The 66,837-nt window shown below is 32.6% G+C and overlaps 1 protein-coding gene across 8 annotated transcripts; it reads left to right on the top strand.

The window, feature by feature from the left end:
* The first annotated feature begins 51,832 nt into the window (after positions 1 to 51,832).
* Positions 51,833 to 64,519, top strand: LOC114278263 (MADS-box protein SVP). Of its 8 annotated transcripts, none has more exons than XM_028220278.2 (9): positions 51,833 to 52,103; positions 52,910 to 53,114; positions 59,965 to 60,043; positions 62,261 to 62,322; positions 62,600 to 62,699; positions 62,804 to 62,845; positions 63,206 to 63,253; positions 63,345 to 63,469; positions 64,222 to 64,519. In XM_028220278.2, the coding sequence occupies exons 2-9, from the start codon at positions 52,933 to 52,935 to the stop codon at positions 64,238 to 64,240; spliced, it is 657 nt and encodes a 218-aa protein (XP_028076079.1). In that variant the 5' UTR covers positions 51,833 to 52,103; positions 52,910 to 52,932; the 3' UTR covers positions 64,241 to 64,519. The 8 variants fall into 8 exon arrangements, with proteins under 8 accessions (XP_028076079.1, XP_028076077.1, XP_028076078.1 ...); XM_028220276.2 differs by having other exon boundaries at positions 51,865 to 52,103; positions 52,905 to 53,114; XM_028220277.2 differs by having other exon boundaries at positions 51,885 to 52,123; positions 52,905 to 53,114.
* The last annotated feature ends 2,318 nt before the right edge of the window (positions 64,520 to 66,837 follow it).

Below are 66,837 nucleotides of genomic sequence, written 5' to 3'. Positions count from 1 at the left end.
AGGATACTGGTGGCCATACATGCAGGCAGACTCTGAGAAGTATGTGAAAAAAGTGCGAGAAATGTCAGAAGTTCGCATACCAAATACATCAGTCGGCCAGAGAACTCTTACCATTGACCAGCCCATGACCCTTTGCAATGTGGGGCTTGGACATATAGGACCACTTCTAACAGCACCCGGAAACAGGAAGTTCTTTTTCGCAGCAACAGACTACTTCACAAAGTGGGTAGAAGCAGAAGCATTGGCATCAATCAAGGAAAAAGATGTGAAGAAGTTCGTCTGGCAGAATATCATTACTCGATTCGACATACCTAAAGCCCTAATATCCGACAACGGCACCCAGTTTGATGGTAGAATCTTTAGAGGCTTTTGTGAAGAATACAAGATAGAGTTCTACAATTCTACACCGGCATATTCCCAAGCCAGCGGCCAAGCAAAAGCGTCAAACAAGGTCATCTTGGATAGACTAAAAAAAAGGTTAGAAAGAGCAAAAGGCAAATGGGCTGAAGAGTTTTCTCGTGTTTTATGGGCTTACCGCACCACACCTCGACGATCAACAGGAGAAACACCATTCTCCTTAGCCTATGGCATGGAAGCAGTAATCCCGTTGGAAGTTGGCCTCCTCACAATTAGAAGCGAAAATTTTGATCCAGACTTGAATAGAGAAGCCATAGCATTGGAGCTCGACCTCGCCGAAGAAAAAAGAGAAAAAGCACTGGTTCACATCGCCTTATACCAACAAGAGTTATCCAGGAAATACAACAAGACAGTACATCCAAGACAATTCAAAATCGGAGATTGGGTACTGCGCAAAGTAATGGAAAACACCTTGGTCCCAAGAGATGACAAATTGGGGCCTAATTGGGAAGGACATTACAAAGTGGTCGAATTAGCTGGCAAGGGGGCATACTACTTAGAAGATGAGGACGACAAACCAATTCTCAGGCCATAGAACACTGCCAATCTCAAACTATTTTATTTTTAGTTTTTCTTCAAAATATTTGTGATTTTTCTTTTCCCCAATAAAACAAGTAGTTTTCTTTTCAGCATAAATGTTTTATTCTGTAAAAATCGTTTTAGTGAGTTAGGGGCATTGAAAACATGGTTGGCTGGAAAAAGCAATACCCTTCCTAAGCCCAGGATAAGGATCCAGGCTGCAGGACGTTTGGTCGGAATACCCAAACACTTTACTCTAGGTTGGCTAGAAAAAACCAACTTAGAGGTTGGCTGGATTAAACCAACACCCCTCCTAAGCCCAGGATAAGGATCCAGGCTGCAGGACGTTTGGTCGGAATAACCAAACACTTTACTCTAGGTTGGCTGGAAAAACCAATCTAGAGGTTGGCCGGAAAAACCAACACCCCTCCTAAGCCTAGGATAAGGATCCAGGCTGCAGGACGTTTGGTCGGAATAACCAACACCCCTCCTAAGCCTAGGATAAGGATCCAGGCTGCAGGAAGTTTGGTCGGAATAACCAAACACTTTACTCTAGGTTGGCTGGATTAAATTAACTCTTAGTACTCTTCAGCCGACGTAAGGATCTCGGCTAAAGAGTGGTTGGCTGGATTAAACCAACTCTTTGTACTCTTCAGTCGAAGTAAGGATATTGACTAAAGAGTGGTTGGCTGGATTAAACCAACTATTAGTACTCTTCAACCGATGTAAGGATATCGGCTAAAGAGTGGTTGGCAGGATTAAACCTACTCTTAATACTCTTCAGCCGAAGTGAGGATATCGGCTAAAGAATGGTTGGCTGGACTGAGCCAACTGTTAGTACTCTTCAGCCGAGGTAGGTATCTCGACTGAAGAGTGGTTGGTAGCTATAATTAGATTGCAAGATCAAGACCAAAATAAGTATCTCGGCAAGTGAATATTTTACCTCATCCAAGACTTCGGTTAGAAAGTAAAGTACAAGCATGAAGATCAACCGAAATAAAAGTTGAACAAAAAAACAGACTTCATTGAAAATTCAAAACAAGTACAAAGGGTGGGGCCTCAGCCCGGTTACAATTTGTTTCCAACAGCAAAAAGAAGAAAAATACAAAGTTAGTTAAACAGATCATCAAGGTCGGCATCAATATCAACTCGGAGCCCGGTTTCACTTAGTAGCACGGTCTCGGTTGGAAGAACGGCTTCAGTAGGCAGCTCGTTGGTCAGATCTTCCACTATTAGCTCCGACCGAACTAATTGATCGACAGGATCATTAACAGCCGGGGTATCTTTGGGCACGGTGTCTTCTTCATCATCTGAATCCTCAAGAAATTGTTGCTAAAGGGCAGCAGCATATTCCATCATAGAGCTCGGAATGAAGTATGCTGGAGCGTTGAAGACCTCGGTCTCTGGACCGTGACCGAGCTGCTCTACAGTCGCCCTCCAACCGCATTTGAAGAAGAGATCCTTGGCAGCTTCACATTGTTTAATGTAAGTCGCTTCCCCCTCCTTGTAACCCCGGAGCTCGGCGTCATCAGCACTCTTCTTCAGCTGCTCTATCTCGGCATTTTTCTTTCCCTAAAGTTTAGCCAGTTCGCGCAGATATTTGTCTTTTATCACGGCTACAGCTTTTTGTTTTTCTGCTTCAGCCGAGCTAACAAGTCCGGTCAGACGACCGTTCTCGACTTTTAGCTCGGCTATTTGCTGCCTGGCTTGTTCTAGCTCGGCAGTTTTTTCAGTCACTTCGGCTAGGGATTGCCTTGTAGTCTTGCGAAGTTGAAGCACGCGCTTATGAGCGATGTGGCTCTTCTGCATGGCCTGCAAAAGGAGGGGAAGACTTGTAATTAAACCGAGATAAAAGTTGCGCAAATTAGAAAGGTTAACAGAAGAAGCTAATTACAAGCACCATGGATTTCGTGGCCGAACAGATGGCCCTTAGTTCGGTCTGATGCTTGTGGTGCTCCATGTCTGCTAGAAGACAGACACTCTTGGCAAGGTTAAATGCCATTAAGTGATCTTTTTCAGCGGCCACTGAGTCAGTGTCCTGAATTTCTCAGTTTTGAAAAATGATTTTGGGTGCCCACTTGGAGGAGCTGGCTCGGTCGGAGCCCTCTGGTTGCGGGCTCGGTGGAGGGCTTGGTGGAAGAATGGTTTCGTCTTCATCTTCAAGGCATTGCTCGGTTGGGGTAGTCCGGGCACGCTTGCTTGGGCGAGATGAAGAGGGTTGTTAAGATGGAAAGGCCACCACGGTTTCCTGAGTCTGGTTCGGTGGTGGTGCCTCGGCTCAGTTTGTTTCGGTTAGCAGGGCCCTTACTCTATTCCTCTTGGCCATCTCTTGTTCTGCAGTAGTTCGGACCAGGTTAATTTGTGGCAAGGTTGGATCCAATTCAGGAGATGCCTCCAGCAAGAAGTCTGTTACTCTGGCTTTTCGTCGACTGCTGTATCTGTACGTCAGTTCAAAATTCAGCAGCTTTGGCCAACTTCTTTCAGGATATCGTAGTGCGGCGCGAAGTGTGTTTAGATTGAGGTAGCTTACAGTGACTTAAGGTGGGCTGAATCTGCATAAAGAAGACAATTGTCAGTTCGGTTTAGGAACAGGAAACCGAAATAAAGGGAGGCATACAAAAAAGCCGAGGTAATTATATCGGGGGTTCCTTTCTTCCAGTTTATACTGCGGCCTGGAATCTGGGCTTGGTGGTCTTCAAAATTTCCAGATACCTAGAGAAAATCATCATCGTTCAAGTCTTTATCCGGTATGTCTGTTATTATTTTCTCTCGACGACGGCGTATTCTTAGATAATAGACCCAGCCATCTTCTTTTGATCCTATGGAATATTGATGGAAGAGTTCGGCTAAGCCGAGGTTAATGCCAGCTCGGCGGTTTAGTTCGGCTATACCATTAATTATGCGGTATGAATTTGTGGAAAGTTGGGTGGGGCATATCCTAGTTTGCCTAAGGAATTCACAAAGTAAAGGTTATATAGGGAATCTCAGTCCGGTTTCTATAATGGACAGGAGGGTAAAAGGTACAAAACCTTGGTTTCCCCATGGTGTGATATCTTGTTCGGCTAGGGTGAGATAGACATCGTCAGGAATGTTATACTCCCTTCGGAATTCGGCCAAGCCACCAGGTATGTCTACTAAAAACCTATATTTTCCCATTTATGGTTTAAGTTATGAATAAATTAAATCAGAGTTTTAGCTCGGTCGAAGAAAGGTGCTGAGTAGCTCGGTTGAGCGCTCAAAGGAGTGCCTGGGCAACCTAAGTCTGCAAAGTGAAAAATGAAGGTGTTAAGCACAGATCGATTGGACCGTGCTAAAAGAAATACAGGCAAGATAAATAAAGTCCTAGCTCGGCTATATGATTTGCTTTGTGACTTAGCTCGGTTGGAGCAAGGGGTCTGTTAGCTCGGTGTCAGCAAGGGGTTTGTCAGCTCGGCGTGGACGAAGGATTTGTTAACCCGATTGAGCCTCTAGGGGCAGCATTCTTAGCTCGATCTGAGCTAAGAAGGCTGGTTTAGCCCCAAGTTATAGCTCGATCGAATTTGAGGCTTTCATAAATACTGTTACAGATTTGGTACGGATCCATAGCTCGGCTAAGTTAAACAAAGCAAAAGATGGTTTGACTTAGTGAAACTACGAGTTTAACATAAGTGCTAGTCCGGTTGGTAGTCTGGTTGGATTGACATCAACTACAAACAACTTTTTACTCCGGTTACATCGTGATTTTGGATTAAATACAGCGTTCTACGAGTGGTTTCATGAATACAAAGTGGTTTTTACAAGGTGTTTTCCAGAAAATGCAAGGCATAGCACAAAATGGAAAAAATATGTTTTGCAAAAACACAAACACTATGCTATGGATTGTATAAAGTGAGTGCAAAAACAACAAAAACAAGAGAGATTTGAGTAATTTACCAAGTCAAGCGGCACTGGAAGATGGAAATGGCACTAGGAGGCAAGAGCTTCGCAGTTACCAGATTGAAGAACAAAAGAGGCTTAGAGACAAAAGAGAGAGAGGGAGATGAATAGTATGAGAATGATTAAAAAATGCTAGGGTTTGTTTTGTGAAGGAGAAAGGGCAAAAAAGAGCGGGACTATTCAAAAAACACGGAGTACGAAGACGGCGTGACAGCTGCCTTGGGCCAATCAGAGTATGCCACGTGTCATAGGAATAAGAAACGATTCAGTTGGTGTGGTTGAAGAGACGTTTTGACCAGACAGGTACAGCCCGGTGTGAATTTAGCTCGGTTGAAAAGGCTAAAAGGGTTTTTAACCCGGCTGGAAAGGCTAAAGGGTTTTTAGCTCGGTTGGAAGGCTGAAACTTTTTAGCTTGGCTGGTGATAAGTAATCCCTATCATGCAGTGCAGATGGAATTAAGGGGCAATTGAGAGGGTAATTTATATGTAAATTAGGCCGAGCTGGGCAATGGGCTGTTCTTTGGGCCGTAATGAAGAGGCTTGGGAGATGGGCCACGGTCAAGTGTTAGCTCGGTCCAAAGTAAGGCTCTTGCTGCCAGACTAAGTAAAAAGGCTTGGTAATTAGTTTGGTCCTAAAAAGAGCAACGATTAGTTCGGTCACCGCGATTAGAAGAAGTTAGTTCGGTCACGCCATTCAGAGATGAGGTACGGCGACTTCATACGGTAAACCTAGCTTTGGTTAGCCCGGTCCAAGCTTGCTACGGTTAGCTCGGTCTCAATAAGTGAAACCGGGGTACAAGCTGTGAAGACAGAGCCGGGCTAACTAGAGTTCAGTCGTTTTGGCCCGTTTAGCATGGCTATGTTATCCCGGTCGTTTTGCCATACTACCGGTTTGAAACCATCTCACTTGGTTTAAACAGTGAGGGGGGTGTTGAAGGATAAACATTATTTTTCAGGAGTATGAATCCTAAGAGGACTCTATATGGAAGAGTAAAAATCCTACCAGGATTATGCCACACGGGAACCTACAAAAGCTCACAAGCATCATCTATGGAGAGGTAACACACAACTTTGATTCTCGAATACACATAGCTTTTTGTCTATTTGTCTATTTTGCTGACTTAGGCATCGAAGAGGTATCCGGCATACAAACGCCGGTTAGCTCACGTTTGTGTTTTCAGGGAGTAAAGCGACGACGTACGGAGGAGCGCAGACTTGATCAACAGGATTATACGGGAAGAATATTTCGTGCCTGTATAATATATATATTTTTGTAGATAGTGACAAAATTTTATTTGTCTTTTGACTCATTCAATAATAAAATCTTAATTCCGTGGTGATTTAAATAATCTCCACTCTAGATTGTCAAAATTTAAAAATGATAACAATTGAAGTGTTTGACATTATTAATTAAATTTCTAAAAAATGATATGGTATTTAATCATTATGGCTAAGTCCAATGACTTGAATTCGAATATCTGAGCAAGAGATTATGAATGAATAATTTGATGACTCTTTTCACTTCAATGCATTAAAAAAAAGGTTAAACATGGTGTTTGACTTCAAATTGAGTATTTGAAATTAGGAGTTGTGTGGGATGTTCTAAATAAGTGTATTTTTTGACTTTTTATAAAAAGAAGTGTAGAAAAATAAAGAGGAAATATTGATTGATGTGATCCAAAAAAGATAAAAAAATAAAAAGTATAGACTTATTTAGTCTTTCCAAAGTTGGCCTAAACATGTCCTTTTTTTTCATTACTTTAATTGGTGGATTCAGAAAAAAAAAAGAAAAGAAGATTTTACAAACTAAAAAATTGTTTATATTTTTTCATTTTTCATTTTATTTTACAAACCATTTACTTTTTAGGTCTAAGAAATTAAAAAAAAAAAATGGCTAGAATACGAAACAAATCAATAAAGATAAAAGCATATGAAATTTTTATAAAAAAGAAAAAAAAAATTAAAAATTAAACCAAAAGATAAAATTATAGAGTTGACATATGTTGTGTATATATATATATTATTTATTTTTGTCTCATAGAGTTGTTATTTTTAGAGATGTGAAATTTTCAGATATAAAAATTTCTTATAAGCCGGCAAATGAATTTAACATAACAAATTTAAGGTTGTTTTGAAAAGTTTAAATTTTAGTTAAAAAGTTATTATAAAAAATTTAATTATTTTATATATATATTTGTATAAAAAATAAAAAAGTCACTAAAAATCAATTACTAAAATAAGGCTTAATTATGTATGAAGCCGATGAGTGACAGGTGATTCGAGAGGAGTCCGGATCGTCTGCTGTAGTTATCTGCGGCGCTTCCTGCGGCGGTCCAAAACGACGTCGTTTTGGACCTTTTTTTTTTTTTTTTTTCATTCTTCTTTCGTTCTTTCGTTCTTTCTTCTTTCTTCTTTTGCTGTTGACCCACTTTTTCACTTCATCTCACAAGGAGCCAAAACATCACAGAGCTCAGCTCAAACTCTACCCCTCCATCTTTGTCGTACTGCGATTCTTTGGCTGCCGGCTTCTCCATTGACGAAATCTTTAGTACACGACCTCCGCACCGCGTGCATCGATCACCTTATATTTGAGATCGTATATATGTATGTATATATATATATATATGTGATATACATGGTGCATACAAATCAAAACCTGTCTCTCTCTTCCTCCACAGTTGTTTCGAAGTTGTTCAGGATGTTCGAACTTCCTCCGATCTGCTCCAATGGTCTCAGATCTGTTCCGATCAGCATCGCCGTGAAGAGATCGGCCTCCGACAAGTCTTCTCTTTCTTAGGCTCGTTTCTGTACTCCATTAATCAAGTTCCCAAAGTCTTCTCAATTAATCAAACCCATTTTCTCAGAACTGTTAAAAGCCTTCTCTTTTTTTGTTTTTTTTTTTTTTTTTGGTTAAGGTTACTGGTTTTGATTAAAGTTCTGTGGTGTGTTTTGGCTCATTGTGAAGTGAAAGTGATGAAGTGAGAAAGAGGGTGAACAGCAAAAGAAGAAGAAGAAGAAGAAGAAAAAAAAAAAAAAAAAAAAAAAAATTCCAAAACGACGTCGTTTGGACCGCCGCAGGAAGCACCGCAGATAACCACGGCAGACGATCCGAACTCATTAGGGAGAGGAACAGAAAGATATCAATAACTAATGGGCCCAATGTATTAATAGGATCCATATGGCGAAAGATGTATATAATTACGAGCTTTTGTGCCAGCCCAGTAGCTGGGTCTTATTAGTTACGAGTGAATATTTTTAAAATTTTAAATATATATATATATTTTTTTAGATGCATCTTACTTAGATGTATCTAAAAAATAAAAAATTTATGAAAAAATATTTTAAAAAATTAATAAATACATAAAATATAAAAAAAAATATACTGAATTCTAGTATTTTTTTGTATTTTTAATATTTAGTGAATTTCTAAAAGTTTTTTTACAATTTTTTTACTTTTTAGATATATTTATATTAGGTATGTCTAAAAATTTTAAAAATTGCTTAAAATATTTAAAAAAAATCAATAAAAACAAAAAAGTATAATTTTCTGAAAAGTATTTTTGAAAAACTCTAACTAAGCAAAGTTTTGCGTCCAAAAAATCATAAAATAAATCCAATTTCTCAGTACACTCTCTTAAATTATTTAGAATTATAATTTACTCTCAATATACTCTATGTTTTTTTTCTCAAATTATCCTTCAAATCAAAACTCCCAAATTACACCACTTTGAAAAACTTTCAAATAAATTTCTCATTGTAACTATTTTTTTTGTTTACATACAAGGAACGACGGCACCAATGGAGGAGAACGATGAAAAATTAAGACTTTTTATTTGGGCCTTTGATTTGTAAATGTTTTTTAGCTGCATTTTCTCTCTTTGGGTTGCATAGTGGTTCTCCATTAAAGATACATAAATGAATTTCATAGTTGATTTGTTGAGACTTTGATTTGTTGAAATCATGAATTGTTCTATCTTGGCTATGTTTTGGCATGGGCTATTTTGGTTATTTTAGTCAAAAATAAATAAATAAAAAAATAAAAAATAAAAAAGTTAATAAGATAAAATATCGTATTTAAATCATAATTATTTTTTTTCTTACAAGAGTCAAAAAAACTCATCCAAAATAAGATTTTTTAATCTCAAACTAAAATAACCAGAAAATCAAAAAGCAAATCCACATCCCAAACGAAGACTTTAACTGTTTCAACTATATGTGCTTTTATCATGCGAATGTTATTTAGGTTTGTCAACTAATTGAGATATACTAGTGGGAGGAGTTTGCGAATGAATCAGGCTTTTGTGACATCCTAAATATTCAATTAATATCACAACCAATCATGATAATAATATTAATACAAGTGGGAGTGATAGTAAAATAAAATAATTAATTTTTTGTCGGTATGCGATAAAGTGTCATTTAATTAGAGATTAGTTAGTGTTTTTATCAAACGAAGGGAGAATATAATTATTTTAAAGAATTGGGGCCAAAATATAATTATCTCAAGTTAATAAGATAACTATAAATCTAACAAGATTTCAATCCAAATCTAAGGAAGATTGCTGTGGACACGTGAAGGGTAATGAAAAGGCTTGCCTCTCTATAAACGGGGAGGAGATCAAGATCAAAGAAGAATAAAAAGAAAAAAAAAATAGAAGAAAAACGCAAAACTAGTGGAGATAGGAAACTAAGAAGTAAGAAGGTTTGTGATAGTGAAAAGTAAAGGCTAAGGGTCAATATTAAGGTGAATTATATTATACCTTGGGTTAGCATAATATATTTTACATATGTTTTGACTTACTATAATTTATTTTATACAAGTTGTATTTTATTAGTTAAATTAATACAAGTTATGTTTTATAAATATTTCAATTACGTTGATTAATTTCTGAACTCTATTTGTTTAAAATGAAACCTATGGATATGTTTGTTTAAATTTTAGAGAATATTTGACTATAACCTTATAAACAATTATGTTTTATAAATACCACTACGACAGTCCCATACCTTAGAGGACTTAAATAACCATTGGCCTCTATTTGGCCACTTTGTGGTTCTCTGTTTGTCATGGATCCATTATGATTATTTATTTATTTAATTTCTATATTTTAGTTTCAGCCACTTAAATGATCTATTTACCAAATTAAGTTATGTAAATGTTTTGGCTTAATTAACTATTCATGATTTTTTTGTATTCCTTATATTCTTTGCATAATATTTCTCACTCTAGTGTGTGTTTATAGCCGTTACCCTTTCAAGTGATGAGATGTAAAGAAGACCCATAACCTCGTGTAGTGGAACCCGTGCAAAAAATTAATGTAAATCCGTTAAATTATTTTTCTTTTCTTTTCTTTCTATTGTTTTTTTGATAGTTGGTCACTGCATAATAAAATAATAAACGTATATAGGTGTAGATTTTTTTTTTTAAATAGTAAAATAAAATAATTTTTATTTAATTTACAACGATTAAAATAACCGTAACCGCCTGCCGTTGGGTCAGTGACAGGCTTGGCTAGTGGTATTCAGGGTAATTGCTTGGATGGCTCTTTCCTAGCTTCTAGGATATAGCCTTAGCTTGCTTTTATTTATTTTCTTTTATGCCTTTTCCTTGCTCCTTTTTTTAGTTCTTTTGTCTGTATTGCAGCTTGATGTTTTTATGAATAAAGTTTTTGATTTCTCAAAAAATAAAAAATAAAAACTAATTGAGATACACCTATCATAGAATTAATAACCTCATAATAATAATAATAATAATAATAATAATAATAATAATAATAATAATACGGGGTTTTATCACAAATAAACCATTTTTCATGAATCAAAATTTTGATTTTACTTTTTTAATAAGAAATTGTGTGTGTCGATTTCTGACCACATTGCTAAATTAGTACTTAGCTGAAGAGCACCGGCAGAATAGACTGAACCTGAACGATTTGTCACAGAAAGAAGAGCTTCCGGCGGTGATTCATCCACCCGGGAGCACTCCGATGATCAAGTCAGTTATCTCTCAAAGATAGCAAAAGTGCTTAACTCACTATTCAGAACATGAAAGTATCTTTTAGACCCATGAGAGTGTCTCTCTTTTATAACTAACACAAACCTAATCCTAATAGAAGCCTATCTTCAATGGACTCATAATTACTGCTAATTCTGAACTCCCAGTAGGATTATGATAAATGCTCTAAGGCCCCGTTTGTTTTCAGAGATAGAATGGAGAGGATTCGTAGTGAGGGGATTAATAGTGAGGAGATTGTTAGTGAGGGGACTGATAGTGAGGAGATTAATAGTGAGGAGATTAATAGTGAGGGGATTGATAGTGAGGAATTGTTAAATTATTTTTATATAAAATAATAAAACAAATAAAAAAATATAAAAAATTAAACATTATATTTAAAAAAAATTCCCAATATATAAAAAATAAAAAATAATTCTAATTCCCTCACTATTTTTCTAATACCATCTCTACCTTCTCTTTACCAATCCCCCTTCCAAGGGGACTACTAATATCAAGGAACTAATAGTCCCTTCCCCATCTCTCAAAACAAACGCCCCCATTAGTAATACCAAGGGATTAGTAATCCCAATCCCCTCCCTATAACCCCAAACAAACGAGGCCTAAAAGTCTTATCTTTATCCAAATTAAAATTCTCTCTCATTCTAGGACTCTTGTCCCTTATTCGCTTATCCCAGATTTCGGTATCTTCGTAGATAAGCTCGGCCTAACTAAGTTGATCTCAGCGTCATGACCAGGACACGTGGCACGTCGGCTGGCACTTCGGTGACACCTTGGCTACGTGTTGTCATTCAAAAATTATGTCCCCACAAAAACTATTGATGATAATGGTAAGTTTTGGTGGGGTTGATTGAAATTTTTGAGTGAGGAAGAAAATGAAGATAATTAAAACTTGGGAAAGAAGATCAAGAGAGCTGAATATGAATAATACGTAAACGTGGTTTGCATGTACCATGAAAAGGAAAAAAAAATATATCTTACAATTTAATGGCTATTGTACTTATTAGTAAATTTACATTAAGGTATAATAGGAACTAATTTCAATATTTTAATTGGGCGTATTAAGTTATTATTTTTGTGCAAATAGAATCACCCCTCTGGTTTTATTAGTGATTTTTTTTTTCCATTTTTATTAATAAAGAAAAATATTCACTTTGTTCGGTTTTGATTGATTTTTTTGGATATTGAGTTTTGTTTTCTAGTATATTATTTTTTTTAGTGAATTTTTTAAATATTTGAACCAATTTTTTTAAATTTTTTTTATATGCACCTAACCTGAATGTATCTAAAAAGTAAAATATTTGTGAAAAGATAGTTTAAAAAATAAATAAATGCGTGATAATACGAGAATATACCTTTTTTTGTATTTTTTATATATTTTTTATATTTAGTGAATTTTGTAAAGATTTTTTTCCATAAATATTATACTTTTAAAGTATATCTAAAAACAAAAAAAATAATAATGAAAAAAATATGAAAAATAAAAAATCAATTTTTAAAAGAGAAGAATAAACCAAACAAGGTGGTTGTGTTTTGAAATGTATTTATTAAGTTGTATTGAAAATCGTAAATTATCAAGATGTTTGACTCTCTTTTTTTTAAGTGATTTTTCAGTTTTTTTTAATGACTTATTAAATTTTTAACATCTTGATATTTGCATAAAAAAATGATCTATGTGACAGTTATTTACCAATTATGTTCAACCTTTTTTTTTAAATAGATTATGAAAAATTACAACAAACAAATTTATAGCTTCAATAATGCTATATTTCTCTAATTTATCACTCTTAAATGATTCTTAATAATGTAACATTGAGATTAAACCTCACACAATGAAATGCTTGACAAATCAAAATTTAACACTTGTTAAATACATTATTAAGAATAATTTTTTAGAGTGATAAATTAGTCTTAAGCATTTTTTTTTTTATAACTTGTGTTAAATCTTTTAAACTAAGAATATAAAAAGTTATAATTATAAAACTAATTTGGGAACATGCTATTTTAGTAATTTTTTGACTTTTTACGAAAGGATGTGCGGAAAAGTAGAGAGGTGATATGACAATTTTTAGTAATTTTTTGATTTTTTGACTAAAATAGCTACTCTCCAAACGAAGCCTAACTTATAAATGATATCAGATGAGATTGATGTGGTTGCTTTTAGTTATTGCCTACTTATTAACAATAAATAAGTTTAGGACAATGATTGGTGGCCACAAATTCTGTAATTTAAATGGCCTGAAAATGTCAAATAGACGTCGTTTTGAGTACAAAATAACTCTAAAAATGTCAAAATGGTCATTTTGATATTTTCGGACCAGAGTCGCAAAATTTATGCCCACCAAATATTTTCCATAAGTTTATACCAAAGCTGGAAATAAACTTATAAAAAAACTAATGCAAAACAACTGGCAGTTTACCGAGCATATTCTTATTTTTTTAAACATTTCTATTGACTTTTAAAAGTGATTAAAGTGAAATTTTCTTCCCTCCCAAAAAATATAGGTTTGTCAAATAAATATATATATTTTATAAAAAAAATATTTGTTAGCCTAAGAATTGTTTACAAACTAGCTATTTTAGTTGGTATTTTAAAATTTTATAAAAAAAATTTAAAATAATTAATATTTTTATACTAACTTTTTAATTTTTTAATTTTTTTTAATTAGTTCCCAAGTTTGTCCAACCAAACGAAACATAGGCTATGTTTGGCATGTTTTTTTTGGTTGTTTTAATTAAAAAAAAAAGATAAAATAAGTTAAAATGTCATATTTAAATAATAAACATTTCATTTTTTTTCTCACAAAAGTCAAAAAATCTATTTTAAACAAGATTTTTTAATTCTAAAAGATTGTTTGGGATGTTCTAAATAAGTGCACTTTTTGAATTTTTATGAAATATGAGTTAGGTATAGGTTGGGTTTGAAGTGATGTGATAGCGATGTGATATGACTTAAATAAAATGATATAACTTAAATAGAATAATCACTGTGTTTGGTTTGAGTTTTCTGGATTAAATTTTTTGAAAATTGGCTTTTTTGATTTTTGTGTTTTTTTATTTTTAGTGAATATTTTTTAAATTTTAAACATTTTTTTACTTTTTTAGATGCACCTTATTTAGATGTATCTAAAAAGTAAAAAATCTGTGAAAAAATATTTTAAAAAATTAATAAATACATAAAAATACAAAAAATGTATTGAATTCTTGTATTTTTTTTAATATTTTTGGTATTTAGTGAATTTTTAAAAGTTTTTTTTACAATTTCTTTACTTTTTAGGTGTATTTATGTTAGGTGTGTCTAAAAAGTAAAAAAATTGCTTAAAATATTTAAAAAATTCAGTAAAAACAAAAAAATACGAAAAATAAGAAGGTAGAATTTTCTGGAAAATGTTTTGAAAAACTGAAAACCAAGCAAGGTGAATGATTTTTTGAGTTTTTAATTTTTTATTTAAAAAAATGACATAGGCCTGAATTAAAATAACTAAAAACGTAAACCCACGTTTCAAACGAAGCATAGAGCTCCCATTAGTTGGCTACGCCGTCGTCAAATTTCTCACTTACCTAACCTTTGCATTCAAACGCGTGGCCACATTCATTGGAGGCATTCAAAGCAGTACTCGTACTAGGTAGGTCCATTAGTATGGAGATATTTATGTGTTGTCATAATTTAAAAAAAAATAAAAAAATTACTATTCTATTTAATTTATATCATCTTATTTAAGTTATATCACCTCTTTATCATATCATTTCAAACTCAACACATACCCAACCCATATTTCATAAAAAGTAAAAAATGTACTTATTTAGATTATCTCAAATAATCTTTTAGGATTGTGGATAATGACTTTTTAACTTTTTTAGGTTATGGCAAATTAGGGGAAAAAAAAATTAGAGCAATTCAATCTTTATATTTTATTTTTTATATAGTTAATTAATTTAATTTTGAGCATCTATTTTAAATTATGTGTCAATTTGGTCTAATTGATAACGCCGTTAGTATATTTTTTAATGGAAAATTATCACTAAATTTGTTGAAATTAACTCACTAAGTTGAACAAACTTTTAATTTTGCCTTGAAAAGTATGGCATATATCATTTGTGTACAGTTTTCATTAAATTTTTTTAACAATGGTGAGCAATTTGATTAAATTGAGACAAAGTTATAAATTTAGAGTCAAAATTGAACCAATTTAAACTATATGTACCAAAATGACATAAATATTAAAATGCATGGATTATCAACATAATTTGCCCAAAAAATTGCTAGGGATCATACAAATTTACTCTAAAAATAAAATAGATGGTATAAATTTAAAATTTATATGACGTAGGGTATAAAATGATTTTGTCCACATATATATATTACTCTTAAATATTTTTCTTTTAAATATGTAATATTATTATTTTAATTACCATGGTATCCACGTCGGTGATAACAAAATAGAGTATGAATGATTTTGTCCACAGATATACAACTTTAAGTTGTTCCTTTAGCAAAAACTTTTTTAGTTTATTTTTTTGAGTTAGAACTTTTTTAGTTTGAAATTAAAAAATTCGTTTGTATTGATTTTTTTTTTTTTGACATTTTATCTCATTCTCCTATTTAACTTATTTTATCTTTTGTGTTTTTTAATCCCAAAACCCTAGCCAAACGAAACCTATGTATTTTTTTAATATGTAACATTGTTATTTTAATTACCATGGTAAGACCATCTCTAACGCTTCATCAAACTTGGCATCAGATTTGAATTTTGGTCAAAAAGTTACTTTTTTGTGCTCCAATAGTTTCAGCAAATTGATATCAAAATGAGAATTCAACAAAAAATTCATCTAAGTGAGAACATGGTACAAATTTCACTACTTTACTGTGTGTGACCGTTAGAGGAGAACAACCAGTCAACCAGCCAGTTGACCAACCGGTCGACCGGTTCATCAATTCTGCCGGCAGGTCCGAACTGGTTTGAACTGGTTTATTTTGGGCTATGTTATTTTGTGGACTATGAATAATTTGAAGGGTGATATAAATTTAAATTCCCATGAAAATATAATTGAAAATGTTACATCTCTTATACATATTTCAAAACTAGTCGTTCCAATAATTTACCGTTGGATGGACAGAGTATTTTGAAAATTTACCGTTGATGATGTGTTCTATAAAATATATCTGTTTCGTGATATCAAGCTGTGAATTTCAATTGGGTTGACAGAGTATTTCATTTTCAGAATAGCATTACATTATATGCTGTGAATTTTGTTTGTTCTGTGTCATTAGAAATTTTTTTCTCAGTGCACTTTAATTTATATTATCTGATTCTGAGATTGAGTGTATATCATTCTAATATTTTTCAGTAAGTTAGATATTGTATCTACTGTATTTGTTTCAAACTATGGAAGATTTTGACATGTTTGAGGAATCACAAATGTTGGAGCACAACACTGATATTAATTTTATGTCGGAAACTTCACGAGAGCCGAACACGCAGAACACTGATAATCATTTTATTTTAGAAACTTCTCGTGTTTCTCTTGGTAAAGCGTTCACAATTATAGAAGATGAAACGTTATGTAGATCTTGGCTAGTAGTCTCTCAATATCCCATTACTGGTAATAGTTAGACTATGACTATATTTTGGGAACGAGTACTTATTTATTTTAATTTACAATTGAGCGGTGAATCAAATCGAAACTGTATTTCTTTGTCTCACCGTTGGTCTGGCATGCAAGAGGCAATTAATAAATTCTGTGGTTTTCTTGAACAAATTCAACTGAGGCAACAAAGTGGAACAACTGAGGCAGACATGGTAAAATTTATTTGTGTTATTAAATATCAATTTTATTTTCTAAATGTATACTTGTTATTGAAATTTTTGTAATTTTTTTTTGTAAGTCGCTGAAGCAAAGCGGATGTATCATGCAATACAGAAAAAACACTTCACATTTGATACATGTTGGGATATTTTGCGCTGAAGTTGTAAGTGGGATGAATTTCGATCACAACCCAGAAGAAGCACGCAACATGCTGATCCATGTTCAAATCCACCAACTGAATATGAGGCATTTCAATCCATCCAGAGTAATGCGGTGCACGAACAACCATCTAATACATCAACAGGACCAATTGGTACTAAGGCAGCAAAAGAGAAGTTGAAGAATCAAACAACGCACGATAGTAGATTTGATGAAATGGTTGCCAACCAATTCAAAATTGTTGAAATGTTATTAACTATCTCCGCTAGAACTATTGAGCGAGATGAACAAAAGGCGATAGACCGTGAGCAGAAGGCTGCAGAGCGTCGAATAAGGGCCGAAGATAGGGAAGAACAACTAAAACTCCTATCTATGATGAATGAAAGAAAACAATGAAATGAAGATCATAAAATAATGTCAATGGACATGATAATTTTAAATCCTATGCAAAGGGCGTACTGCGAAGAACTTCAAAGACAAATTTTATTTCGAACAATTAATAGATTGCCTTGAAAGGTTCTGTATTAGTGGGTTTCATCTATTGGTTTTATTATTTAAAAATATTATATCTAACTTGTATTGGTTAGTTGTATTGGAATTATTAGTGTCATAAGTAATCATGTAATCACAATTTTATTAAATGGAACATAATGATTTATATTTGTTAAATAATTAACAGATAAAAATAAATTTATTAATGTATATCATAATTTTTTATTTATTGAAAACACCACGTAAACGATGTCATAAAATTTGAAGTAATTGTTGCCATGTATGATTAATTACATAGATTCAATATGATGTTTCTAAAATATTTCCTATTCATTCATTTTTTAACTAAACAATGCATATTAAACAGTAAGAGCAAGGTATAAAAGAACCTGCAAGACTATTGCATTTCCAAAATGAGACTGTATCAAGTTGTGTAACTTGTCTTTTATCATCTTTATGTTCAATGAGACTGTAACCTTATCCTAGTAGGGTAATTTATTGATTTACGCTGAGATGGTTCTGATAAATGACATATTGAAAATTGTATCTGTACATGATAGAAAAAACTTAAGTGTGGTTTTTTTTTTTGGAGATCTTTGGTCTGTAGTTCAATGTGGATTTTTTTTAATTAACCTCGTCCTCTTTAAAATGATATTTCAAGTGAAGGCCATTGACTACTATAGCATGATTTATACCAGAAAATCATAACTGAATAATGACCTTTTTGTAGTATTTTTAGAATGTACATAATCATGTCCTTTGTCAAATAGGCATTAAAATGAAAAACTACTATATTATGTGATAATAACTAAATAGGCCAATGTAAGTGAAAAACTACAATATTAAGTTATAATAACTGAATAGGTCAATGTCATAACTGAATAGGCCAGTGTAAGTGAAAAACTAACAGAGGATTTTATATCACATAATATGATATACGAAACTACTATATTATACAAGACAAAACCACTACATTTATAAAAGAAATTGACCCAGCAAAAGGTTGTTAAAATAACAAAATACAAAACAATGCAAATACATAATGTGAAACACATCAACAGTCACTATCTGGTGGTAGTGGAGGAGGGAAGTAGTGATGGTATATGTCATTTACGCGATGCTCAATCATATCTATGCGATTGTTTACCACTTCATGACGTCTTTCAATGTCCAAACGGAACTCATCAAATTGTTGAATTAATGAGTTCTGCGCAGTAGCAAATGTATCAAACTGAGTACCCAACGAATTGACCTGATTAGCCATTTGATGTTCCCATTGAACGCGTTGATTATAACGTTGTTCTTCCATGGCCAAAAACTCAGTCCAATATTGAGGTTGTTCAGTTGATGGCATTACATTGGCAGGAGGATCTTTTGGAGCATCATTTGGTAGGACTTCATATTCTGAATCTTCTGGAGCATTAACACTTCCCATTAAATTGGAGGCTCCACCAACACGGGTCACTGTATACTGATTAATGGGTGAACAGATTTTGATCTCCATTTCATCTACAAAGTGAATCCTAAAATGTTTGAAAAATTTTGTCAAGAGTGCCCCAAACAGTAATGACCGGCCTATGAATTGAACTTGATTTGCATACATCATGTCTTTCATTATTATGTAACACAAATCTAACTTATGGCCAACTTCAAAACAGTATAACAAATAGGCATTAAAATATGGGATTGCATTATGATGTCGCTTTTTCGGAGTGACATTTTCTACAATCCACTAGTGGGGAATCCGAAGATAAGGTTTTAAATGTCTTGCTTGTAGACTAGTCCCAGTAAATCTATTCTCACAAATAGTAGTATATACATCAATAGCATTACCAACAATATTAACTAACTCAGCCTCACTCCGAAATGGATATTTTCATCACCGACCTCAACTCTAATAATGCTTGCCAAAGTAGGAATATCAAACTGTATACCCTTTCCTTTCACATATGACAAAAGAGTAAAATTTTCATGTTCTTCCTGAGTACCTCTTAGGTGAACATGCAATAGAGATACCAGCCGTGGATATACCTCTTGGGGTAAATTAATTAAATTTAGCCATTCCATTGCTTCAAGTTTACTAACTAATAGTGCATCATATTGAGGTGACATATTTACCCTCCTCCCTGTTACAATAGGTTGGCTGGAGAAGTTTGGAAAGGCTTGTTCATGACTTTCACTGAGAAAATCATCAGTAGGATATGACTGATTTTGAGGCTGTTATTGTTGGCGTCGTGGAGGGTTGGAACTTTCACCAACTTGTGGTCTCGCTCTTTTAGTTCTAGGCATGATGTCAATATCTATTGAATTTTAATGAAAATGTGTTACATATGAAAGCTAAATTAGAGTTGGCTTGTTGTTGTTCTGGTGTTATGCTGAATTTTAATATGCAATGTTTGTGGTGTTATGCTGCATTTTAATAAACACTGCATTTTAATATGCTTAATGAAAACATGAACTTAGCATTCAAATGAATGTAGTTTTAATATTATAATGCATATTAAAATGGAAAAACATGAAAGCATTCAGTATGCTTAATGGGAAATTAATTAAAATGCATATTATGAAAAATGCATACTAATAAACACTGCATTTTACTTCATGTTAAGCAGTATTTGTTGTTCAGAAGTGCATACTGAAATGGAAAAATAACATGAAGTAAAAATTCAATAGAAGTTAATATGCCAGTGAATGTGTTCTGTATGACAGAAGTTAATTTCCAATATTGAACATGAATGTAGTTTGATTAAAACATTAATTTTATGCTCTTTAGAAGGTTAAAGTTGAACAAATAAAGCATAGTGTTGTGCTCACTGAAAGAAGGGCCGAAGAAGTGGAAGGAAGTGCGCACTGAAAGGCAAAAAAAAAAAATTAATTTGCAGGGCTGGTTGACCAACCGGTTGACCCGTGCGATGCAGCCTACCTCTGTTTTGATGTTGCCTTGTTGTTCCTGCTGATGTTGGCTTTGTTGATTCAAATGGTTTGCCTTGTTGTTTCTGTGGATTCGCACTTACAATATAGTGAATATGCAGAGTTTGGGAATAGAAATTGGTTAAGCCAAATTTGAAGGTGGTGGTGGAGGGAATACAGTGAATGTGTTCTTATAGAGGCAATCTGTGGGTAGGGGTCTTCAGTGAATAGAGTAAATTTGGTGATGCCAGGTTTGTATACAATCTTGAGCTGATATAGAGGGTGAATTATTGAGGTAGGTGGTGGAGGGAATTAATATTCAACTAAATTGGTTGAATGAATTCAATGAATGGTGGTGTGTGTAAAATGAGGCATTGACTCATTTGAGCCATTGAAACGTATGCCACCTCTGTAGTATGCCATGAATGTAGGTTGAATGCATTTATCCACTGACTAAATGAATGGTAACATTATTAAGTAGTATGCCACTCTGTAGGTTGAATGCATTTCAACTGAGACAATAAATGAATGGCAACATCAACATCAATAAATAAATGACAACATATAAGTAATAAGCCAACCAACATCAATAAATATATAGACAAATAAATTGGACACCAATACATAAATGTACTGAATAAATTTGTATGCCACATCAATAAATTCGTATACTGAATAAAATCATGTGGCACATAAATAAAGATGAATTGTGAATAAATTTATGTGGTATTATCATTTGTAACTGATTAAGACATGTTCATATAAATATGTGGTATTATCATTTGTGGTATTATCATTACTGAATTGAACACAGAATACTGAATTGAATAAATTTAAGACATGATTATTAAATGTATGTGGTATTTTCATTTGTGGCACATCAATACTGAACTGAACACAGAATTTAAGACATGATTATTAAATTTATGTGGTATTATCATTTGGAACTGATTAAGACATGATTATTATCATTTGTAATTCTCATGAATTAAACACAGAACAATTCTGAATATTAAAGATTGGATCATCACAACAGCACATCATCACATAACTTTTGAACTAATTGGTTAATATAGTGCATCATAATGAAGATTACAAACAAGACAACCTTCCATTCCAAAACTATAAACAAAATTACATGTATTGATGTGAATTTAGTTTTCACCATGAAGATGCCACATATGTTCTATTAAATCATTACGGAGTGCATGATATGCATCCTTATCTCTAATAACTAAATGACGAGACAAAAATGATTGGAAGTCATTGGTAGGAGTAGAGGAAAGTTGCACTGGTGCGTTGGTTGATGAAAGTTCATAATTGAAATGAAGGTGCTCCTCCCTCTCATCTTCGACAATCATATTATGTAATATAATGCAACTCTTCATTATGTTGGCAAGCATTTTCGGATCCCAAAAGCGTACAACACCGCCTATAATTGCGAATTGAGATTGAAGCACTCCGAATTCCCGCTTTACATCTTTCCTGGCAGACTCTTGCGTCATTGCAAAATGTTGTCTCTTTGCTCCTTGGGGAGAATAAATTGTTTGAACCAGTGTTGCCCATTGAGGGTATATACCATCAGCAAGGTAATAACCCGTATCGTAACTATGTCCATTAATAGTGTAATGGACATGGAGAGCTTTACCTTGCGCAAGATCAGAAAACAAAGGCGATCGGTCCAACACATTCAAGTCATTGTGTGAGTCAGGCATTCTAAAAAATGCATGCCAAATCCATAAGTCATAAGATGATACTACTTCAAGAATAATGGTTGGCTTTTTTGATGGCCTACGTATTGACCTTGCCATGCCTTTGGACAATTTTTCCATTCCCAATGTGTGACACCTGAACGTTTAATTAAGTACCATATAAATATTTATAGTTATATATAATTATGGCTACTTGTGATAATAGATTATTAAATAAATAAATATATAAATTCTAATTTGGCATTGAGTTATCAAATATGAGATTAATTAAGAATTATTATTTAGGGCCAAATTAACACCTTTATGGAATTATAATACTGGGTGGGTCAAATTAAAGTTAAAAATAATAAATAAATAATAATATTGATAACAATAATAATAATAATAATCTGTAAAGTAAAATAAAATAATTAATTTTACGATGATAAATGATAAGATGCAATTTAATTTACATTAGGAATATTGAAAAATTTAGCACCAAAACAAATAAATAAATAAATAAAAAGAAAAGAAAATTTGTAATTGTTAGCCCAACAAATGTTTTGTAATTATCGGCCCAAGCAAAAGGCCTAAGTATATATTGAGAAGATTTATACTTATCCTATAAAGACTCAAATTTGTGATTTGAATCTACAATTAAGACTCAATCTAGTAGCATAATAATGGCCTCCATAGAGAGAGGCTACGTGTCACTCAAATCAAGGCTCAACTAACAGTATATAAGGAGCAAAAGTATGGTGAATGAGGGAAGGAAAAATGAAAGAAATAAAAAGAGAGAGACGTACGTAAATATTGAAAGTAAGGAACTTATAAGGTTGTGATAGTGGAGTAAGGTTAAGGGTCAATAGTAATATAGCGATCCCGATTGTCCCTTTACTGTTCTGTAGTATTTCGGATTTGGTTCCGTGGAGTTGGTAGTTGTATCTATCTTGTTTTCATCCTTTAATTCCATTTGTTTGAGTTCTAGGATGTGTTGGGCATGTTTCGAACAGGTGGGTTGAACCTTGGTCTGAAATCTTGTTGCCATGTTTTTGGTCTTTCCGCTCGAGCGGGCCTTGTTGCGCTCGAGCGGAGATTGCACGCTCCTAGTTTTTCGTGTCCCTGCAAAACTTCTGCAAGTGTGATTTTTACGCTCGAGCGGGTTTCTTTACGCTTGAGCGGTAGCGCTCGAGGGGGTGCTGTGGCGCTCGAGCGGGTAGTACTTTTTGGTGTAAGTTCTGGGAGGGGGAAATCTACGCTCGAGCGGACTGGTTTTCGCGCTCGAGCGGATGTACTTTATTCTTGTGTCTTGGCGCTCGAGCGGGCCTTTTTGCACTCGAGCGTACCTAGTTTTTTGTTCTTGACGCTCGAGCGTTGTGTTCTCCGCTCGAGCGGGAATATCGTATATCAGTTGGCAGGTGGGCATTTTAAAATCACTTTTTACATTTCCTCTCTCTCTCTCTTACTTTCTAAAAAGCTATTTTTGAGAGCTCCTCTCTCTATAAACTCTCTTCTCTCTAGGGTTTGATCTAGTTAGAGTGTCTCACTATCCTCCGGCCTTTGTAAAAAGTGTGTGGATCGTCGAGGGCTTCATTTTGATCCGTGGATCTTTGAGTTTGGAGCATTTTGGCTTTCTTTAACTTCCCCATTTGAGCTCTAACTTCGAGGTAGGGATATCCTACTCCTTTTCATGAGTTTTGTCTTTGAATTTTAGTATTTTGATGAGTTGGGGGTTATTGGGTAATTTTGAGAAAGTTTGGGCCTTTTGTGTAATTTTACAAAAGTTGGGGTTTTGTTTATATAAACTTACATGCGTGTTTGGCATAGAGAAACGGGATCAATATTGGTTTATTGGTGAAAATGGAACCTTAGAGTTGTGATGTTATTTATGAAAAATGTTCTAATTACATTGATGAATTAATTGGTATAATTAATTTGAAGAAAAGAAGAATTAAATTGAGAACGTTGAAATGTTGATTATATATCCATTTGGTGTATTTATTTTTAGTATAGAAATAACTGCTTTGGGCTATCAATGGAGGATGATCTTGATTGTTGTAGACAATGCATGATGGTTAGGCAAATTAAAACTAATCAATTGAGTAAGCCATTGAATATGGTAGTTGGTACAATACAGCACTCAAATGTGTATTGATTGATTTAATTTGTATATGATAATTGTTTATATACATTGTATTGTGTGGGAGGAGAAAGGGGCTGTACTCCATGATTTATTGGAAGAAAGGGGCTGAACCTCTAAACCGAATCTTGTGACAGTGATACAGCACTACAATGTGTATCAGGCTGTGAATTTGAAGTGTTTGTTTTGATTTGATATAGCACTAAAATGTGTATCATTATCAATTGTGAAGTACAGAAGTGTTTTTGTGTTTTGTTGATACAACACAAAAATGTGTATCACTCGTATAGTATGGAAGTGACTTATGTGTTATTGATATAGTATCAAAATGTGTATCCACCATGAATTTCGAAAATGTTTTAAGATGAGTCTTATTCTCATCAAGTTATTTGGCTAAGTTTGAGCCTTGTTTTCAAACTCAAGGTTGAAAAAGAAATGAGAAATGAAATGTAACATGGACTTAATGTCATGAAATCGAAATGTGATATATGTAGATGTATCTGTGTTGACCATCTATCAACTGCTAATCTTTTAGTCATTGTTCATGGCTGGTTTAGTGTATTTCTACTGGGCTGTGGCTCACCCTTTATGGGACATCATTTATAGGTACAGGTAGCATGCCACCTCCAAGAACATAGCTTGGGAGGCTAGAGGCAGACTGACTGCTTGTTATTTGCTTTCTTTTGATGTATTACATGTAAATTCAAGCCAAGGGCTTAATATGTATTGAGTTAGCACTCTTCTTTTTTTGTAGCCAAGTGTTAACTTGGAAAGCTGTAAGCCCGTAGGGCATTTGTTTTTGTTGTTAACATGTAATACTTTTGTAAGAACTATCCAGATTAATGGAAAGATGGTTGGTTTCTTTGTATCAATGCATGTCTAAAGAGATGGGTTTTATTTATTATTTTGAGGGCATTACAACTTGGTATCAGAGCGTACCGGGTTTGAATACTTTGGGTACGTGGGAAGTGATTAGTATCACAATGGGTTTGTCTCGCTTGTTAGAGACTTATGTGTGACATTTTGTGTTTATTTGATAACATGTTTATGTGACTACTTGGGTATGGGATTTAGTTTCTTGGATGTTGATTGGATCCTTGGGTTTCTATGAGTCTTATTGGAAAAACACTTGATCAATGCTGTTTCTAACCAAAACTCTAGTAACGCCTCGGGACTATCATCATTCGGAAATGAAATTCGTAAGTGCTTGTGTGTTTATGTGCTTACGTGGAGTGAATTACAGTTGTCCATGTATTAGGACGCGAGTGTTTAGTTTTGGCACACTTATGAATATGCTGACGTTCTTTGTTACCTTTATTAGGATGTCATGACGAGGACGTGGTAGACGTGGCAGACGTGGTAGGCAGGAGATGCCTTTACCGGATGATATTCCGGCACAGCAGGAGGGGGTTAACCAGGCCAATGTGGCCGAGCCAGCAGGTCAGGAGGCTATAAGCGCTTTAGCCCGAGGGATAGCCGACTCTTTGAGGGAGTCATTGGGTATTTTCCGAGCTGAGAATCCAGTTTAGGCCCAGGTTGTTGAGGCAGGGCCTTCCTTCTTGAAAAGGGAGTTCTTCCGGTCTAACCCGGACGAGTTTATTGGGGATTCGAAGGAGCCATTGAAGGCTGATGAGTGGTTAGAGCAGATGAGTAAGACGTTCAAGATGCTTGGCATCGAGGACGGAGCGTTGAAAGTGACCTTGGCATCCTTCCAGCTTAAAGGGGGTGCGGGTCAGTGGTGGAAATACCTGAGGGGCCGTATAGCTGGCACGTGGGAGGCTTTTGTGGAGGCTTTTCAGGAGAAGTATTTATCTCCAGCAGTCAGGGAGAAGCTGAGAGACCAGTTCTGTCAGCTTTTGCAGTTGGGTTCTTCAGTAGCCGACCATGAGGCTGCTTTCACTAGCTTGTCCAGGTTCGCACCTAAACTTGTGGCATCCGAGGAACGCCGCTGTATTGAGTTCGAGAAGAGGTTGAGGCGCGGCCTCAAGATGAGGGTTGGAGGTTCGATGATTCGAGATTATGGGCGCTTGGTTGATGCTGCAGCCCATATGGAGATCATGATGCAGGAAGAGGAGGGGCAGAGAGGCTCCAAGAAGAGCCAAGATGGTCAGGGTGATGACAGGAGACAGAGGGGTGCTAACCTTCAGCAGTCTCAGGGTGGTGTTACTAGATCGACCTTTCCGGTGCCGAGTGCAAGCTCGGGAAGAGGTAATCGAGGGGAGTTCACCTGCTACAAGTGTGGTCAGTTGGGCCACAAGGCTTCAGTTTGCCCACAAATGGGAGGAGGTCAGAGAGCTGCTTCATCTTCAGCTAGACCGCAGAGCTAGAGTCAAGGCAGGGGTCAGCCCTTGTCTTGTTATCAGTGTGGTCAGCCTGGGCACCTGAAGAGGTTTTGCCCACAGTTGAGTGCCACTTCGGGCGCGTCTGGTTGTAGGCAGACGCAGGGTTTTCAGCCAGCTCAGTCTGTGCAGGCCTCGAAGGCCAATCCGGGAGCTTCATCGTCCCAGTCAGTGCAGCAGTCGTTTGCTCCGAGGGGTGATCAGTTGGATTAGGGGCCTACAGGGCGCGTGTATGCTGTTACCGCGTAGGACCTAGTACTGGCTCTATCAGTAGTGAGAGGTACCTTTCTATTTTGTAACTCGGTTGCTAGTGTATTGATTGATACGGGTGCATCTCATTCTTTTGTATCTGTTGTATTTACATCTATTTTGGAACTGGAGTTGGCACAGTTAACATCTCTTATATGTGTAGTATCGCCTGTTAGTGGTGAATTGATCTTGAAACAAGGTGTCAGAGGTTGTGATATAGAGGTCGCCGACCATAGGCTTCCTTTTCCTTTTGTTGTCATGCCCATGAAGGGTTTTGATGTTATTTTGGGTATGGACTGGCTGTCGTCATACCGGGCTGTTATTGATTGCTACCACCAGAGGGTCACTGTTTGTACCTTGAGCGGGGAGTGTTTCCATTTCTTGGGGGATCGGGTTGGTAATGTATTTCCACCGTTGTATGATCCACGAGGGCGGAGTGAGCTTAGTGGTCTACTTGCTAGCTTTTTGAGTGGTGAGTGTGATGAGACCCAGATTGTATTGCCGAGGGTGGTTTGTGAGTATTAGGATGTTTTTCCCGAGGATCTCGTTAGTTTGCCACCTTACCGAGAGATAGAGTTCTCTATTGATTTAGTGCCCGGCACAGCGCCGATTTCTATGGCACCTTATCATTTTGCCCCAGCCGAGTTGAGTGAGTTGAAGATTCAACTCCAAGAATTACTAGATAAGGGTTTTGTTCGCCCTAGTGTTTCGTCGTGGGGAGCACCGACCCTCTTTGCTAAAAAGAAAGATGGTGCCTTGAGACTTCGTATAGACTACAAGAAGTTGAATCGGGCTACGGTCAAGAATAAGTACCCTATGACCTGTATAGATGATCTGTTTGACCAGTTGAAGGGTTCCCGTTGTTTCTCCAAGATAGACTTGAGATTGGGTTACCACCAGTTGAGGGTTAGGGAGGAGGATATTCCGAAAACGGCATTCCGTACGCGGTATGGCCATTATGAGTTTCTGGTGATGCCATTCGGGCTTACCAATGCACCGACAGTCTTTATGGACTTGATGAACTGGATCTTCCGGGAATTCTTGGATCGGTTTGTAGTCATTTTCGTAGACGACATTCTTATCTATTCGCCTTCTGAGGAGGAGCACGAGGAACACTTGAGAGTGGTGCTTGAGTTGCTTAGAGCCAATAGGCTGTATGCCAAGTTTGGTAAGTGTGAGTTCTGGCTAGGAGAGGTCAAATTCTTAGGCCATGTGGTATCCGGGAAAGGGGTGTTTGTTGATACATCCAAGGTAGAGGCAGTGTAAGATTGGGCACAGCCTGAGAGTGTTTTTGAGATCCGCAGTTTTCTGGGATTAGCTGGGTATTACCGTCGGTTTGTGAAGGATTTCTCCAGATTAGCTTCGCCATTGACTAGATTGACGCGAAAAGGGGTCAAATTTGTATGGAGTGAGACTTGCGAAAAGTCGTTCCAGGAGTTGAAGGTTAGATTGACCACCGCTCCAGTCTTGATTATTCCGGAGAGAGGGTTGGGTTATGCAGTTTATTGTGATGCCTCACGAGAGGGTTTGGATTGTGTGTTGATGCAAGAAGGGAAAATGGTAGCTTATGGCTCACGTCAGTTGAAAATACACGAGAAGAATTACCCTACACACGACGTAGAGTTAGTAGCAGTGATCTTTGCTTTGAAGATTTGGAGGCATTACCTTTATGGTGAGAGGTTCGAGGTGTTCTCGGACCACAAGAGTTTGAGATATCTGTTTACACAGAGGGACTTGAATTTGAGGCAGAGGAGATGGATGGAGTTCATTGAGGACTATGATTTTGAGTTGCACTATCACCCGGGAAAGGTCAATGTTATGGCCGATTCCCTTAGTAGGAAATCCATTAGTGATGTAGTTTGTATAGCCATCCGGGAATGGGAGATGTTGGGTGCACTTGGCGAGTTTGATTTGCTGCTGGGCGAATCTATTGAGGCTGCGGCCTCGTCTTCTGTTGTTGCACAGCCTACACTTGTGACCCGAGTATTAGAGGCACAGAGAGGTGACCTTGAGGTAGAGTCCTTCCGAGAGAAGATCTCCAGTGGGAAAGTTGAGAAGGGTTTGGCGGTGTATCCCGACCAGAGTGTGAGATACCGAGACCGTTTGTTTGTGCCGGAGTCTTGCCGAGAGGAAGTACTCCGAGATTTCCATCATTCACGCCTTGTGGTGCATCCGGGAGGAACTAAGATGTATCGAGATTTGGGTCGCCAGTTTTGGTGGCGGGGTATGAAGAGAGATGTGACTGTTTTCGTATCAAAGTGCCTTACTTGCCAGTAAGTGAAGGCCGAGCATCAGAGGCCAGCGGGTTTGTTACAACCCTTGCTTATTGCCGAGTGGAAGTGGGACCATGTCACAATAGACTTCGTTGTAGGTCTTCCGAGGACTCAACGGGGTAGTGATGCCATTTGGGTGGTTGTAGACCGGTTGACTAAGTCGGCGCATTTCATTCCTATGCGCGTGAGAGATTCGGTAGATCATCTTGCCGACTTGTATATTCGGGACATAGTGAGATTGCACGGGGTCCTAGTGACGATCGTCTCAGATAGTGTAACAAACCTCATACTGTTTACCGATTAATGACTGATTAACTGCTAATTACTGTTAACCGAGACTGATTATGACTGATGATTGAACTGAATAAACTACGGAACTGACTGACTGAAAACTAGAACTGAATTGACTGAGTATGTGTGTTAATCTGTATTCTATCTGTTTGATTGTTTACTTGATCTGTTGACGTTTTATGTTTAAACTGTTAATTGAAGGCCTTATCGGCGGCCGAACTGGGAATTGATTAATGTGTTATGACCCTCATAATTAATGTGATTTTATGGTGTAATTATCTGAAAATCGATTAGGTATGATTAGATTAGATTAAAATGAGTTAAATTGCAATGGTTGCCGTAATTACCACTTTGCCACACCTAGTGGCCACTATCTCAATATAACATGTGAGCCTTGTATACACTTGAAACAAACATTTCCTCAGCCTTGTTTGAGCTCTTGCCGACCTTAGAGAGAGTGGAAGGGAGAGTAGTGAATTCAACATAGAGATTTGGCTTGAATCTTGAGGAATTGAAAGCTTAAGTGCATAATTGAACCTCTAGACTCGCATTCAAGGAACCTAGGTATGAATTTCATCTTGTTGATTTTTCTTTAAGTTGATTCATGCATGGTTCATGTCTAATTGTAGAGCTAAGTCATGGATTGGTTCATTAATGGTGAATTGAAGCTCAATTCATGCATGCATGTTTGAATTGTTGAGTTGTAAGTTGATTTCATGGTAAAATGGTGCATGCATGTCCATAATTTTGTAATGGTCCATGATTTCATCATGTTTTGGAAACAATTGGCTCCTTAGAGCATCAAATTGAAGCTTCAAAATGATTTGAATTCATGCGTGGTTGCATGTTCTCCATGTTCATGAAAATGGTTTGAAATTTGGGTTTGAATTAAACACCCTTGGGCTTTGATTTCTCAAAATTGAGCTTTGAACCATGTTATTCTATGTGTTAACAAGTGTTTTCTGGAAATTCAGCCCAAGAGGTCGAGTTTTGAGTTGTTAAAACTTGGTTTTTGGCTTGGAGGTGCAATCTGGGTTTTCCAGATTTTGCACTTCCGCTCGAGCGGGGAAAGTGGAGCTCGAGCGTGGAATCCGAGCATCCAGCATTTCTCTGCACTGTTTTACAGTCCGCTCGAGCGGAGGATTGGGCGCTCGAGCGGAGTCTTGCGTCTCAAGCTCGAGCGGGCGTCGAGCGGAGATTTCACCCATCCAGTACTTTTACAGTACGCTCGAGCGGGGAAGTTGACGCTCGAGCGTGTACCTTTGTTGCACGTCCGCTCAAGCGGGGAAACCTGCGCTCGAGCGGGACTCTGTTTTTCTGAAAATTCTGAAAATGCTTTTAAAAGTGCATCTTTGCATCCTTATTTCATTCTAGGCATTCCTAGGCCTAGTTTAAGACATCTTATCGAGGATATAGATGTAGAACACACCGAGTCAAATTAGGGGTTAAGTTATTATCTTTCCCAGCTGTGTAGCTTAGTGTGTTCAATCTGTTAACTGTGTAGGATTGGCGACTGGGGAGACACGCTCTAGCATACTGTAGCCCAAACTCTGTGAGTAACAATTGTATAAAGATATGTTCAACTGAGAATGTTTTCTGACTGTTTAATGAAACTGTTTTCTGAAGTAATTATTGTTAATTGTTTGAATGTATGTCCTATATTCTGAAATGTATTGTGGCATCCTTAGCAACTGTTGTATACTGTTACTGCTACTGTTACAGAGATCTCTGTCGGTTCCCTTGTGGAACTACCACTGTTTACTGATTGATGGCCATCATTACTGTTCGGTCTTTAAGACCTACTGTTTACTGCTATACTAATGGATGTACCACATATGACTGAATAACTGTTCTGACTGAAAGACTGAAGTATTGTTTAATGAACTGCTTTCATTACTGTGAGGACATTTCATTCTTAACCTCTTTACGCATTATGTTATTCACTGGGCTTTAGCTCACTGTTTATATATATATATATATATGTAGGTGCTCAGCCACCAGATCGGAGCTAGGAGCGTGGGTTAGACTCCAGTTTTGTCAAGCCAGCCTATGTACCTCACAGCGAGGTTCCGAGCCTATCATGTTAAGGCTTAGGGGTGTTTTAGAATCCCCTCCCCTCTGTATTGTCTTACTGTTTGGATTACTATATAGACTGTCAGTTACTAACTGTACTGTTATCAAGGGATTAGGTCCCTGTACTGTGTGACTATAAATTTTGTATAGATTGTACTGTTTGTATGTATGAATGCATAAAAAATCTTTTTGGCATACAAACTGTCACAGCTCAATGGACATTATTTATTTACTGTACTGGCTTCCGCCAGGCCCTGTACTCTGTATTACTGTATTACTGTTCTGCAGGCCTTTGGTAATTTCGGATTACTGGCCGGTTACGGTGCTAAACCCATAGGGCCGGGTTTGGGTCGTGACAGATAGAGATCCTCGTTTTACTGCTAGGTTGTAGCAGAGTTTGCAGAGTGCATTGGGCACTAAGTTGGCCTTTAGTACGGCTTATCATCCTCAGACTGACGGGCAGTCCGAGCGTACTATTCAGATCCTTGAGGATATGCTTCGAGGTTGTGTCATTGATTTTAGTGGGACGTGGGAGAGGCACTTGTCCTTGGTGGAGTTTGCCTACAACAACATTTTCCAGTCTAGCATCGGTATGGCACCGTTTGAGGCCTTGCATGGCCGACCGTGTAGGTCTCCAGTGTGTTGGGCCGAGGTGGGTGATGCATCTTTGTTGGGTCCGGAGTTGGTTAAAGAGACGACGGAGAAAGTTGAACTTATCCGTAGGAGGCTTGTTACAGTCCAGAGTCGCCAAAAGAGTTATGCCGACCGTAGGAGGAGGCCTTTGGCGTTTGAGGTAGGTGATTATGTCTTCTTGAAAATATCACCTAGGCGAGGTTTGATGAGATTTGGGAAGAGTGGGAAGTTATCCCCTCGGTTTATCGGTCCCTTTGAGATCCTTGAGAGGATTGGGGAGGTCGCTTATCGTTTAGCTTTACCACCGCAGTTGTCCGGAGTGCATGACGTGTTTCATGTGAGTATGCTTTGGAAGTATGAGTCGGATCCGTCCCATGTGTTAGATTGGACCGACTTGGAGGTGGATGAGGATGCCTCGTATGAGGAGAGACCAGTTCGGGTCTTGGATAGGAGGGATCAAGTCTTGCGAGGCAAGACCATTTCCTTGCTAAAGGTTTTGTGGAAACATCATGGAGTGGAGGAAGCCACTTGGGAACGTGAGTTGGAAGTTCGCGAGAAATATCCGGACTTGTTTATTGATGTGTAACCATGCTTTGGTGAATTTGTAATATTATTGAACCTTAAGAGTATTAAATATATCTTAAGTTGTAAAACATGGTTTATGTTTTGATTTAATGGAAGTGTTTTGAAACTTGCCTCAAAATGGAAGTTTAATGTAACATTGCATATGTTGAATGTATTGTAGAAATGGAAATATATCATGAATACTGAATATGATATAGAATTGTGGAATGTAGTATTGAAATTTGTGAAATTTCAGGGAATGCATAACTATAATGCATGTTGTGGAAAATGTTGTAAACTGCCTCTTGAAAAGAGACGAGATGACCTGTAATGGGTCAAGTAGTTAAAAAAATTCGCATTTTGATAATGTTGGGAATTGAGAAAATCTTGTTTTTAAAAAACTTGTATTTAATTTCGGGGACGAAATTCTTTAAGGGGGGGAGGTTATAGCGATCCCGGTTGTCCCTTTACTGTTCTGTTGTATTCCGGACTCGGTTCCATGGAGTTGGTAGTTGTATCCATCTTGTTGTCATCCTTTAATTCCATTTGTTTGAGTTCTAGGATGTGTTGGGCATGTTTCGAACAGGTGGGTTGAACCTTGGTCTGAAATCTTGTTGCCAGGTTTTTGGTCTTTCCGCTCAAGCGGAGATTGCACGCTCCCAGTTTTTCGTGTCCCTGCAAAACTTCTGCAGGTGTGATTTTACGCTCGAGCGGGTTTCTTTACGCTTGAGCGGTAGCGCTCGAGCGGGTGCTGTGGCGCTCGAGCGGGTAGTACTTTTTGGTGTAAGTTCTGGGAGGGGGAAATCTATGCTCGAGCGGACTGGTTTTCGCGCTCGAGCGGATGTACTTTATTCTTGTGTCTTGGCGCTCGAGCGGGCCTTTTTGCGCTTGAGCGTACCTAGTTTTTTGTTCTTGACGCTCGAGCGTTGTGTTTTCTGCTCGAGCGGAAATGTCGTATATCAGTTGGCAGGTGGGCATTTTAAAATCCCTTTTTACATTCTCTCTCTCTCTCTTACTTTCTAAAAAGCTATTTTTGAGAGCTCCTCTCTCTAGAAACTCCCTTCTCTCTAGGGTTTGATCTAGTTAGAGTGTCTCACTATCCTCTGGCCTTTGTAAAAAGTGTGTGGATCGTCGAGGGCTTCATTTTGATCCACGGATCTTTGAGTTTGGAGCATTTTGGCTTTCTTCAACTTCCCCATTTGAGCTTTAACTTCGAGGTAGGGATATCCTACTCCTTCTCATGAGTTTTGTCTTTGAATTTTAGTATTTTGATGAGTTGGGGGTTATTGGGTAATTTTGAGAAAGTTTGGGCCTTTTGTGTAATTTTACAAAAGTTGGGATTTTGTTTATATAAACTTACATGTGTGTTTGGCATAGAGAAACGGGATCAATATTGGTTTATTGGTGAAAATGGAACCTTAGGGTTGTGATGTTAATTATGAAAAATGCTCTAATTACATTGATGAATTAATTGGTATAATTAATTTGAAGAAAAGAAGAATTAAATTGAGAACGTTGAAATGTTGATTATATATCCATTTGGTGCATTTATTTTCGGTATAGAAACAACTGCTTTGGGCTATCGATGGAGGATAGTCTTGATTGTTGTAGACAATGCATGATGATTAGACAAATTAAAACTAATCAATTGAGTAAGCCATTGAATATGGTAGTTGGTACAATACAGCACTAAAATGTGTATTGATTGATTTAATTTGTATATGATAATTGTTTATATACATTGTATTGTGTGGGAGGAGAAAGGGGCTGTACTCCACGGTTTATTGGAAGAAAGGGGCTGAACCTCTAAACCGAATCTTATGATAGTGATACAGCACTACAATGTGTATCAGGCTGCGAATTAGAAGTGTTTTCTTGTGACAGTGATACAGCACTACAATGTGTATCAGGCTGCGAATTTGAAGTGTTTGTTTTGATTTGATATAGCACTAAAATGTATATCGTTATCAATTGTGAAGTATAGAAGTGTTTCTATGTTATGTTGATACAGCACCAAAATGTGTATCGCTCGTATAGTATGGAAGTGACTTATGTGTTATTGATACAACATCAAAATGTGTATCCACCATGAATTTCGAAAATGTTTTAAGATGAGTCTTATTCTCATCAAGTTATTTGGATAAGTTTGAGCCTTGTTTTCAAACTCAAGGTTGAAAAAGAAATGAGAAATGAAATGTAACATGGACTTAATGTCATGAAATCGAAATGTGATATATGTAGATGTATCTGTGTTGACCATCTATCAACTGCTAATCTTTTAGTCATTGTTCATGGCTGGTTTAGTGTATTTCTACTGGGCTGTGGCTCACCCTTTATGGGACATCATTTTCAGGTACAGGTAGCATGCCACCTCCAAGGACATAGCTTGGGAGGCTAGAGGCAGACTGACTGCTTGTTATTTGCTTTCTTTTGATGTATTACATGTAAATTCAAGCCAAGGGCTTAATATGTATTGAGTTAGCACTCTTTTTTTTTTGTAACCAAGTGTTAACTTGGGAAGCTGTAAGCCTGTAGGGCATTTGCTTTTGTTGTTAACATATAATACTTTTGTAAGAACTATCCAGATTAATGGAAAGATGGTTGGTTTCTTTGTATCAATGCATGTCTAAAGAGATGGATTTTATGTATTATTCTGAGGGCGTTACAAGTAAGGTGAGTTATATTATACCTTGATTTACCTTTATATGTTTTACGAATGTTTGGAGTTATCATAGTTTATTTTATACAAGTTATATTTTATTAAGTTATATTAATAAATACTATGTTTTATAAATATTTCAGTTACATGGGTTATTTTCCAAACTCTATTTATTTAAAAAGGAAACCCATGGATGTGTTTGTTTAAATTTTAGTATATATTTGACTATAACCTTATAAACAATTATGTTTTGTAAGTACCACCACTGGAGTCTCACGCCTTGGGGGACTTAAATAATCCTGGGTTTCTATTTGGCCACTTTGTGGTCCTCGGTTTGTCATGGATCCATTGACCTCTGTTCTGACTGTCACTTCTATGACCTCTGTTATGTTCTGTTTTATACCGTGGTTATAATTATTTATTTACATGATTTCTGTATTCTGCCACTTTAAATAAATTGTTATTTCAAACTAAATTATGTAAATATTTTAGCCTAACTTATTATCCATGGTCATTTTGTATTCCCTACACTCTTGGTATAATATTTCTCACTCTGCTGTGTGCTTATAGTTGTTCCCCTTTCAGGTAACGAGATGTAGGGGAAACCCATAATCCCACAAAATGGAACCCGTACATGGATTTCTGTTGAACCATTATTTTACCTTTTTTTTATTTATATTTTTGCTCCATTTTGTTTCTATTCGGGGCTGGTCACTGAATAATAAAATAATGAAAGCCCTAGAAATGTATTTCCTCTTTCTTAAATAGTAAAATTCCTGTTGAATTATTTTTATTTCCGCTTGCGCAGCTTAATTTGCTACTAATAAAATTAGTTAGTAAGTCGTGATTCCAACCCTAAACCCTGGGGTCGGGTCGTGACACAATGCATGCAATCTAAACTTCCCAACATACCCGAAAACTCCCGAACCTCCCCAGTAGCAAGTAATCTAGCAATATCAGTTGGTGTCGGAGATCTCAGATATTCTGGTCCAAAGATTTCAATCACTGAATTACAAAATTGTTGCAAACTTTGAATTGCAGTGCTTTCCCTGATACGTATGTAATCATTAATTGCATCTACTGCGACACCATATGACAATATTCTCATCGCTGAAGTCATTTTTTGTAGGGGAGATAATCCAATTACATGAGCTGCATCTTGTTTTTGAACAAAATATGAATTGTGTGCTTGGATTGCATTCAAAATTCGCAGATACAAAGGACGACGCATTTGAAAACGTCTTCGAAATATTGTAGGCGAATACACTGGATTTATAGCAAAATAATCTGCAAACAATCTCTCATGACCCTGCCTTCTATCTCTGCGTATATACTTATGGCCTATAACAGAACCACCTATTTTCTTTGAGCTATCACTTGACGTAAGAATCTGAAGCATACTAGCATTATTCTTCTATAAGCCCCTAAAAGTGTGACCATATATTCATCATCAGAGGAGGAGGAAGAAGAAGAGGATGAAAATAAAGTCAATATCATGGATTTGAAGGTATTCATTATACTCTGTTTTGTTTCAGCTATGATCGTATCAGTTGTCTGGAGTTGTCTAGCATATGGATAATGTGTTTATATGAGATTTTAGAAGCAAATCATTGTTAGAGGTAAACCAAAACGAAATATATGTAATGGAGGGAAAAATAAATAGGAAAAGAATTGGGAACAGAAAGGGAGGGAAACCAAAAATAAAAAATAAAAAAAAATAATGGCCTTATCGGTCGACCGACCGGTCGACCCGCCGGTCGACCCTCCCCCTTTTGATGCTCATCGTTGGAGCAAGGCATATCAAATTGAGAAAATTGACTTTTTTTTACTCAAATTTGATGAAAAAATTGGTTCACCGTTGGAGATGCTCTAAGCACACTGGTGATAACAAATATACATTAAAGCCAAGCCAAAAATTTACTATGAAAAATTTGTTCGTATTTGATAGGTGAAAAGATGAGAGAAAATTAAATGAATAATAATAATAATAATAAAGAGAGAAGAAATATTACGTTTGAGCTAGACTTGATTCTAATGTCTAGTTTGTTTGGTGAATTAAGTTTGATGAAATTAAAGTACGGTAAGATTAAGAGAGAAGATTATTAGTGTGATGGTATTTAGTTGGAGATATAAGATAAAACTTGTTTGTTTGTGCACTAGTGTAGTGATATTAGTTAGTTATAATTAAATATACAAATTACGTAAAAGTTCTTTTTACATAAAAAATATTTTTGTTGATTCTGCAGAATAAGGGGCAAAATGGTCTTTTTGCCCTCAATCTATGGGAGTGGAATGTTAATCACATCCCTTCCATGAGAATGCTAATCCCATCATGGAAGGGGATTGATAGTCCCATGAAATTACCCGTGCCACTTCTCCATAAACAAACTGCAATAAGTGGATTCTATAAATTATTAATCTAATCTCCTCTTTTAATCTTCCAATCAATCGTAACCTAAGAGAATGCTAGGTATATAGGTCACCTGGGACCCGAATTTTGTTCAGAAAGTATGGACATTTATTTGAGCAATAATACTTCGTAGTTCAAAAATCTTTCGGCCTGAATGGCTCGATTGTCCAAAACGACGTCGTTTTGGGCAAATTTTGTTCTCCCTATTAGATCTCTGAAGGACAAACAAAGGGACTAGCAGAAGGACAAAGGAAGAGCGAAGAAAAAGAGAAAGAGAGAGAAAAGAGAGAGCTCCACCCATCGCCACTGCTCGATAGCCCTTGGATTTGAGTCACCAAAGACTCCGCTGAGTTTCTTTTTTTTTTTTTTGGGTTTGAAATCGATCGATTCGATTGAAATCGATGGACATGGATTTCATAAAATCGATGGATGATGATGACGTGTATCTCTCTCTTTCTGTGTTCCCCAACTCCTTCTTCTCTCTTTCTTGTCTCTTATTCTTCTTCATCTTCAGAGAGAAAAGAGAAAGGAAAAAAAAAAGAAAAAAAAATTAAAAAACAACGTCGTTCTGGACTCGGGCCATTCGAGTCTTATTGTTTTCGAGCTACCAATCGGAACTGTTATTTAAGCGGACATAATTTTGGAATTGACTTAGGCTTCTTTAGTTTTTAAATTGTTTTGGATCACAACGCCTTTCTATTATATATATATATATATATATATTTTTTATAGCTAAAAAAATCAAAAAATTAACTAACTTACTTTCCAAAACAATCTTTAATATCTAAAAAGATACATAATCTTCCATTTGAACTCACTCCCTTTAGATCACCTTCAAAATTGATGTATTTATACGATTTTTATAATTGACGGGTCAATTTGTACAGATTCATAAATAATAATGATAAAGTGATGTACACTAATACTTGAGAGGGTGTTAGCGTAATTATCATATAATATAAGCAACAACGGTGAGGCCTTTGAGCTTGAAACTCTAAAAAATAAATTTTATAGTTTTTTGAATTTATAAAATACACAAATACCCATGTCATTCAATCGTTGATTATCACATTCTAAATGTAATTAATAATTAATTATTTAGTTCATACGGCAATAATCATCAAATCACTTCAATTTAGAAAGTAAATCAGTGTGCTTGGTTTTAATTTTCTGGATTTAATTTTCTGAAAATTGAATTTTTTGTTTTTGATGAATATTTTTAAAATTTAAAGCAATTTTTTTTTAAATACTTTTTTAGATGCTCATTACTTAAATGTATATAAGAAGTAAAAATATTTATAAAAAATTAAAAAATACACAAAAATGTAATGAATTCTCAATTTTTTTTTCTTTTTTTGTCATTTAGTGATTTTTTTAAAGTTTTTTTTCACAAGTATTATATTTTTAAGTGTATTTATGTTAGGTGTATCTAAAAATTAAAAAATTTGTTTAAAATATTTAAAAAATTCACCGAAAACAAAAAAACACAAAAAATAAAAAAAAAATCAATTTTCTGAACAATGAATCCTAAAAATAAGAACCAATTGTTATTGATTTAAAAACACATTTATTTTTTGCAATTTATTATCAATATGGTAATATTTGTATACACATGCATATTACATTATGATTTTTTAAAATTCTTTATATAAAAAAATACCTAGTTTTAATTTATTTTTTTGTACAAATAAACTCTTATTATGAAAAATATTATGCATAAACATAGACAATATTTTTAATTTTTTGAGTCTGTAAAAATATAAAAAAAAACATGTGTCATTTGATCATTGTTTTTTGGTATAAAAAATATTATTTATAGCACAAATTTATGATAAATTTTGCTATCAGTTAAACCTTTTCTATTTAATTTATAAGCTCAAGTTACAAATTGAAGATATTCATAAAAAATTATCTTTCGATTGAAGTAAAAATCATAGCATGAATTGAAACATGTGCAGAAGTTTATTAACATTAAATTATAATTCATTCTTAAATTTTAAGAAGATTCAAAATTAACATAAATCAGTCACATTAAACTCATTCATAAAAATTTAAAATAATGACTAGAATTATTGATTAAAATAATATCTTTATAATTAGTCTAGCTTTTCCTACCTGGATAAACTCTTAGGCTAAATACATTTAGAAAATTGCAAAGAAATTTGAAATAATATATTATAAAATCAAAATTAAGATATCAAGATTCTAAAGAGTATTACGATTGCTAGCCATGAACCCACACCACTCATAATAAATTCTAAACTAAAAATTTTACCTAAAAAAAAAAGATTTTTAATTATTAAATGTTACAGTAAAATATGAATTGTACTAATAAATTAATCATAATTAGGTTACTCAATACCAAGCTTGCTAAATAAAATGACATCATATTCAAGTAATGGAATGATAATATTTGAAATTTAATTTATTTTGTTATGACAAGTTTTTTAGATTTTTTTTATAAAAAAAATTATGAAAGGGTTAAATTTAAGAACAAAAAATTAAAACCCATGCATGATTGTATAAAAATTAAGGAATAGTCTATGCATGAGTTTTAATGTAGTGAAAAACAATTATGCCCTCGTTTGGCATAAGCTAAACGAGTTTTTTTTGGCAAAAATAGTCACAAAAGGCAGAATAGGCTTTTTAACCCAATAAGATAAAATGTCACATTTAAATCATAATCATTTCATTTTTACTCTCACAAAAGTAAAAAAAAAACTAAAAAACCTATCCAAACGCGGCTTTTTAACCTCAAGCTAAAAAATAAAAAAGTTAACCCACATCCCAAACCAACCCTAGTAATGTAATGTAACATAATTTTACTTTACTACTTTAAATTTCAGGAAATTTTCCTTTATTACTTTAATGTAATGTAATTTTACTTAACATAGATGTTTTAGCATGGTTGATGAGATAAACACATAGTTTTGGACTTGATTGATATTTTTGAATTTATCAATTTCATTAGTTAATATTATGTCTAGCACATTTTTCATGACAACTTAAACTATTATACTATTGTGATTAAATAATAAAAAAGCTTGCTTTCTTCATATATATAAAATCGAGTTTATATTAATTAATACATCCACTTTTAAAGGAAGCCAATTAAAAGTATGTATAATATCTTGACCATAGCATAATATCATGAATAAATTTATCTTAAGTCTAGTGAGAAGGTAAAAATATTCTATCAAAATTTAGCTGTGAAGATATAGTTCACCCAATTTTCGTATTAGAAACATTTTTCATAATTGAAAAAACAAAAATTTAAGTTGATTAGACTTAAATATATTTAATAAAAATAAATAATTCAAGTAATGAATTATAATGCTATTTTTTTTTCATTTGTAGTAATTAATATTACTTAATTTGTTTAATATTAAATAAAGAATGATAATTTTTTTATTAATATTTTAATATAAAACTCACATTCAGAGTGTTTTAAACATTTGTTCTAAACATCTTAGGACTATTTTGGGAACTTGGCTAAAAGTCACTTTTTTTGGTTAATAGCAAAAGCTAAAAGTTGGCTTTTTTGGCTTTTTTTTCATTTGGCAAGTTGGTTTTTAGCCAACGGTGCAATTACAATTTTACCCCTCATGGGTCATAATGTGTTACATAGGTTCAGTTGTAAATATTTTAAATAAATGGGGGTAGTTTAGTCATTTTATTATGATTTGACATCATAAACAAATATTAATCAAAAAAGTCAAAAGTCACTTTTTACCAAGAATAATGCTTGGGACCCCCTTTTGGGGGTCACCCCCTCACCCCTTTGCCACGTGGCAGGGGGTGATTGGTGGAGCAGGAAAAAAAAGAAAAAGAAAAAGAAAAAGAAAAGGTAACCAATGAGAGAGAGAGGGGGTCAAAGGGGGTGGGAGGAAAAGGGGGATGAATCATTACTCTTTTACCAACTTCCCAAATCATTTGTCTAAAAAAGCCAAAAGTTTGATTAAAAGCCAAAAAGTCACTTTTTACCATCTTCCCAAAACAACCCTAAAGCTTGGATTTAAAGTTTTAGATGAATTTTCAATGTATAGTTAGGGGTTGTTTGGGATATCCCAAATAAATGTACTTTTTACCTTTTTAGATTAAAAAATTAAGGAAAAAAATATGGATGTTTGGGTTAACTTTTTGATTTTTTATAAAAAAATGTGTATTAAAAAATTGAATAAATTAGTGTGTAGGGAAAAATTAGAATTGAGAATTGTGCTGCTGTAATTTTTTACTTTTGGTAAATAGTGATAACTTTTTAACTTTTTTGACTTTTTGAGTAATTTTTTAACTTTTTAACTTTTTTTTGTAAGTTGTCAAACTTAGCCTTAATATCTTTGCAAGTTATAAACACACTAACACTACTTTCAAATGCTTATGTTAAAATGTAATATTTATTTTTGCAAAATATTTTTTTATTCCATTTATAAAATTTTATAAAAAAAATGCTTAACAACGTATAAAATATTATATTAAAATGTTAATGTAATGTTGAAACATAAATAATAAATCATTTTAATTTTTATTAAAAAAATATAATTAAATTTATTACTTTTATCCTTGCATGGTACGTACGGTTCACTGCCAGTTAATTTATAATTAAAAAAAAATTAAAGTGATGTTCTCCTTACATTTCTTTATTTATTTTTCTTTTAGGACGAAAAAACTAAAAAGTGAAAGGAGAGGATACTAGTTTATTGGCTTCATTTTCACTTTTTAATTATTGTTTGCATTTCTACTTTTTCAATTTTTTCTTTTTTGGATTTAGAACACTAAAACTATAAAACGCTATATTATTTTATATTTTTATTTATTTATGTACCCAGCATTTTAAAATAAAAAATAATTAAAATAGTTTCTTAAAAAATGTGTTTCTTTTTACCAAATCTCACCAAAAATATACTTTTAAAGTGACTTTTTCCAAACAAAATTTTAATATTATTATGAAATTTTATTTAAAAAATTATCAAAACTGCAATCGATGAGAATGATTTTGTTTGGTTTGATTTTTTAAAAGAGGAGTGATGGAAACCCTCTCCAATCACCCTCCCACCACCCCACACACACGTGGCGGATGGTGATTGGAGGACAAGGGAAAAAAGAAAATAGAAAATCCAACCAATGAGAGAAAGAGAGGGGTTCAAAAGGGGTGGGAAAAAAAAGGGGTCTTAGACATTTTTGTTTTTAAAAACGGCTTTTAGATGAGTTTTTTATTTGTCTTTAGTGAATTTTTCTTCTTTTATATTGTAGTTAGGCCAAGTTTGGCAACTCTGCAAAAAGTCAAAAAGTTATTCAAAAAAAATTAGATGAGTTTTTTATTTGTCTTTAGTGAATTTGTTTTACTTATAAAAAAAATTATAAACTTTTTTTTTATACTTTAGTAATTTTTTTTAAAAAATAAGTCAATAATTGTTTTGGACTAAAACATGAATAAAAATTTATTAAATCAAATCAAATAATTTTAAAAATTAAATCAAATAATTTCCTTAATCTTCCGCTGCTTACCCAGATATCAAACAAGTTGGAAAATAGTTTATCATTTGAAAAAAATAAAAAAATTAATAGTGTTAATTGTGATGGTGAAATGATCATATGGAGGATAAACTTCTTCGCAGTTTAGTTTCTTAGAGCGTACTGTGGGTTCATTGTGAAATCCATGTCGATGATTTGAGCTGATTACTGTGTAATGCTTGTAGATTATTTTATTATTGTAAAAAATTATATTACTCGAATATAATTGCTCGGTCAAAATACATTTATGTTAATAATTTATTTTTAAAATCACATTTATCATTGATATAATTTTAATCTAATCAAATAACTATTAATATTTGATCAATATAAACTTTTACAAACATAGCATACTTGAATAACATTATATATTAAATGATTTAAATTTTACAAACATAAAGGGTGCGTTTGGTTTGTATTTTAAAACATATTTTTGGAAGAAAATTTTCAAAAACATGTTTGGTTATAAATTATTTCAAAAAAAATCTAAAATTACTTATTTTTTTATTACATATCAATAAATTACTTTTTCTCTCTTCTCTCATTCTCAATCACTTTTTTTCTCACACACATTTAGCCTCCATTTGGGAAGTGGGTTGGCTTTTTGGCTTTTTGGCTTTTTGGCTATTTTAGCCTGGGCTTTTTTAGCTTGGTTTGGGAAGGGCTTTTTGACTTTTTGGCTTTTTTGGTTTTTTTTGTGAGAGAGGATTGTAATGATTATGGGTTGGATTTGATGTTTTGTTTTTTGTGGCTAAAATAGCCTATTTTGTTTTTTGTGGCTATTTTAGTCAAAAAAGCCTGGCTTTTTGCTTGCCAAACGGAGGCTTACTCAATTACAACAAAATATCAAATCATTTCAAACTTCCAAACTCTAAAACTATTTTTAAAATATACAACTAAACAAATTAAAAAAACTTCTAAACTCCCTCTTCAACTTTTTTTTTTCTTTTCAAATTTATCTCAAAATACAAACCAAACACATTCAAAATGCTTGAAGAATATTTTATATTAAATAATTTAAATTATCGACGTGTTTCGTAGGCAGCCCATGAAACCAAGGTTCCATTTATTTTCAGAAGTAGAATGGAGAGAATTCATTATGAGGGGATTATTGGTGAGGGAATTGATAGCGAGGGAATTAAGTAAAATTGTGTTTGTTTTTATGATAGTTGTTAGTATAAGAATTGTTATAAAAATAATAAAACAAATAAAAAAATATAAAAAATTAAACACTAATGTTAAAAAAAAATGCCCAATATATAAAAAATAAAAAAAATTATAGTCCCCACACTATTTTTTTAATACCACCTCTACCTCCTCCATCCCAATCCCCGTTCCAACCTCCATCTCAATCTCCTCCTCTATCCTAATCAATTTCCCAACTCTATAAATAAATACAGCACTAAGCCTCCGTTTGGGAAGTGGGTTGGCTTTTTGACTTTTTGGCTTTTTTGGCTATTTTAGCCTGGGCTTAAAAGCTTGGTTTGGGAAGGGTTTTTTGGCCTTTTTGAGTTTTGTTGTGAGAGAAGAATGTAATGATTATGGGTTGGATGTGATGTTTTGTTTGTTATGGCTAAAATAGCCTATTTTGTCTTTTGTGGCTAAAATAGCCAAAAAAACCCAACAACCAACTTGCCAAACAGAGGCTAAGGAGTTGTTTGAGATGATCTAAATAAGTGTACTTTTTGACTTTTTATAAAATATGAATTAAATATGGGTTGAGTTTGAAGTGATATGTTAGAAAGATAATATACCTTAAATAAAATAATATGACTTAAATAAGATAATAATTTTTTAATTTTTTTTAAACATGTCAAACTAATCCTCACCTCTGTCTTAAGCGTATCTCACCCTCTACACCCAAAACAAACGGCCCTAATACCATACTCCAGTGGGATTTGTGAACCGGACACAAGCTTGTGCCATATCGCGAGAAAACGATGAGTGGGAGACATGACCGGTACGAGGGTACAGGTAAATGCTATAATTACTTCGCTGCCAATGCGGCATGGGCATATCTGTACGGAAATATATGTAACATTATTAGTTTATTCAAATATTATTAAAATTTGGACAATGACACTGTATTTATATTTTGAATAAATTACAAATACACCTCAAGCTTAAAATATGATTTAGGTTAAGTTTAAAAACTCTAAAATAATTTATATTTTTATATTTTTATCTTTTTTTTATTATATCATTTTTCTATTTTTTTGTATATCTTTTTATAAAAAGATAAAAAATATACCTATTTAGATCATTTCAAACAACCCCTTAGTCATATATAATTTTAAAAAGGGCGAATTACAAGAGTTTTTATAGTTTAAAATTCGTGTTATTTTGGTGTTTAATTTTTTAATTATGATATATTTAATTTTAAAATTTATTTTAAATAAAGATAATTAGAGATATTATTACTTAATTTCAATAATAAAATCATCAATTTGAAAAAATATAAATTAGTTTGACAAAAATAAATGTCAAAAAAATATTTTTAAAATTTTAAAAATTATTTCTACATACCAAAGATAAAATTATATAAAATTGATAAATATTTTAAACATTTATTTATTTTATCAAATTAATTTTTATTATGTATTTGGATGATAATCATGTAATGAGTAGTTGTTAGAATTTTAATGTATAATCAATATATTCAATATATGAAATGTTTTTAGTTTTGAATTTCTTAATTTAATAGATTGGTTTAATAATGATATTAAAGTTGTCGCCATATTTGATTTTTAGAAAGATAGAAACTAATTTAATAAAAATAAAAATAATCACCCGTTATATGATCATCACCCAAACACATAAAAATTGATTTGGTAAAAAAAAAATGTTTAAAAGATTTATTAATTTTATATAATTTTATCTTTAGTGAGTAGAAATAATTTTAAAAAATATATATTTTTTGATATTTATTTTTGTCAAATTAGTTTATATTTTATTAAATTGAGAATTTTGCCATTGAAATTAAACAATGGTATCTTCAAATATCTTTATTTGGAACAAGATTCAAAATTCAGGGTCAAATGTATCACAATTGAAAAGTCAGGGACTAAAGTGATACAAACTCCAAACTATAAAAACCGTTAGTATAATTGGCTCTCTTAAAAATATTATATCCCGTTTTTAAAAATTTGTAATTTAATAATAAATGATATCTTTTATTAGTAAGTCATGAAGTCAATTAACAATGTTTTAACGAGGTCAAAAATTTATTATAATTAATAATTTAAGTAATTTTATTATTATACGTGAGAATAGTTATGAATTTTATTTTTTAAGTTAACTCTGTTTGGGAATATGGTATTTTAGTTGGTTATTTTACTTTTTAACTTTTTTGTTATTACCTGACTAAAAAAGTTGTATTTTAGACCATAGTTGATTTTATTTTTTTGTAATTGATTTGATCGGTGTAAGAGAAAAAGTGAAATAATTATAGATTGAATGTGTCATTTCATCTTTTTGGCTATTTTAGCCAAATAGTCTCTAGCCAAATAAGGCCACTGTTAAATAAAAATTTTTTTTACTAGGAAATATTTATATATTTTCAAATCAATAAAGAACAATTCGTATTTTGAACAAATTTTAATATTTTTTTTATAATTTACCTATATATTTTTTAATATATTCACATTTGATTTATTTATTTTTTTAATTTCTCACAAAAATAACTAGTGACTGGAGTATAAATTTGTTCTTCACAATTTGAAGCCATGTAATGTTCCATGCCTAATTTTTTTATTCATAAATTGCCCTAAAAATTAAGGTCAAGTTTGGCATACCCAAAATAATCCATCTTTTTATCTTTTTATCTTTTTTTCATCACATCACCTCTCTACTTTTTTGCATATCTTTTCGTAAAAAGACAAAAAATACACTTATTTAGGTCATCCCAAATAACCCTAAATGTGGAATAAATTTATTTTTAGGATCAATTTGGCAATGACTATTTCCATAAATAAATAAATAAAATCATATAAAATTGTGAAAAACATTTTTTAATAAATGTTACATTCAGCCGTCTACTTCCAATGGGAGGGGCCGTGCCGTCAAATTACGATTGGAGGTGGGCTACTCCCATTATAAGTAAGCAGTGTAAAACAATATTAAAAAATGTATCAATAGTCAGAGTTTAAAAATTCAAAATTTTGACAAATGTTGATTTAATTGACTGAAAAAAAAAAAATTCACTTAGCCAATAATAAAAATAAAAATGCTTAAAAGTTTTAAAATATAACTATTATATTTACCCTCACTGATGTGGACTTTTTTTTTTTTTTTTGAAAAAGAAGTTAATTTGTTTATTAATCAATTAATTAAAACTCAACTCTTTGTGATGTCATTATTGATAAATCTAAAACGTATTATTTATCTATATTTTTTAGTTTTTAAATCTAACTCTAAAAATAATAAATAGAAAATACGATATATGCTGGTTGGTTTTTGTTTTTCAAAACATATATAGATGTAACAATACAGAGACATACAATCTTTACTACTGTTCTGTTCATAGTTTTAGTGGTTTGAATTGTTATTATATTTTAAGAACCACAGATTGTAATACTTTATGTGGATGAATCATGCTGTGATTGTAATATGTGGATGAGGCATGCGGTGATCGTGATATTCTAAAGATTTAAACTTTCTTTCTTTAGATAAGGCATACAGTGATTGTAATACTTTTTTATGTCGTTGACTGTAATACATTTTTTTTTTTAGAAAGTGCACAAGTTGAATTATGTTGAAAATTTATAAAATTTTAAACTGCCAATCTGCTCAATCCACATCCGCCGGATTGGCGGACGGATGCAGATTGATTTTCTCCAATCCGTCAATTTGGCGGACGGATGACGGATTGGAGGTTCCGTGGCCGCAACCGACCAGCGCCCACCCCTAGTTGAGACATGCATTTTCACTTGCTATGAATTGCAGGTTAAACAAGGGGCAAATTACACTATCAGTCTATAGTTTGGAACTCGTGTCATTTTTGTCCCTAACTTTTCAATTGTGACACATTTGATTATGAATTATGAATCTTGTTCCAAATAAGGACAATTGAAAATATCATTGTTTAATTTCAAGAGTAAAATCATCAATTTAATAAAATATAAACTAATTTGACAATAGTAAATGTCAATTTTTTTTTTTAGTTTTTCAAAAATTATTTTTTCCGCAAATGATAAAATTATGTAAAATTGATAAAAATTAATAAACTTACATGATTAATTTTAAAAAATTAATTTTACACGACCATCATCCAAACACATAATAAAAATTAATTTGGTAAAAAAATAAATAAATGTCTAAAAGATTTATCAATTTTACATAATTTTATTTTTAGTGGGTGGAAATAATTTTTAAAAAATCAAAAATATTTGTTTGACATTTATTTTTGTCAAATTAATTTATATTTTATCAAATTGATGATTTTACCCTTGAAAAATCTAATGATATCTTTAATTGTCCTTATTTGGAACAAGATTCAAAATTCAGGGTCAAATGTGTCACAATTGAAAAGTCAGGAACTAAAATGACATAAGCCCCAAACTATAGGGACTATTAGTGTAATTCATTCTTAAAAAAATTGCAATTACTTTGTGTTGTTTTGGTTAAAAACAGAAAGTTAATATTACAAAAGTTAATTTGTTCGTATATTTTTTGTTTTTGTAATTACTTTTAGATTTGATTAAAATGATTTTTACTTTTATTTTTATTTTTTGGTGAAAATAGCTATGCAAATGCATTGAGAGTTTTTAACTAAAAAACCGAAAAATAAAAGGCTATAGGTAAATTACACTTACCTCTCTTAAAGTTTATGACAATTACATGGACCTCTTTTTATAGTTTTAATAATTACACTAATATCCCTTACATTTGAAATTATTATCAAGATTCTCCACTACTAGGCTATTTAATATAATTTTGCTAATGTCATACAAAAAATGATGAAATTGGCCATTAATTACTTTATTTATTCAAATGGGAAATTTCACTCAAATCCTATGAGGTTTTGCATATATATTATAAAAAATCCATATATTTTACCATTATTTAATAAAATTCTTAAATTTCATGCAATATTAAATAAACAATTTAAATTGTTAAGACATTATTAAATTATTTAATGCAAAAGAACTTAATTTTTATTAATAAAATACTTAAAAATAAAATATCTCTCTATAATTAATGTTAGATAACATCATAATAATTTAATATAAAACTTATTTCACACCACGTAAATCTAAAATTTATTATTTTAAGTAATAAATTTATTATTTAATTTTTTTAAAAGTTAATTAAATTGATTTATTTTTTTCCTGGCAATTTGCATTACTTATTTAGATCATATGTAAAAAAAAATATTATTTTTTTCCCTGCATATGTAAAAAATTAAATAAATTATTATTTTTTTCCTGGCATATGTAAAAAATTATTATTTTATCTTTTCTAGATCATATATTATTCCTAGATTTTAATTTTTATCTTTGAGGCATTAAACTTCTAGTCGATATATATTTAAAAAAAACTTAGATTAATATTTCTTAAACAATTTTAAAAAATAAAAATAGAAGTAAAAAAAATTTAATCGTGTCATAATAAATTAAGGCCTCGTTTGAGAGCAAGTTATTTTAATTTTTTGACTTTTTGGCTAAAATATGATGTAAACAAAAATTATTATGTTTTGAATGACTTTTTAGTTTTTTATGAAAAGATATGCAAAAAGTAGAGAAAAAATAATTTTTTTGACTTTTTGTTATAGGCTATAAGTTTTTTGATTTTTTTAGTAACTTTTTAACTTTTAAACTAAAACTGTTATATACCAAACGAGACCTAAAATTAGTTAATAGGGAATGAAAGATCAAGAAATTATTTGAGAATAATAAATAATTCAAACAATTTTTCATTTTTTATACATAAAATTAAAATTAATCTTTATTTGAATGGAGAAATTATTTGAAAATAATAAAATAAAATTAAAATTAATCTTAATTTGTCATGTATGATACTTAGGCCTCGTTTGGCAACTACATGTTTTAGTAAAAAAATTAAAAAACCACTATAAGTTGTCACATCACTCTCTTTACTTTTCTGTATATCTTTTTCTAAAAAATTAAAAAATTACTAAAATAACTTATTCCCAAACGAAGCCTTAAAATATGTTTATCCATCTTTATTTTATCATTTAGACTTTTTTTATTAAATTAAATTGTAAAATTTATTTCTCACCTCCGTTAATGAGTTGAATTTTTATTTTATTTTTTTGTTTATAAAAGTTAAAAAACTTGTTGTAGAAGAAAATAGAGTTAAGAATTACATTTATATTTTAAAAAAATATGAAAAATAAATAATAAAGTGTTTTTTTTTTTTGGGCAACTTACTGTTTTAGTCTAAGGTCAAAAAATTTCAAAAAAAAAAATTAAAAAGCTAATAACTTATACAAAAAAGTCAAAGATTCAATTTTTTTTACACTTTTTGCACATTTTTTCGTAAAAAAATTGAGAAGCCAATTAAAAGCCAACTTTTAACTTTTTACTCATTTTGGGTCACATCACCTCACATTTTTTACTCACAAAAAGATAAAATAGACTAAAAAAGTCAATTTTTTATCTTCTCATCAAAACACCACATATTTTTTTACCTCATATTTTAACTAAAAAAATAAAAAAGTTATTAAAATAGTATGTTCTCAAACGAGACCTAAATTAGTATTAGAGTCTGATTTCTCAATTTTGTCAATAAAATTATATGAGTATTAGATATACGAAAGAAGTAAAATTAAATAATTTAAATAATAATATTTCGCTATAAATAATAATATAACAAAATAATGGTGAGAAATTAAAAACTAAAGTAAAAATTTAACTATTAATAAAGGTGAAAAATTAATGAAGATTTAATTAATAAAAATAGGTTAAATGAGAAAAATAAAGACGATGAAATATATTTTAATTATCATTCATTAAATTAATTGATTATTTTAGCATGCTAAAATAATTTTTTCATGCATGTAAAGATTAATTTTGTTTTTAGGTGTAAGAAATGAGAAATTACTTGAATTGTTTATTATTCTCAAATAACTAATTTTAATTTATTGTGAGGCGATTAGATTTTTTTTTTTACTTCTATATTTATTTTTAAATTTTTTTAATCATGTAAGAATAACTTGAGTTTTTTTTTTGTAAATATGTACTGACTAAAAATTTAATGACTCAAAGATAAAAATTAAAATTTGTTAATAATATCCAAACAATTTAGGGATAAATCATTTTCGTACATATGAATAGATAAGTTACAAATTGCTAGAAAAGGAAATTAATCTAGTTGTTTCAACTTAAAAAAATAAAATAAAAATAAATTTAAATAATAAATATATTAATTAAAATTGATAAATATTTCGTTATTTATAAAGTATGAAATAAGTCTTATAAGTATTGTATTAATTATTAGCGCCTTATATTAACTATTAGGGTGTTAAGTTAAAATATATATCAATCTTTAATAATATACATGCAAAATCTTAGGAGAAGTGAGCGAAAAATTTCATTTAAATAGCTTATTAATTCAAAAAGATAATATGATTATTTTAGATAAAAAAAGTAACGGTATTTGTATTAAATTAACAGATTGAGAAAATATTGATAATGTCAGCAAAAATAGAACACATTTTTGTAATTATAAAAATAATAAAAAAAGTCTTTATATTTAGCAAAAATCTCAAAAGAGATATATATAATTTATCCAAAATTATACCTTTATTATTTTTCAAGTAATTTTTTTTTCCTACTTGATATCAATACCATTCTCATTTTATTCTCTCCCAACTACTCTATAAATTTGTATTCTTTGACACCAAACAAGTGTAGACAAGACACCGTTTGGCCATAAAAGGAATCTTAAATACTTTGGAAGCTCTAGCCATTTTATCTCTCCTATTTTTGGTTCACTCTCTCTCTACACATCATTGGTGGCTTTACATCAAAGTGATGTGAATCGTCAAAAGCAACCCAAACCAACATCCCAGAAAGGTAATTTCAAGAAAATCTGGGTAAGGTTTTCCTTGCTCTTAGCTAGCTCCTCCTTCATTTGGTTTTGCAGCTTTTGTTTTTGCTTTCTGTCTCTAGGGTTTGTTTTCTCTCTCTTGAATTAGAATGTGCCGGTCTTTTGTATACTTTTTTCTGCAAAATCCCAGTTCATTCTTCCAACTCTCTCTCTCTTCCATATTTAGAAATTTTCATTCACTACTAAACATTCTACTTTGGTTGATTGGGTGTTGAAAAGGGTTTGTTTTAAATTCTTTGTCTAATCTAATCTCTATCTGTTTTTTTTTTTACTCAAAAACCCAAATCTTTCATCCAACTATCTCTCTATTTTTTTTTTCTTTCTCTACACCGACATTCTATTTTGGTTTTTGATTTGATGTTGAAAGGGTTTCTTTTAAATTCATGGTCTTAAATTCAATGATCTGTTTATTTATTTATTTTATAACTCAAAAACTCAAATCTTTGATCAAACTTTTTCTCTCTATTTTGTTCTTTCCATATATAGATATATTAATTTTCTAACCATATATAGTATTTTCTTTCTCTACCCCAACTTTCTACTTTGGTTTTTGATTTGATGTTAAAAGGGTTTGTTTTAAATTCCTGATCTAATTCAATAATCCAATCTTTACGTGTATTTTTTAATTTTTTTTTATTATTCAAAAACCCAAATCATTCATCCATCTCTCTGTCTCTCGCTCTCGCTCTCGCTCTCTCTACCTCTAAGTTTTCTCTCTCTAAATACCTGTTTGGTTAGACTGATATATTGATTTTTTTTCTGTGAAGGGTAGGTTAAATTTTCCGTGGTGAGAAAATGGTGAGACAGAGAATTCAGATCAAGAAAATCGACAACGTGACGGCGAGGCAGGTGACCTTTTCGAAGAGAAGAAGAGGGCTTTTCAAGAAAGCTCATGAACTCTCAACACTCTGTGATGCCGAGATTGCTCTTATTGTCTTCTCCGCTACTGGCAGACTCTTTGAGTACGCCAGCTCTAGGTTAATTACCTTACCACTCTCTTTGTCTCTCCTTTTTTTTTTTTTTTTTTTTTTCCTTCTCTCTCTCTATATCAATCTATGTTTTCTTGCACTCTATACTGCTGCATGAGTTATATATATGTAGAGAGAGAGAGAGAGAGGTTTAGGGATTGAGCAGACTACCCAGAGAAGGTTAAGAGTAATTACTTTTTAAAAATCTCTTAAATCATGAAGAAAGTTTCAAAACCAAAGAATAAGTCTTAAAAAACACATAAATGAGTTACAGAGTCAGATACAAAATCTATATGAACCAATAATTGTGTAGCCCTCTTTCCAAAATTTCATGTTGACTGTGTATCTAACAAGTAGCAAGGGTTAAAATGAATACATAAACTTAAAAATAACAAGATAATAGACAAATTATAGAATATCATTATTTTTTAAAAATATCTTAGATCATGAAGAAAGTTTCAAAACCAAAAGAAAAAGTCTAAAAAAACAAATAAATCAGTTATAGAATTAGATACAAAATCTATATGAACCAATAATTACGTAGCCCTCTTTTTAAAATTTCATGTTGACCGTGTATCTAATAAATAGTAGGGGTTGAAATGAATACATAGACTTAAAAATAAGGAAATCATAGTCAAATTTTGAGTCCGTGATCAGTTTATGTGGTTATAATAACAGAACTGGAAATCAAACCTACCATGTGATGGGTTTCTATAGAGAGAAACACTCAGATAGTTAGGAACTGAAAAGGGTAAAAGAAGCAGCAAAAAAAAACCACGATGAATGGCCTTGAAGTATACAAAGAATCACAGGCTTTTCTATGAACTTACATAATTCTCATTCTGTGTGTGGATGGAGAGAGAGAGAGAGAGAGAGAGAGAGAGAGAGACTATAGTTGAAAACCATAGGGAAAGACTAAAAAGGACGACAGGAATGGCCAAGAAGTACAATAGAATACTGTAGCTTGTGTCTTCAAGAAAAATTATATTGCACAGAGAGAGAGAGAGAGAGAGAGAGCATTACTGTTATATCATGAGTCATAGAACGGTCCATTCTATAATTATATCAAACTATCAGAGTGGTCTGTTTAAGATTTTAAGCTTTTGTAATTGAGTTTTATCTAGTTTATGAGGAGGTCTAAACTAGTCTAATTAACTCAATAATTACTTTCAATTTTTTTTTTATAACTTGGTATTTGACCGATTAATCTGAAGACCAATCCCACCGTTCACTTGTCGCCCAATTAAAGTTTAAACAAAAGATCCATGTAGATTGGTTTCAAGAAATTGTTTGCATCTAAGAGATGTTGAACCTGAGACCTTAGAGGAAGCATACTTCCCAAATCCCAAGTCTTAATAATTTCTTCCAATTAATACCAACCATACCATAAGTTGGTTGAGAGACAAAACAATTAGACAAAAGATCATTCACCTAGTGTATGTTATAATTTTTTATGGCCGAAAATACTAGATTTTGATCCTCTCCCTTGTTTGTTTATAAGGAAGGATTTCTATTACATATTTAATAGTTATGAAATAGGAATATACATTTATAATTGTTTTAAATTAACAAAATATCATTACACTTATTGTTAGATGGTGTAATGAAATCTTTCCATTACAAACATATTTTGTAATGTAGATAATCACAATCCAAAAATACTACGTAAATAATACCATATAGTACTTTAAAAGTATTTAATAATTTTACATATTAAAGTGCAATAGATTCCCTCCATCTCACAGATTAATTACAAATACTATTTATTTTTCACAAACTCAAGTACAAGAATGTATTTTTTTTTTCTTTTATCTATCTATTTTTTTTATCAATACACTTCAACACTATTTTTTATTTTACTTATTCATCCAAACAAATTAGCACATTAGACGTCAAGGACTAATGTTAAAATAATTATTATAGTACCTAGATTATTAGATTGAGTAAAATAGGATGAGATTAGTTATAGTAATTAATAGATCATTTTTATAGAGCTTGTTGAAAATATTCTAAATGAAAGAAAAATGACTACTTAAAATTCTCAATAACTAAAAGCTATTAGGCTGCGTGGAGGATTGTTTTTTTCTTCATGTGGAGACTCATATCCTCCCTATGTGAAGGTTTTTTTTTTATCCTTTGTGAAATTTTTTTTATACTCTAATATATTTTATTTGACGATTTATTGTCGAATGTATAATATAGTAAGTCTTGTGTTTTTTTATATATAAAAAAAGGCCATTTAAACTATTATGAAGAGGGATAACTGGCTGCCTATATTTTTTTTGTTCCCATACCCTATTAAAATTTTGACCATCAATTTAACTAAAAGTTAATATGTTAGAAAATGGCTCAACAAGGCAATATATATCAAGGTAACACTACTACTAATTAGTGATTTAATATAGTATAGGGTTTTGGTTCTTGAAAGTCATGAATCAACTCCTTTTACATTTCTTGAAAGTCGTGAGTCAACTCTTACATTCATCATCACTATCATTGTGCAGGGTTAAAATTTTAAATCAGTTGGTACTTAACAATTTAATAGTAGGAAGAAAAAATATGATCTTTTAATACCACAATAATTGTCATGACCATTGAGAATATAAATAATAATTTTTTTTTTTTTTTTCTAATAACTTAAGTTCTTAGATGAGTTGGTGATTAAAAATTCAATATGATGTTAGAGCAAGTAATAAATTTTGTCATAGTCTACCCAATAATTAAAATATTTGTATATGTCTGGTTCGATTATAAATGAGAGTCTGAGATGTGTTGAAAATATAAATAATAAAATTATTTATCTTGCTAATATCTTAAACTTTTAGATGAATTGATATGATTAATCATTTAAAGGTCTGTACCCATAACGCTATGGGGTTGGCCTAGTGGATGTAACTTGTACCTTAGAGGCGTGCTCTCGCTAAGTTTCAAGTTTAACTCCCATTAGGAGCAATCTATTTATTGGGGTCACACTTGCGGCTTCTGTCTGAGATTTGTCTGATTTACGAAGATGGAGCACTTTACATAAATTTCAAGATATAAACCGGACCGCACACCCCGCCATTAAAAAAAAAAACCAAAGAAAAGTGTACGCATGCTAGTAACTTGTTTACGAACTTACTTCAGTCTCTATCCAGTCATTTCACTAAAGTTTTGCAGGCTTAGAGTCCTATTTGTACATTAAAAAAATAATTTTATTCTTTTAATGGCTACAACTTTTTCCATTGGTGCAAAATTAGAGGCATGCATATAAATATGGTAAGGAAGGATAAGATGATTATTCTAAATGAAAATTTTAAGCGAAGTATGAAAATTAAATTGAAATGGGATGTTTTTGTAAGAAAATATAAACTTATTTAATTTAATTGGGTATATAATCCTTGACTGAAGGAAGAAAAATATTCATGTATTTGTTTAGAATACAAAGTCGACTTTGATTTAGAACTTGTTTGGAAATTGATTTTTTCAGTAATTTTTTAGTTTTTTTTTTTTATATAAAAAAGTAAAAGTAAAAATTTGATAACTTGTAATGACTTTTTAACTAAAAACCTTACTTTCCAAATAAGACCTTAATTTGATTGTTATAGAGAGGTTGCAATATTTTGTGTTTGAAAACAAGTTGGTAAAGTGTTAAACTTTAACCAATTATTTAGAATTCTATTATTTCTTTGTGAGTTGGGAAAAAAACAACCTTAAATGGTGAAAGAGATTTTGATGGAACTGCTCAACTCATTTCAGGGTGGTTGTATTGTAGTTACAGCTGTTCCTTATGAAACTACAGGAAGTGACCTACATGTGTGGACATTAATGCATATATTTAACATATTTAAAAAGATTACATCAGTAATTAATTGCAACTAGGAAGTGTTGTTGTCAACTACTTCACTAACAAAATTCCCACCCACAATGCAATTGTAGGAAATTAACAATTATTTGGAGAAAATGCCATGGAAAAAAAAGATGGTAGTGGTTAGAGTTTGATAAAAATTATCAAAATAATAAAACCCAACTGTCAACCTATTAATCTTCTTCTCTCATGTTAAATCTAGAGTCAATTATATGACAAACCCCTAAATTTTTGTTCAATTAAAACCCTCTTAACTTTCTAATTAAATTGATTTAATTTAGCCCCTGCATTACATTCTCTCTACTTTTGATAATTAAATATATTATATGGGACCTAATTAAAGGATAACTTGATAAAGTTAATCATAAATTCATTTCCTGTAATAAAAAAAATTATGTATATATAGAACCAACATCCTGTCCATCACTACCATAGATTTCTGATCATTAATTGATTTTTAAGTTTCCTTTTATTATTTACTAATTTATCATTTAGATTGGAAATCAATTAATGATTAATTTATCATGGTTATCAAACATGCTTCTTCATAGCCTTTCCAAATCCTCTCTCCTGCGTTGATTTTGCATCTTTTTGACACTTTCACTCTAGTCAATTACTGGTAAGTATTTAGTAGTTTTGAAATACCATGTAACATTGTTTACGTGGTATTATCAATGAATGACATTTTGAAAAACTTAACGAGTTGAACCATCTTGACAAGGGAAGACCATCCTCTTTTCTTTCTCTTTTTTTCCCATATATAAAAATTTAAAATCTAAACACAACCCTAATTATCAAATCATAGAATCAAGAGGCTGGTATAAGCCAGGGCCCTTGAAAATTTATCAAATAACATGAAATCGACACCTACTATACCTGTTGCAGTTCTTTTGAATTCAAGACTGACCTACCCCCACATCCAACAGATGAATAAATAAAAGTGAACAATTCTATTAAAAAAAAAAAATTTTATCAGCAAAGAAAAATTTCATTAAAAGTATAAAATTAAAGGTACAAGAAGATGACATGCATCAAGAGAGATTCGGAATGTACAAAGACAATTCTATTAAATTCCTTTGTAAGCTTATGAAAAAACTTAGGTCAAGTTTGGGAAGACTAAATAAGTGTACTTTTTGACTTTTTTTGTATTATGTGTAGAAAAAGTAGAGAGAAAATATTGATTGATGTGACCCAAAAAAGATAAAAAGATGAAATAAGTGCACTTTTTTAGGTTAGCCAAACTTGACCTTAGTAAACATTCTATATTGACTAAAAGTCAATATCAATATATGATAATGTAATCCAATGGTCATGTGGCTATTTGATGTAGAGTATAAGAAGTTCAAGAAATATAAAATTCAGATAAGTGATGATATTTGAACATTGGTATGATTTTATAGAGAAATTGATAGAAATCTTCTATAATTATGTTTATAACATTATTAGAGTCTTATTTTATTATTATTTTTATGTTTTCTAAAATTTTTGAAGTTAGGGGTATTTGGTAATTTTATGTTTGCTAACATGGATCGAATTGCCCATGGATCGTTTTGTGGGTCAAGTTATTTAATTAGTTTTATTTTTTATTTTTTATTTGGTGTTAAATTAGTTTTAGAAATCAAAAATATTTTAGTAGTTTTCTTTTTTAGTTCTAAGGCCAAGTTTGGGAAGTCTCAAAAAAGTCAAAAAGTCAAAAAGTTACTCAAAAAGTTAAAAAGTTATCACTATTCACCAAAAGTCAATAATTACGGCTGCACAACTCCCAATACTAATTTTCCCTACACACTAATTTATACAATTTTTTAATACACATTTTTCCATAAAAAGTTAAAAAGTTAACCCAAACATTCATATTTTCAACCTCAACTTTTTAGTCTAAAAAGACAAAAAGTACACTTATTTAGGACACCCCAAACAACCCCTAATTGGTTTAGGAAGTCTCCTAATCCTATATAAAGTTATGTAATGCTTATAATTTAATAGATTTGATATTTTATAGAATTTTAGAGCTTTTAAAGTTTCTTTATGTGATGCAATCAAACCGTAGGTGTGATATCTAAGGGATTCTAGAAGTGATTCGTAGATCCTTCTTCTTCTTCTATTTCTTCTCCTTCTTTCCCTCCTATATTTTCTGCACTTTTTAACAGCCCAAACACTGTTCACAACTCCTAAACAGTGCCAAAATTCCATCTTTTCATGCTTAAACTCTTACCTATTTATTACCCTAAACAAACCCTGCTTGTCCCTTACATTCTTATTGCAATTGCAGCCATAAAATCCAATTAAAATCGGCCACAAAAGCCTAGATTTGCTGCTGTTCCTACTTGTCCTACATCACTATCCTAAAACCCTATTATCCAAAATTCTTTTAACACATGAAGACTTGCCATATTGTTCAACAAAGAACTCTTCTATTGACAAAAATAGAGATTCTAATATAGGTTAAATCATGCAAGTGTCGTGTCTTGGGCTATAAAAAATAACTAAACAAAATCATGCAAATTCAAGTCATGAGAATTATTTAGTCTCTCCACCAAAAAATAGGTTAAAATTGTTCACCTATTATTTCTCTCAGACCGTGTTATAAGTGGGAGTCTTGTGCATTAGATATGACCCTTTAGAGAAAAAAGGGCACTGGGCCAAGGATTTATACAATCATGTCCGTGAAAGGTATAAATGACCATGTTTAAATTCGACTATTATGGTTAGGAAAGTGACTTGTGGAGCAAGGGTTCGATCAAGAATCACAACTAGAGGCCATTGCCTAGTTCAAGTGGGGTTGTGTTACATCACCCATTATCCCAAAGAACTTAAGCCGTTAAGAAATGGACCAAATAATACATATTGAAAAACTTCATTGTCGCTTTCTTCTTTCTGAATACCGTAGAAAAAACAATTTCACCAGAACTAACACAGCGAAATCAAATTAGAACTATTAGAAAAGATTATTGGTTTTGTTTAAATTAATTGGACTGCTAACTGACTTTGCTATGCATCTTTTGTCTTCTTAAGTACGAGGCAGGTAATTGAGAGGCATAATCTACAACCACAGAATCTTGTGCAACTAAACCAACCATCATTAGAGCTGCAGGTAACATGTTATTTTTTTTTTTTTGATCAGCAAAATAAAAGCTTTATTGATGAGAAAAAGCATAAAACATGCAAAAACATCAACAAGGCAGGGCAATGCAAGGGCATTGGTGAGGGACCAATCCAAAGCAAAGAACCCACAGAACAAAACAAAGCAAAGAGGCAGGAATTGATCAACAAAGAGATCTCTGCTGAAGGAGATTTCAAGAACCCAACAACAGCATAATGCACCTCAATAGCAGCCAACACTACCTACAGTAGTAGCAGTAACTCCCCATAGACACCACAACACAGCATACATGATCCGCATGTTCTCAGATGCATACCAGCACCTGACTCAGGTTCTCCACTATGTGATGCACTGAGTAATTGACAGAAGGCAGTGAAGCTCGCACCCAGTACCCCACCCTCACTTTAACTACCTCACCAAGCTCCACCATATCTGGTAAGTGACCCTTGAACACAATCTCATTCCGAAGCCTCCAGGTTGACCACAGCATTGCCACTGGGACCAGCATCCAGATTTTCTTCACTAGTTTCCTATGCTTAGTTCCCAACCACCAAGAAAGAACTCCATCCACTGTAGCAGGAGAGACCCAGCATAAGTTCCACCACTGCATCAACTTTCCCCAAACCTTCCATATTTGAGGACACTGCACAAACAGATGATCTACTGATTCTTCTGCGGCAAGACAGAAAGGACAGGCAACATTTGCATTACCCCCTAACACCCCTAGTCTTTGCAGAACAACTGCAGCTTTTACCCTTCCTCTCCAAGCCAGCCAACACAAGAATTGGGCTTTAGGAGGTGCCAGATTATTCCATAGCATCTTAGGAACCTGTAAGCTAGTTCCAGAATTTTTCTGAAGCCAAGATCTCACAGATGCCACTGTGAACACACCAGACGCAGATGCTGTCCACTTTACACCATCACACAGATTTTCATTCAACCTAGGGACATCCTTAGTTAACTCTTGCAACTTTCCGACCTCCTCTTCCTCCCAAGAAAACAGGGGTCTTCTAAACTGTAGCCTCCAAGGACCATCCCTATCCCTCCTCTGCATAAAGTAACTAAGCTTTTCTTCTTTCTCCATAACATGTTATTGTCACACTAGTATTTAATTTGTATGTATATACTAAGGTTCAAATTGGTAATTGGGTAGAGCTCCTGAATGATATATATTGCATGGGGGACAAGTAGAGAAACAAACAAGACAAAATTGTTTATAAGAATTCTGGTGTATTTATGCCATGAAAATATCAATATCCTCCAAACATAGGAATAATGATTTCTTTTTATTCTTTTTGCTAATTTTGGGAGACCCTTTTTTTCCCCTTCTTCTCATCATGTGTGTGGGCTATTTGCCCCGCCCCAAGTGATTCATGTGTGAAGGGTCCTAGAGCCTAAATTTTCGCTCGGTGTAAATATTAAGGTAAAGATTATATGTAGGGATGGAGTTGGTGAGAACTATAAAAAGTAATGAAAAAGCATAAGAATAAAAATTCTTACACCAAGTGAAAATGGATCCGTTTCCTTTTAGTTAAATAGGGTATTTATGTGCAATGGACACAATAGTTAAGTGCTTGCAAGAGAGAGGTTGGGGGTTCAATTCCCCTAAGGAATAATCAAATAACTAGCAATTGATTTTTGCTGATCCTTAGAAAGAAAGAAAAAATCTAAATTGATTTTACATTTTGACCCAAAGAGAGCATAAACATGATTTACTACAAAATACATCATAAAAAGGTCTTCTGGATAGAGCCTTGTAACTTATAAAAAAATAAATGGTTGATGTCAATGGATTGTTGACATTTGGATTTACAATTTTGAGAATCTCCATGATTTCAAAGTTCATCAAGTATTTTGGTTAATGTATGTAGGCTAAAAACCACCTTGACATTGTGTTATGATCCCTAAAAGCCATTCATGGACAAAAAGAGTCATTTTCTATTTATTGACAAGCATTTATGGACGAAAGAGTCCTGCCAACTGTATTTGTATATCGAAAGAAGTTAGTTCTTGCTGTATGACTATTCTTCGAATCAAATGTTGATTCTCCTACTGAATTACTGGGAGTTGTATGCATTTTTCAACCTAAATAAACCTTTAATTAGAAGTTAGTTTTTTTACAAGTTCTTGCAAATAGTTAATACTTTATTATCGACTATTTTACAGATTATATATATACTAAAAAATCTTTGGCGGTGTTGTGTATAGCTTGAAAATAGCACACGTGCCATGTTGAGCAAGGAAGCTGAAGAGAGGACTCTTGAATTGAGGTGATAACTACATTCCTGTTGAACCTCTATTGTCGTATATGCATTTATATGGCCCCCCTTGGTAAAACTTTTTTTAGCTTAAGAAAATATATTTCAAACTCAGCTTAATGCTTCGAGCTTATTTTGATGAGCTAAAAAAGCAAATAATCTAAAAACATAAGTTTACCAAACAAAAAAATTGCCAAAGTACAGTAGTCCCCAACAAATATTAAAAAAATGTCAGCGCAAACATTGCAAATAAATTTTACTAAATGGGACATGATCCCACTTATGCTAGGCAACTCAGGGGAGAAGAGCTCCATGAACTTGGTTTCGAAGAATTAAAGAAACTAGAAAAATCACTGGAAGGAGGATTGAGCCGTGTCTTAAAGACAAAGGTTTGTGTTATTTGGTCGTTTTCTTTTCTAGTGCTATCATGATTATATATATATTTTGTAAGTTTTAGTGCGCTATAACAAAATAAACTTTGTATTGATTTCAGGATGACAGGGTTGAGAAAGAAATTGCTGCCCTTAGGAGAAAGGCAAGAAACTGCTAATTGTTGTAATGTAATTCATTAAGCTACCAAAGGCAAAATGGGATCATAAAAATGATGATTTACCACAAATTATTAAGTAGTCTCGGAGCATGGTGATCCGAAACTCATTAGAGCAATAATGAAGAACTTTTTCCTTTTCAGTATGACCTGAATTTGGTATCCTATTCCCCATCCCTAAATTAGATGGATTTGTACATAATAAATTAAATAAATTTACCTTCATTTAGTGAAAATTACATACTAAGGACTTCCAAACTCAATCATACCCAATTTGATTTTTGTGTTGTCATGCATAACTAATAACATGCCTCAGAAATATTACGAAATACATTATTTTGAATGCAGGAGGCTAGATTGATGGAAGAGAATGCGTGGTTGAAACAGCAAGTTCAGGTAACATTTTGAATCTAGTTTCCTCTTTTTCTTGCTTTTGCTTTTGTTTTTTGTTTTTGGGTAGCCTTTGAGAGGCAAGTTAAATTTTCAGATGCAGATAGTGAATATGGGCCAACCACAAGAACAAGGGCAGTCTTCAGAATCTATCACCAACAATGGCAGCACAGTTGCTCCTCCCCAAGACTATGACAGCTCTGATACTTCCCTCAAGTTGGGGTAATGTTACTACTTCTATATATAATTTAAACATTAATGATCAGTATTGGATTAAGGAAGTATTTGGATCTTAAATTTGTGAAGGAATTTATGCTAGGAAAAAGAAAAGAGAAGAGATTTGTACACAAATTTACCTTATAATTGATTCACAATCTCTCTCTCTCTCTCCCTCCTTTTTTTTTCTTCTTTTCCTTTATATATTCCTACATAAATTGAAAATATATCCAATACCACCTAAATGAATATTTTTGTTTGTTTGATGGGACTATTGGGGGCATTTTACACAATATGCATTTGGCACATTTCATTTTATAAATAGGAAAACCGAAAGTGCCCTAAATAAATGGATCCTAAGATAGGCGTGTTTGGTATCGTTTTTGTTAATGTTATTTCATTTTTTTGGAAAAAAAAAAAATTAAAAACACCAATCGCTTTCATTTTTGTACAATAATAGTTTTCAAAATTCAAAAATAAGTTTTTGGTGTTTCCTAAATGAAGCCTTGAAAACAACTTTCATAAACAGTTTTATGTGTCTTCCTCAATGAAAGAGAACAAAAACATTATATCTCATTTTCCTCCACAAAATTATGTATGTTAATTAAATGCCTTAAGTTGAATGGTTGTGATAATAAATTTTCTGACTATTTACTTTGTAATAAAAAAATCATTGAACTTTCTTTATTTCATGTTAATAAAATTTATTTTGCTAATTAAAAAAAAAATCTTTACCTGAAATTTCCCATTTTTTGCAGCCTACCTTATCAGAGCTGAATATGAGGGTTGGCATGGTCAATAAATATGGTAAGCAATATATAGAGTTGTATTATTGTTTTCAAAGTGTATGACTTGTATGCTTCAAATTCAGATCCAATCGTCTTGTTACATATGTATATTCGTGTGGAGCCCTATCATTTCAGACAGTTGATTCAATAGTGAATTTTTACAATGCTGCAAATTTGAGAATTTGAGTCTTGGATGTGTAAGTATTAAAGCATTGAGATTGGAATTGTCATGAGTTACTGTGAATTTTAATTTTATTTTTTTGAGCAATGAGTTGCTGTTAGTTTGATGAGCCTCCAAATGGAGGTGCCAAGCAATATGCATAATGTCATGCTATGTTTGGATTTTTAATTTATAAAATAATTTTACCAATTGCAAAAGAAAAATGATAAGGAAATCAAGAAATAAATTTACTCTATTCGTTTAATTTTCCTCTTTTTTTTCATTACCATTTATTTCCTTTTATAAATATATTTTTTTATCTATAAAAACAAAATTATTAATAAACTGAGGAAGTTACATTCAGCCAGTACATCAGTTTATTAATAGATATGCGAGTATAAAAAAATATTTCGTACATTAATATAACAGTCGTGTTGGAAACCCTCAGTCTCCAAGCACCCCAACCACCCCCACACACACGTGGGGGTTGGTCATTGGATCAATAGAAAAAAAAAATATGGACCAATCACACTCAAAAAAAAATATGGACCAATCACACTCCACTGAGGGCCTTGGGGGTCACCCCTACTGGGGGTCTGAGGTTTTTTCCTTAATATAATTCATACTATTTTTTGTCTTCTAATCTCTCATGAAAAGGGTATGAAAGACAATAAAATTTGTATACAATGGTCTTTGATAGAGCTCAAGGGTTATTTATTATTAAGAGAAGAATTGAGTCAAGGGATCCTGGTTTCATTGTCAAACGGAAAAAAAAAACAGAAAACTAAATAAACTGTTGAAGGACCCCAAAGGAAACTAGTTGTGAATTTTATTTTTAGGAAAAATTAAAAAAAGAAAAAAAAAAAACCACACTTTGATTTCAGGAACAATTTGAACTCTAAATTTTTAATCGTTTAATTTAAACCATGAATATTAAAATAATATAAATTCTAACTATCAATTTGTATAACTAGTAAAAAAGGGGCAATATAAATAATTTAATTATTTTTTCTCCTTTATTATTGTTGACCATCATCTCTCACTCTTATTATTGTTCATCACCACCTCTCTTCTTTTCCAATCCAATGCCATTACTCCATCTATTTTTTACGCCACTTCTATCATTTCTGAGTTCATTGCCGCACCTTACCTTCTTTCACTAATAACTGCCATGGTCTAGCACCACCCACAAAAAAACGTATTGACTTCGTTTGGGGAATAGGTTGTTTTTTTAGCTTTTAACTTTTTTGACTATTTTAGTCTGGGGTTAAAAAGTTTAGTTTGGGAAGGCTTTTGGCTTTTTTGAATGTTGTGCGAGAGAAAGAATGTAATGATTATGAGTTAGATGTGATATTTTGTCTTATTGGACTAAAAAACTTATTTTGTTTTTTATGACTAAAATAGTCAAAAAAAGCCTCAAGATTGGCTTCCCAAACGACGCTATTGTCTAAATTGTCAACGTTTCGGTAGTTATAACTAATAAATTATTAAGGTTGGTAGCATTTAAAAAATGAAGAGCTTAAATTAAAACAATTAAAATGTTAATATTTGATTTGTTAGAGCATTTTCAATGCTTTACTAAAATTTTTCATCAAATTTTACTTAAATTTGATAAAAAAAAACTTGATTTTATATTGTGCGTTCCAACAGAATAATTTGGGATTTCATGAAACCACCGGTTGATTGGCTGGTCGGCCGGTTAGTATAATTTTTTTATAAATTTTTTTCAAGGAAGTGATTATTCAAGGGGACAGCTGGCCGAACATTGGGCCAGTCGTCTAGTGGTAAAAATAATCTCTAACTCTAACAAAAAAAAAAAAAAAAAGTGATTTGATAAAAGGCAAATTCATTCTCAATTTGATGAAATATTTGAAAAATTCTGAATTTAATGTAACATGTGGTGCTTAATTGAAACAACAAAAAGTTAATTTTTTATAAAACATTTGGCTTGCGTTTTGTAGAGTTTTCTAAATATGATTTGATAATAGAGTTATATTTTGAGTTTGTAAGTTTTGGATTATGATTTGAATATAAAAAATTTGTTTGATTATGATTTTTTAATAGAGTGTTGAATTGAGTTTTGAATTGAGTTTTGAAAGTTTGATGTGACATGTGAAATAAAAAAATTTGTTTAGCTATGAATTTTGAAAAGAGTTTTCAAAACTTAATTCAATTTATAATTGATAATCAAACACACAACTCAAAACTCAATTGAAATTTTTGATCAACAATCATAACCAAACGATTTTTAAAATTCAATTAAAAAAATGAATTATTAATTTTTTTTTCAAATAATTTTTTTTAAATAATTTTTTTCCAATTAAATTTTTTTTAATTAATTTTTATGTCAATAATTTTTTTCAATTAATTTTTTAGGCCTGTATAAACATATTTTCTTCTATACGTTTATAATATTTTTCAAACAT

Source organism: Camellia sinensis, chromosome 2 (assembly GCF_055761805.1).
Source record: "Camellia sinensis isolate YWXY chromosome 2, ASM5576180v1, whole genome shotgun sequence".
Classification (NCBI taxonomy): domain Eukaryota; kingdom Viridiplantae; phylum Streptophyta; class Magnoliopsida; order Ericales; family Theaceae; genus Camellia; species Camellia sinensis.
Note: the sequence above shows the minus strand (reverse complement) of the source record. Positions and strands in the feature narration are given on the sequence as shown.

Bases quoted from the DNA above. Each gene is read 5' to 3' on its own strand.
- LOC114278263 (XM_028220278.2), top strand. From the start codon at position 52,933: ATGGTGAGACAGAGAATTCAGATCAAGAAAATCGACAACGTGACGGCG. The intron at 62,323-62,599 runs GTGATAACTACA...CACTTATGCTAG, and splicing joins GAGAGGACTCTTGAATTGAG to GCAACTCAGGGGAGAAGAGC. The intron at 62,700-62,803 runs GTTTGTGTTATT...TATTGATTTCAG, and splicing joins GCCGTGTCTTAAAGACAAAG to GATGACAGGGTTGAGAAAGA.